Here is a 67,895-nt window from a genome sequence, read left to right as displayed (position 1 = left end):
CGTGGGTCGATTTTTAATTGCCACATGGTGCTTGACACCTTCAACGAGAGCCAAACTGCTTTCTTTGGTAAATCTTGTTCTAATTACTGTATCTGTGCTGACTAAACATACAAACATGCAAAATAAACTAGAGAGCTTGTTGAAGATAAAAGTCAAATGGATTCTACCTCTGATGTTATTGTCTTCTGACTGAGTATTACTACCGGTGTTCACGATTAAATACAATATCAGGGTGTTTTGGCTGGTGTTACTTAATAATAAAAAAGAAGACAAAACAAGACTTGAGCCCACAGTGGGGAGATTCACAAATGAACAAGATATTTGCTTTCTTCCTAATTAAACAGAGGTCATGCTTTTCTTCCTCTCAAATCCATGTAGACATTTACTCGAAAACCATTAAACCCAAGAGATTAGTGCTCATGCAAAAAAAAAAAAAACTTCTGAAGTTGTCCGTTTCCTGTTTTGGGCTCGTGTGTGTGAATTCGACAATGTATAAGTTACTTTTTTAAATTACTGATGTCTGTACATGCAGATTATAGTTCTTTACCTTTTCGTTTCGTGGCTAATCGACCTTTGAGTTTCACACAATTAAGTAATGAATATGGAAACACGGGGGAATGAAACAGTCATTTTGGGGCGCAACTTGCTCATCCAAAAAAGAGATTTTCAGCAAGATGTTCACAGACTAGTGCCTGCTGATTTGAAAAGTATAACTTTGCTAAGTTGTAATTTTAAGGAGCAACTTAAGTCTGCATTGGACATTTTTCACCAGGTGCAACTGTTACAATGTGATATTGTTTCTCTCTAGAGACCACCCTTTGCCTATATTAGATTTTCAGTGCTGGTGTGATGCAATAATGTTAAAATTCCCCCAACAGTAATCCAGCAAACCAAAAGCACTATATTTCTGAACAAAAGAATACACTTCCTTTGCCCAGCGTGAGTTTCACCTTTACCTTTGCTCACCTTATTTTCTGTCTGAGAATAAAATTAGATTAAGTTGTCAAGACATTTCCAATAATTCTTGTGAGCAGCTATACTGTGTGGGCCAAGTAATGAACAGCTGAGTTCATTTTTAACCATACTCATGGCAGGTGAGGAGGATATAACTTTGGATAATTAGACTCAGTTGTCATTGGAATAAAGATGAGCTCATGTTCCAAAGCTTTATGACTTGTGGGGGTAAATTAGAGGTCATTTATACCTTTGTTTGTCTGAGGATGACAAATTAATGAACATCTCTCTAAGATATGCCGCTTAAGGACGGCATTTTAGCTGCAGGTGATGTAGAGAGATCTTCAGCCTTATGCATAGCGTTCTGCGCAGCTATGCTGTACACCATATGGCCTACTTTTGCCCTTCAGTTTAGGCTCCTTGTTTTCATGCTCTCACAAGATGATTGTTTCTCAGCGAACAGATGACAAAGTGCAAAATTATTGGAGTGGTTTAAAAAAAGAAAGGCACTGAAGCATATATATATATATATATATATATATATATATATATATATATATATATATATATATATGTACGTAGACAACTGGATTTCCCTCAATATTAAAAGCATTTCCACTAACTTGAAGAACATATGGTGTTATGAAGTCATGGCACATTGGTCAATCAGAAAAATGAAATGTCTTACTTGCCCTACTAAATTATTTTTCTTTGGGGTACAGGGAGAACAAATAGAGTTGTGTAAATAATTGATTCTATTTTGAGATAGGAAACACCTGTAAAATACATAAGTGCCGAGTTATTTTGACACAAACAATTCAAAAGACATGAACGGTGTTTGTGGTTGAAGAGTAATGGACAGAGCGAAGTTAAGCCGATCGATTATGAATCCATCGTGCAAGTTCTTCACGCACATACTACCTCACCCATATTGTTTTTAATTGTTAATTTATTACGTCATAGGTGAGCTACAGCCTATCCGAGCTGACTGAATGAAAAGTCATGTACATCCAGAACTGGTCACCAGCCGATCAAAAGGCACATCTAGACAAACGGGAAATTAACTATACATATTGTACATGTTTGTGGATTTTGGTAGGAAGGAAAAGTACACAAACAAAACCAAAGTACCGTATTTTCCGCTCTATAAGGTGCACCGGATTATAACGCGCACCCTCATTTAATGACAAATTTTAAAACCGTTTCTATATATAAGGCGCACCCTCAATTAATGACATATTTTAAAACTTTTTCTATCAAAATATAGTAATACTTTAGTAATAAAGTAATAACAATAATAACTTCAATAACTAAAGTCTCAATAGCATAATAACTCAATGTCAATATGAGCAACCTTGTTCAACTGTAAACACACTAACAGGTAAAGCTTACTCTATCAGTTCTTTCCCCATCTATGAATACCAATATCAATATTGATCCATATATAAGGTCCACCTGATTATAAGGCACACCATCAGCTTTTTTAAAAAAAATAAGGCTTTTAGGTGTGCCGTATAGTGCGGAAAATACGGTATTCTTGAGGGGAAAAGAAATAAGGAACCATAGAAAGTGATACATTCAAGATGAAGGTATTTTAATATCTCTCTTATAGTGTCATTCCAAATTAAGTTTTAGAACATATTTAGGACATGTGGTGTTGCTTTATTTACTTAGGAGCAATATGCTGATTTTGTATAGGATATCAACCAGTATGGAGTTTCCTTTAAAAAAAGAAAAGGAAAAATGAAGAGAAACAAAATACTTTATTGCTCCATGCTAAATCTTCAAATCTTACCGTAATTCTCTCTCTGTCCTTCAATAAATGTATTTTCTCCTACAAGGAAAATTATAGCTGTGACTTCCAGCTGAATCCCGCTGTTTGTCAGTGGGTCCACCTTCTTTGACAACACATCAAATAGGGCCACAAAGAAAGCAAGTTCTTCACCGCTCTCCATCATATGCACCCGAGGAAACCTTTATGTCATTTATAACATGAATGGCCTGTAAAAAGTGCATTTCCCAAAAGAAATTATGTGTGAATGCTGTCAGCGGGTGGTGAATTGCTGAGTTTGAGTTGCCATGAGAATGAGTATTTAAGCACCATGTCAGACGGAGATGACGCCACACTGGTACAGATGATTGTCAGCCACTTGGATCAGTAAGGATGGGCTCAGTAGGGATAATGTTTAGAAGGAAACAGAGTTGACAGCTAATATTAGATGCTTGCGTAAATCACGGGACGGATGACTCATGCTTTCAACTTGGTATCAATATTGTGTATTGTTTTGTATCGAAGGTTCTTGTATTAAAGGTGTGCTGTAAATGAGATTTTTTTTGGTACACTTTTCATTTTATTTTATGACAGATATTAATATTCCTAAACACTGCTGATATAGTAATAATGAAATAAATATATGGGGATAGGAACAGAGTGGTTTATTCTTCCTTCTACTTATTTTCCTTCTACGTATTGATTTTATCTTACTGTTTTACTCAATATTTTTCTTTCTTCCTCATTTGTTCATGGTTTTATTTTGCCACCCCCCCCCCCCCCCTCAAAAAAAACCCCACACTTGCTTTACTCTAATTTTGCTTTTTTTTTATGTCTTCTGGAAAATTTATATTCACTGAATTTATTGTAAACAGAAGTAGGTCCCTGAAAAGGTTACTTATGAATATTTTGGTAATGACATTTTTATCATATTTGGAATTGTTCTTTTTTTTTTTTTTTTTACATTTTTCAACTAAGTCTGCATTTGTACAAAGACAATCTGAAGAGTAGAGACAAAGGTGATGCCCCCTCTCTTGTTATTGTGCGTTATTGAGACGAGTGTTAATTCAGAGAAAATATATGCATGCATATGGAGATGCAAGTGTGTGGAATTCTAGTGTGTATGCTTGCTAGACGGCTAGGCGGTGCTGTGACGTAACCCCACTATGTGTGTGTGTAAAACCTCCCTTTCTATTCCCTAGTCTGCATTCTTTGTCAGTGAGCACGTCTGATTGGAGTTTTGCACTTTGACCACGTGTATGGAAACGCAACAGTGGAGCATATTCATCTTTTCCATTTGGAAGGGTGATTTCAAATTTGTGCATCTTTACGCCCCAACAGCGCCTTCCAATAACATATTTTGGGTGTGTGACATTGTTTATGCACTTTATCAATAGCAGGCCATGGAAATGCTACTTGGGATTTCAGTGCATAATTACTTACTGTATCTGATTGAATCCACCTTTTAATACCACCACTAGCACATTGCCATTATACACAGCAGCAACACTACAAAAACTACATCTGGAGCAGTTCAGAATCAGTCATATCCATATCTAAAATCATGACACAATCATTAAAAATGTTCATAAAATTAAAGTTTCCGATTAACAGATTGCCATTGATTAATTACAGTCATGATTAAAGCATTTTTAAAGTCATTTGAATCTATTTTTTTCTCTACTTTTATGCTTCCTGGATGCTGATTGAATTGGTTTTAATGCATCACTTTTTTTTTGTTGCTTGAATTATTTGCATTTGGAAAACAGATATCATTCACACCTTAAAGTGGACACTGGTTGGCTGACTTTGTATTTGACTTTACTTGATAGGCTCCTGTTCTTAGTAGGAGTGCAAGTTCAGGAGAGTAAGGAAGATGTGAAAATGAAAGAGAAGGTGTGAGACCGGTTCCTTGAATGATAAATTTAACTTTAAAGAAACTTCACCAACGGCAAACAGATTCACGTTTGTGACTTCCATTATGCATTTGTGGATTCTTCTTACACGTTTGCAACTTCAGCCATATATTTGTGGAATATTTTTACAAATTGTGACTTCAGCCACACCTTTGTGAATTCTTGTTGCACATTTGTGATTGTGTGCCCTTTTTAAAATAATTTTGCAACAATAATTGCCCCATATATTGCACCTGACAATTTGGCGGCAGAAAGTAGACCAAACTATTCCAGATGGAACTACATCAAGGTAGTCACTCAAGCATACAGATTCTGATGTGTGATGTCACATTTCACATTTGGGACAGTGTGGTAGGATGGGAGGGTTACATACTACTTAAAGGTAGAAGGTGGTCTCCAAATGCCAACTTTCATCTGTGTTTACGTCTCCTTTAGCAACTCTGTTTAAACATTGCAAGCTTCAAACTCCTGCATGAACAAGAATAGAACAATTTCCTTTCTGCCATATCAAATACTATAGTGTGCTTTTAAAAAGAATGAGAGGAGTGGCTTTGAGACAGCTGAGAATCAAGTCAGCTGTGTTCACGCTCACAACGGTGCAAACTGCCCAGATTCTCTCTGGGCCACAGATGTCAAGGTCCAGTCCTCGAAGGCCAATGTCCTGCATGTTTTCGATACTTCCCTCCCAAACATGCCTGGTTCAAATGATTAGGACCATTTTCAGGCTCTTGCAGAGCTTGCTATTCGTTTAAATCAGGTGTTCTGGGGAGAGGAACCTGGAAAACACAAAGGAGACAGTTGAGAGGACCGGAGCTTGACACGTGTGCTCTGGCTCAGAGAGGCTGAAAACTTATTTGGCAAAAGAAATGTAACTTCAGTATAATTGCAATGGAAACATTACTGCCAAAAGAAGCACTATCAAATGAAAATAGTAGACTATTGGGAATAAATTAATAGATTTTTGTGGAACAAGGCAGAAGTGGTCTTGTTCGTTATCATGGCCTACCACTGCAGTTAAGGAAGGTTTTATGATGACCTCTAAAGGGATTCTTTCTTCTTTCATGACTTCTTATTATATTCATTTAATTAAAAAAATAACTAAGAAAAGTCATTTTGATCATTTTTATGGATGGAAAGAAAACATTCCTTTAAATAAACATGGCCTGTTTGCTTGGGAATTGTAATGCAAAACCAATCACATGCAATTATGTGGAGTGACTCTTTAATTTGCTTTAGAAGAGTTTATCAATTTGCATGGGGTCATGTGATATCTCAGGGTGAGTCAGGTCCCAAAAGACTCCACTGGCTTAATCTTATGGGATAGCAAACAACATTTAGCCGTCCAGGTCACGATATGTGTTTTCTCTGTCCTTGTAAAGGTTTTAGACAAGTGGGACTCTGGGGCTTGTGTTTTTCAAGTGGCTTGTGTTTGTTTCAAGCTCACAAAACGGAGTAGATGGTATGATCATATGAGGAAGGTAACAAAACAAATACAAACCCCAATGCCAGAATACAATCATTATGTGAATCCTCTTCAACAAATACTGTAGTAATCAAAGTTAGCGTGTTTGATAATCAAACTGACAAACATGTTTTTTTTTGTTTTTTTTTAAACGTTGACTTCTAATTTGACACCTGCAACACAATCCAACAAAGCTGGGAGAGGGTCATGTTTAGCTCCTTGTTTCATCACCAAGCATTTGGGAAATGATTGCACTAATTGTTAAAACAGTGAGTGTAATTATTTTCTATGCTTGTTTGCTGTACAACTTCAATTTCTCAACAGCTCAGTGTCCCTGTTTAAACATTTTCAGTGGGGGGCAAGTCTGGACTGCTGGCATGCCAGTATAGTATTCATGCATCTGTCGCTCTGTTTGTATAGCAGCATGACAAGCTCATAAGTACTGTATGCTGCCGAATTGTAATAAACCCCAAATGGTGCTTTCCTTTATATTTGTTGACGATTGACAGTTTCTCCTATCAAGGAATCATTTGCGAAACAGAAAACTGTTGTAAATCGGTGGGAAAAAGTGACCTTCCTCTCAGTTATTGACACCTCTTAATTGAAAATATTATTTTGCATCAAGAAATATATCAACATTTCAGCTCGGCATCATAAAGGACTGTCATGCTAAGAATGTAACCCAAGCAGTGGTGGTTTCTAACATCTTTAATAATTTGTGAAATAGAAATTTTCTGTTGTTTTACCTGAATTAGTTTATAAGCTAATATAACTTGAACCAAAATGATTCGATATATTTTAAAGAAGTAAGAACAAAATAAAGTCTACTTTGGTGTGTTATCCATACGTGGGGGATCGAGGTTTTTTTTTGTACTGGTCAGATTTGTGCTAGAACTGCCTCAGAAAGCATTATTTAATCTTTATTTCTTTCAGTGACTCCTTCTCAGCACTCAAGGCTGGAAAAGATGTGTATTGTAATGTGGGCAGTATATTTGCCGTTGCGTTATGTGTGTTGGACATACAAGAAGATAAAAACGGAAGGTTTTTAAATACAAGAAGATAAAAACGGGTTTTTATTTGTTTACGTTATGTACGTTTTCTATTTGTTTTCCTAAAACAATGTGTTGTTGAACCTGTACAAGACGTTTTTGTTTTATTTTGTTTTGTTTACACAACTAGTGAGAATACTTTTGCCACCCCCCCTCGCTTGCACTAAACTGCTCTTTAAGCTCATTGGGTACGAGCGCACGCAGGTCTGTATTGAGTCTCCAAAATGATGATTGCGATGATGATGATGGTCTGATTGGTTTTTCGTGCTGCTCTTTCCCACTGCACTGACGCGCCCTGCTCCCCCCTCTTGGTCTTTACGTCATCAGCCTCCGCTCGGCCAAGAGTGATTTAAACACGGCCAGAGAGGGAAGGTGTCTGTGGGAGAGACCGGAGCATCTGTAGAAAGAGCCAGAGTGAGTGTGCATGCAGATTGCCACACGGTGGAGCAAAGCCTTATCAAACTTTTTTTTTCCCATTCAAATTCCCCCTTTACATCCTTTCTCGTACACGTTGAGAAGTTCTGATACCTCCCACCAAATAAACTTTTTCACCAAATTATGAGTCCAAATTTCAATGGCCGGACTAAAAACCATTTGTCCACTCACACTACAAAGAGAAAGCCCGAGAACAAGTGCGGTGTAATTGTGGTGGTCTATTAGTATCCAGTCGGCGCGCAGTGCGCCGCCGCCGCCGCCGCCTCGATGCTTTTGTCCAACGTGAGCGTGAGCGTCTGCGCGGGCTTCAACAGCGCCCTGCACGCCGGAGCCGGGGAAGGGCACCCGGACCTGGGGGGCGGCTCTCGGCGCTCCACCCTCACTCCGACAGGGAACCTCGTCGTAGCCGTGTGCTTGGGCTTCATCGGCACTTTTGGACTTGTCAACAACTTGCTGGTGCTGGTGCTCTACTGCCGCTACAAGATACTGCGCTCGCCCATCAACTTGCTTCTGATTAACATTTCCATCAGCGACTTGCTGGTGTGCGTGCTGGGGACGCCTTTCAGCTTCGCGGCCAGCACGCAGGGAAGGTGGCTCATTGGAGCCAAGGGCTGCGTGTGGTACGGTTTCGCCAACTCACTCTTTGGTAAGTACGCGACTGTTTTCACAACATTCTTGGGTTTATTTGTGGGACGTTTTGCGAGCGGGGCGCAGCTGCGTGCTCCAGATGGCCAAGCTGCACGTGTAAATTGAAGCGCCCCGCACCTAAATTCGTGAATGAACACACATTTTAACACGGTCCTGCGGTTTGTGCGTGAAGAGTGGCATTTGTCGTGCTCAGGTCGCAAAATGGACAATATTGCGCCCCTTGTTTATTGCACCTATATCGTCATGCTATTTGTGCCAGACGCAATGTAAACCGAGTTGCGCGTCATGTCGTCAAATGCACTAATTGATGACGTCTCCTCGTGCAAATGAGCAATATTCTTATTGGAGGGATACTTTTTAAGACACCTCTGCTTTATCCTTTCGAGTCTCGCAGTCTGCGTGAAGGGCTGGTGATTTCCACAGTTGCATGAAAAGGCGCTTATGATTGGTGACATGCAGTCCATATAAGTGCGCTCGTTTAGACGACCTCACATGCGCGTACTTTGTTTTGTCATTACTGTGTGGACGTTATAAAGGCAGTGGCTTATTTGAGTTCTTCTGACTGCACACGCACAGGATGTAATTGGTCGATGCAATTGGTCGATAAATATATGTTATTGTGATCTAGATATGATGTTATTAGGTGCGCCTGAGGCAAGAGATGCTCCATTGCCCCTCATTTAGCGGTGGTGCAAGCTCCCTGGTTTATGAGCAGGCAGAGCGGCATAGGGACAGTTTATAGAAAGAAATTGGACCCTGGTGTATCTTTGTTGGGATCATAAAGAGCATGGCGACGGAAATTATGAAAGGTGGTCGCTCACCTGAAACCAGGTCAGGCTGAAAAAACAAAACAAAACAAGCTTAGAACTCATGTGCGCATTGCCATAAATGCTGCAGAGCCAGTGGATCTGCATAATGAAGGGAATAGTTAATTGTACTATATGTTCATCGGAATCTGTTATCCGACCAAAATATAGTGCATTGATACTTTCCACTGCTGGAACACCCACCTTAGAATTGTATCGAAAATGGATTCTTCATAAAACCAATAATGCACAGCTGCAATTAACATTGCAGGAGAAGTACTATTCTTTTTTGGGATATTTTTACCAGGCATCAAAAAGGCATGACTTAATTTGTTGGTTTATTTTAATATTTGTGTTTCACCAATGCCCCCCACTTAACCAATACTCTTTTTACATCTTGAGCTGAAAATCTTAGGAAAACTTCATTTAACAAAATCGAGTATTGACAGTATTTTGTTGAGTCAGGACTTCAGTCTTTGGTCCAATGTTATCATTGCCAACAATTAGAGCCCTACTTTCAGAACAGTGCAGGTGGGCTTAGAAAAAAAAAAAAGTATCTTAATTTTTGTGATGGAGCATGTCTAGTTTTTACTATGTCTGGGAATTTGTTAGACCACGCTGCACATGCTGTGTGTTCCGGAGAGCTGATGAAATTTTCTTTTACATGCCCTGGCCACACCTGGCAATTTAGTGACAGAAGGTAGACTAGACTTTCAACCAGATAAAATCAAATATAAGTTGTGGCATGGCAGTGTATTGCACTTTTTCCAATTGGATTGGCGCAGGCATTCAAATTCCCCGGTCTGCTGATATGTGTGATGTCATTGTATTTCATTCATAAATATTGAACCAACAAGCAGTGAAAGCCCTGAATTATTTTAGGTTACCCATTGACCATAAAAATATTTTCCTCTTTAATATATTTAATAAAACAAACCCCTGAGCCACCGCACAGCTATCCTGCACACATATGAATGATCAGAAGAGTGGGAGGCGATCTCCAAGTGCCTTCACAACGGTGATCAGTTCCTTCAAAATATTTTTTGCATGCATAAATCTGCATAAATTCCAGTGAATCTATTTCTTCTTTCGTCTGTGTATGGGTGCCTCTCTAGTGCTGAATTTAAAGAGAATGGGTGGAGCTGCTTTATTTGGCCAAGAAGAAAGTCATCTGTGTTCACACCTACAATGGCACAAGCGGTTCCTTTCTTGCCATCTAAGAAATTACTATGACGAAAACTCGACTCAACTGCTAAGTTAGACTGCAATTTGTGCTTGTCCTTATTGTATGTTTGTAATCAGGCTGTTTTTTATCCTTTGTTATAAAATACAGTGTCCCTGGCTTACGTTTTTTTTCATGTTGCGACATGGAATACTGAGTTTTTTTTTCGTCCCCTCTGTATTTTTCTGGTTTTGCGACAAAAAAAAAACTGTCATGTCCGTAGGGGATTTGTGCTGCATTTGTGTTGTTTTGTCTCTATCTGCAGGCGTTTTTAGGTAATTGCACTTTTTTTCTGTTGCCGTCCCTGCAACGTGTCACTACAATACTGGTCTGCTATTGGTCAGCGTCTCCTCACGGAAATGCGGGTCTGCTGCTGGTCGGCGTCACTCGTTTCAAAATGGCGGAATGGTAAAGCTTTGTTCTGTCGTGAGTGGTTACAAAACCATATTTATAGTGCATTTTACTGCTTAATTCAAACTTCAAAGGGTTAGCCATAGGTCCCAAGATTGCTATTGATGTTAAAGAGTGAAGTAAGAAGAAGATTTATATGGAAATGATGCTGAAGATAACACTTATTAGGGAACATAGGCATAACAAGTGCCACTCAAAAGTAAATAAATCCTTTCCATATTTTTTATTTATGATGTTTACTGATTATATACAAGTATATTATATATACGTAGCACTTATTATACTATTTTGGTAGTTATTTTTAATATGTATTTACAATTTCGCTGTTTTTACCTGCGGTCCTAAATGCACTAGCTATTTAACATAGGTTTGGATTGCCCGCCATACGGCGAATTTGTCTTACGAGCCCAAACGCAGAACGGATTAATCTCATAACACAGGGGCCCAGTGTGTATATATATTCGTCATTGATGTTCTTTTTTAGCCATTTATCTTGTTTTCATTGCTTATTTGTACAACACAGGACATATCCATCAAGTCACCACATTTTATGCTCAGCTGCTTTGAAACATTTCCTTCAGCTCATCTGTCTTTGCAATGAAAGCATGTTGCCTTTTAATAGGATCACAAAGTAACATTTAATAAAGAATTTATACGTTTCTAGAAAGTCTCACCTCTACATTCTTTTACAAGTGCATACACAATGAGCTGCAGTCGCCGGTCATAACTTTCCTTGCCTGAAACTTTTGTGACAGGGCTCATAAATCGTTGGCTAGAGCGCATGCGATGTATGTTAAAAGGCTGATTTTTAAAAGATTTCATCAGCTACTTGTTGCACCTAGTCACAATCTGGAATAGTCCTTGAAACATCACAAATGCTGTTAAAAGGACACGTTTAGTCTGTTGATGCTGCACCTACTAAGTGGATGAAAAGTGCACATCCAAAGGGTTTTTGAGAAACAGATGCGTATAAATACATGACTCTCTGGAAGTCTGATTTGTAATATTGTCAAGGCGTCGAGCAAGCCATGTAGAAAGAGGACATGACTGACGAAGAGTTGCGCCATCTCCTTGGCTGACGACAGCTTTGGAAGGGTAACAACATGGGCCATTTTGCTAAATTGGTCCTTGTTGATAATGATGACTGCGGTGCCGTCAGGCAGGTGTTGAACTCCAAGGATTTATGAGACCAAGGATGATGTAGAATGGGCAAGGGCCACAGTTGGCCAGCAGGGGGCTGGTGAGATGGCTTGTCCTGGTTGTAAACTGGGCAGGCTCTGATAAAATCACGGGTGTCCATCCATAATAGGACACTAAAAGTGCTGGCTGAGAACTCCAAGGGTCCATCGTAGTACCGTATGACAGGTTATCTTTGACAAATGTGCGCATTGTAGGACCTCTTACCAGAGGACAACTGACACAACCATGTAGTTGAGAGGACAAACACTGAGTTTGGTATGCCATCTGGAGGCTGACCTTGCCTTTTCCTCAGTCTCCCAGGTCAGCAAGGCAGTGAAACAGGTAGAAGGCAGGATTGGCTCAGGTTCCCTGGTAGGACTATCCTCATGCGGAATATGCCTGGAGCGAGTGTCCAGCTTAATGTTATGAGTCTCCGGATGGTATGAGAAAGTGGATGTAAATCTTGTGAACTATAATGCTCCCGTGGTTTGGCGTGAGTTCAGTCTTTAAGCTGATCTGACAATATTCCAAATTCTTGTGGCCAGCTCAAATCAGAAAAAAGACCATGGTGTCTTCAAGCCAATGATGTCATTCTTTCAGTGCCATCTGGACCTGCTAGTAATTCCCAATGTTGTAATTTCTCTCTGCGGGGAAGAATCGATGGGAGAGCACGTGGGTGGAGCTTCCTGTCTTATTCAGTGTCCAGGAGAAAACGAATGTTGTCGAGATAAAGATGAAGCAGCACTGGCAATGAATAAAGTTGACCCTTGGGAGGTGTTGTGCCGGATAACAGGTCAATGTGGCCGATGCAGTGGCAGGGATGTGGCTTTACTGAAAGCCAGGTGGAGATCATGGTACTCAAACAGAACCTGAAAGGTCTAAATGGGTTGGTGGGGCTGTACAGAGTTCTGGGAAAGATGCCTCTCTGAGGCAAAAACAATGGCAGTCCAATCCCCCGCCCAGCATGACTCCAGTCTGCTCTGCCTCCTGAGCCTGTATGCCACTGTCACTCACCTGCCATGTTCCCACATATGCAATAAAATCACCACTCTTGCCTGCCCCTGCATGCTCTTAGGTGCAACCTCCAAATATGATACCCATTTTGAAAAAGTATATCATAAATTCATAAAGCTGCTCAAGTGAAAAATAGAGAGGATCTTAATGTTAAGGTGAGTCAAATTCTCCATGACTCTTGTTTTGCCAAAGATCTCTCCTCAAAAACCCTGTTTGTGTCAGGTGATGTCGGGGTTGTGGCGGTGCAGTCAGGGAACGCCCCAGATCAGGAATACATTTAGTTTGTCAAGTACGTCCCAATCATAGGCTCAGGAGCATCAAAGGCAATCGACTGAGGTGCAAGTGGAGAACTGGAGGAGGAGACGGAACCCTGGGCGAGCGAGGCGGTGACCACCATTAGCTGCTCAGTTGCTTAATTGAGCTGGGATGTCTCTACTGAGGCAATTCAAGGAAGAAAGGTCTATGTGCTGAGTCCGAGACTAGCCAGATCTTGCTATCAGATTCGGAGGTTGGACCCAAGACGCAGCGGCAAGCAAGACTGGTGACTAACTGGTTTGTCACTTACGTGGAAACAAGGCAGATAGGCGACAGTGGCAGACTGTCACATGCCAGTTCAGGAGGCAGAGGACAGACAGGGGAAACCAAGCTAAGGCCGAGGATCCAATCAGGGGCAGGTAGAAAATGATGGCAGGGTAGTTGGGGGCAGGCAGGGTTAGCATCAGAACAAGATGGAACAAGAGAAGACTTGACATGGCAAAGTTGATCTGGAGGGGACTGGCATGAAGAAGCAAGCTAAATATGCCTGAGCAGATAATTGGTTGCACCTGGTGCTGACTAAACTGATTGAATGGAATGCGGTCAGACAGGTTAGTCAGGGAGAATTTGCTGGCTGGATAAGCAGGCTGTGACAACAAGTTTACTTCATTCCAACAGCATCACAAATAACAAAGTGAGCCACCCAGTGTTTCCAGATGTGCTTTAATTGTAGCCACTACCTCATTAACTCAAGTGTTTTACTGCGATTAAGCTCTGAAGTTGTGGACCGTCAGGCTGTGACAACAAGTTTACTTCATTCCTACAGCAACACAAAAAACAATAGTGAGCCACCCAGTGTTTTCAGATGTGCTTTAATTGTAGCCATTTCCTCACTAATTCAACTGTTATACTGCAATTAGGCTCTGAAGATGTGTTGGGCTAACATCCACAGTAGCAAATTAATTTTGATCCGACAGGAGTTTGCGAGCTGGAAGAGTGACATCATGAAAGTATGCATGTTGAACGAGAGACAATTCTGGGACATTTTTCGGATCTACATTGGTTAAGGATATATAATCCCTTAATGCGCTCACGTAAACAGCAAAGAAAAGAATGAAGAAGAGTCAGATGAGATTGGATACATTTAGATAAAATATGTTTGCATTAGTTTGGATGAAGTGGCTATCTCTACTCAAACTTTAATCAAGCTTTTGAGATGATCAATGTAGCTTGAAATTGGAGCTATGTTTAAAGGGCATTGCTGCCAATGCCCCGGTTGTCATGTTATTCTAGTCTCAAGACAATTGGCTGCAATTTACTAAGTGCAGCCTTATTATTCGGTTCAGTTTTTGATTCAGCTTTTATTTTACCAGCAGCAAAATTGGTTGTGATTACAGTTGATATAGTCATTCTTTGTCTTTTCATATGTTTTTCACCTCAGTCATTTGGGCTCCTTAGTATATTTACTGTTCGTTCCATGATCTATCACTTGCCATGCATTTTCTATGGTTCGTAAGTCTGCTTTATTGTCGTATAGGATACGTAGATATCTGACACTTTTTTATATCTGCGGTAAGTTCTCAGTGACATTGTCAGAAAGTCAAGTCAAGCTGTCATGTCAAGCTTTATTCTGAGTTTCCTTCAGTGTCCAGCAAGTTTTCTAATTTTGAGTCCAGTTTCTGCCTTCCTAATTTAGTGACAACGTCTAGATTCCGAGTCTAGTATTAGTTTTCCAAAACCGGCCGTAATTACATTGGATTTTGGAATTTATTGCCTGAATAAACTTTTACTGTCTCATTTTTTTCCCATGCTATGCACTGTATTTACCAATTGATCTGCTCACCTCTGCTGGCCACCTCCCGTGATGTGGACTTCCAGGAGTATTTTTCTCCTTCTTCTGAATTTCATCAATGCAGCGTGTCGGCGCATGCTGTAGGACTCCAGCCCCTGCTTCAAGTGGACTCTGCACACAGTCACTGGATTAACCTTGCAGTCCTGAGCTCACTTGCTGCATACTGAAGTTAGATTGCCTTTGGGACACACATATACTCAAACATGCCCAGACGTCTATAATGCAAGCACAAAGATGGATGAACATGCACACATGCAGAGGAGAGCGAATGCATATCAATATGAATGTCAGAGACGCAACACTTGGCTGGGGTGAGGTTAATTTGTTAGGATGGTGAAAAGTGATCTTAGCATGGAGAGGGAAGAAAGAACAACACGTGCTGTCACAAAGGTCAAAGAGACTTAGCCAGCTAATGAGCCTGGACCGTTGAAGATATAAATAAGACCGAGTAGGATCACAAACGGTGTCAAGTTTTTGCATTGGAAAATGTTTGATATGGCTCAATCCCTATTATTTCATTCAGTCCGTCTTTTCCTGGATACAGAGTATCAGAGGTGACATTATGAGCTTGATGCTTCTGAGCACACTCAAAAACAGAGATGCAAGGAAACGTCGCAGCAAGGACAGAAGGAAGATCCTTTCTTTTGTTTTATCACATCACAACGTGCTTGATTTCGGGAAATTAGATTCAGCTGTTACCTTTGTTCGGTTCATTTGATTTGAGAAGCTGTGAAGTTTGACCAAAAGTTATGCTCACTATGATATCGCCTCAATCTGTGGGGAGTGGCATAATAGAACAAGAAAATGTATATGATATTGAAAAAGATGCTTATTAATACCCTGCATTTGGCTGGCAACCAGTTCAGGGTGTTCCCAAAGCCAGCTGGGATAGGCACAAGCAAGCCTGTGACCCTTGTGAGCATAAGCGGCTCTAGAAAATGGATGGATAGCTTATTGTTACTTTTTATTACTCCTACAAACCAATGACATTTTCAAATGTGGTAACCCATATTTGTTTACATGACCACATATTCAACTTAGAAAAGAGGAAACTGGGAACTTATTGAGGTTTATGACCCCACAAATAAGCCTGTTTGGGTTAGTGCGCCTGTTTACATGGCAATTAAAAAGCAAAATGTCACCAATATTTGGATTTTAATAGGGTTATTGAATGAAGGCAAACCCAGCCAATATTGGAGTGAGCTAGCTCACTATTTAATTTATTTAGTGATGCGAATCTGCCAATTTTGTTCACCTGATTATTGTTTAATTGGACCACAAAACATTTTTGAAAAAGAAAACCCAATTTAACATAACCGTCTAAAGCAGTGTTTAACTGGCTCATCACTGTCAGTTGTGTGAAACCAAGGGTGTCCAAACTTTTTCCTCTGCGGGCTGCATACAGAAAAACCGAGTCATATGGGCGATTTAATTTTTTTTTCTTTACTTTAGCTAATCAAATATGGTTGGGAAAAAAATCAATCACTCTAGCAACTAATTACACATGGTCTATGTGATGTAGTTATTAATATATGCTATGTCAAGACTTTCTGTCAAAGGTGTTAAAGTTAATTAGGATTTTTTTTTTTTCATTCCTTAAGCTGCCTACCATCAAACTTTGTTGTTACCATTTTAACTGGCAAGACAAAATATATATTTAGTTAATGTAGCGGGCTGTTTAAATGGATATTAGGGGCCGCAAGCGGTCATTGTGTGGATACCAGTTTTTCAAACTTTCATACCTATGCGAAAACAAGTTTTACTCAATTTGCCCTGCTAAATGAGAAGCAAGACTTGAAGAAAGCCAGCAACTTGAGCACACTGATCAGTCTACTGAGCATCCACTGTGGGTACTCTTTTCCAAATCAATGGAAGAAAGATGACCATTTTCTGTTTATTGATCATTCAATGGGCCGTTCCATATTCCAGTTAACCAATTGCATGCATCATTGCTGCTAGATAATTATGGGGAATCAGTTTGGATAATAAGATTATAGATTACACGCCAGCATTCTATAATCGTTACTGTGACTTTTGTCTCTGTTACTGGAATGTAAAACATGTCATGTAAAGATAAACTTAAGAGTCAATGTATACATGCTATGTCTATGGTAAAAAAGATAAATACGTAAACCGACAGATGGACCAAACATACCCACATTTCAGTCTTGTCACTGGTACTAGAGCACGGCAACCAAGGGTTTGTCACAAATAAAATATACGTATATATATTTTTTAGATTTTATCAAAGTTGAAAGGATAATTCCTCACGACAAAACTAAATGTGTGTGTTTTTTTTTTCTCCATTCACACATATCTAAGCATTCCTGCTCATTGCTGCTCTTGTCACTGGCCTCACCCAGAGAAAACGATTGGGTCCTCAATTATTAAGTAACTCCCGTGTACAGCCCATACAGATGAAAAACACACCCATTTTCTAAAGCACCCTGCGGGTTGCCTGGCAAGCATATAAGGACAAGTGTTGTGCCAATGTAACTATTCAGAGAAAATAATCGTAGCTCCTGCTGCGGCAGCACGCACACACTGAGAGAATGCAATGTGATGTTGCATTATTGTCATTTAAAGAAATAAAAAACACCTATTGCTAGCTGTGTTGAGAAGTAAAAGAACGCATATGAAAATACGCTGAAATTAATTTGGTCATTTCAGTCATTTCATAACATGATTATTTTTTTAACACAAAGTGCTATTTACATGTAAATAGCCTAATGTGTTCCAAGTCACCAAAAAAATGCTCATAAACATTTGAAATAATATTAATACATTGTAAAAATGCATCTAAACAAAACATTTTAGATTTACATTATTGCATAATAATCATGGAATTCAAAATACATTATGTAAAGAATAATAATAAAAAATGCTCCCTTTAAATTCTTCATATGAATTGTAGCAGTTGACAATATGAATGTAGTTCTTCTGTTTGCTTTGAGATGGTGCTGGTGTGCTGGTGATGAGCGCAGATAGAGCCTTCTTTAGATTATTTTATTTGTACAATTTTACTTTACATTTTAGACATCATTTGCAAGTCCATGGGATCAATCAGATTTGTTTTTGGATCATTTTGAGCATGTACATTAAGTTTGTTGGTCATGCAAAGTACTTCTTGTGTGACGTCATTCAGTCTACTAGCTAAAGTGCTAAGAACGCTAATGGGAGACGAGACAGCCTGAAATGGTATGTTACGTACAGTATTTGTTTTTATGTGAATTTGTACAATGTTGGCCGTAGCTAGTCATAATTTTATGTTTGTTAGTTCTACAATGTGAATTTTGGGTGGATAGAGTGGATGAAGCGAGTAGATGAAAAGATGTAAAGTGTAAAACCACAGGAAAAATCGGTGCAAAATTTCAAATTACAATTTAAAATTGTATTTCAAATTACACTTGAATCAACAAACTCATGTACTTTAAATTTCAAAAAAATACCACTTTACTTTCCAAAGATGCAGAGAGCCACATGCCCACAAGTAGAAGAATGAAACAGCCTGTGTGTTTCAAATTCTTGTGTTCAGCACAATTGGCACCATTGGGAGAGTTGTCGAAAGGTATCAATCGAAAGAAATATACAGAGCATTCCTAAAAGAAATGTAATGTACTACTTGTTCAGGTGGTGCGGCTATTATTTAACATCAGGGTGAGAACATAGGGCGCTTGTCTATGTCAATTTGTTAGAAACCGTGACGATTCAAAAACAACTGATGAAGTCAAAATAATATGCAATGACCAGCATCTAATTCTGACCTTTGACTATTTACGATCAGGTGGATTTCTGCCTCATAATCAAAAGCTCTTTCTTCTCATTTTTTAGCAGACATCGACTGCCCACTCTTTGATGTATTACTGCAAGAGAACAAAAACAAGCAAAAGATAAATAGGGAAAGGCAACTGAGTGGTTTCCAGGGAAAATTAATAAAGTGAAATAAGATGGTCAATTCCCGCCATCAGACACATCAAACGAAAACCCCGGCATGAGGTTGTGAGCTAATAAACAAGCAATTTGCAATCCTCGGGGAGTGAAAACACTGCATACTAAGTTATTTCAACTAAATATTCGGATCAATACATAAAACTAGACAAACCAATTTATAGGCAGAAATGTGCTTTTGTGTATTTAAATTATTCATCATGTTCAACTGAATAACCATTTTTGGTCCATAAACTCAAAAGAGCCTGGGGCAGCTTTAAAAAAAAAAAAAAAAGTGGCCAGCACATGCACGTTTAATAACACTAGACTGAACCTCTAGGACTATTTCATAGATAATAACAACTTCAAAATAAATTGCAGACAGAATTAAAAACAACAATAGGAGATCTAGTGTAAGTCTCAACCGTGTGCATGGATGGAGTTTTCTTTCTTTTGGCATTTTCGGACACAGGTGCGGTTAGAGGTCTGTGTTTGCGCAGGTGTGGGCGTGAACACAGCAAACCTTATTCCCAAAGTCAAATCATTTCATTTAATTCCCTGCGAAAATTTTCTGTTTCTTCTTTTAAAAAGCCGTTCTTTAAATGTTAATGGCTGCATTGTTGCTTTGATTCTTGGGTAACCAATATTAAGTGGTGAAAACCTATGAAAATGATGTTTTGGTAGATATTTTCCTGTTTGTTCCATCATGGTGTATTTAACGCATCTTCATTTTTATGATCTCACTGTAGGCATTGTGTCCCTCATCTCTCTGGCTGTCCTCTCCTACGAGCGCTACAGCACCATGATGACACCCACCGAGGCCGACTCATCCAACTACTGTAAGATCTGCTTGGGCATCACCCTTTCTTGGGTCTATTCCCTCATATGGACTCTGCCGCCTCTTATTGGCTGGAGTCACTACGGACCAGAAGGTCCGGGGACCACCTGCTCTGTGGACTGGAAAGCCAAGACGGCCAATAACATATCTTACATCGTTTGTCTGTTTATCTTCTGCCTCATTGTGCCCTTGTTGGTGATCGTGTTCTGCTATGGAAAGCTGCTATGCGCCATCAGACAGGTGAGTCAAACCAGGGTGAGGGGAAGGTTTTGCTGCATCAACACAATCAAAGCAGGTGAGCTACAATGAATCAATTCATTTTCCATTGACCTGCATAGCCTCAACTCAATAATATCAATAATTAGGGCTGCTAATGTTGAATCTTTTTTAAAATCCATTACTAGGGGAATGGACTTTATTATTTCATCAAATAATCGAGTAATTCCCCTTCCCTCCAATATTTATTTTTCATGATTCATTCTCTATTATGTTCTGAACGTGAAATTTTAGACCCCAACAAAATACGTCAATGCTAATCGGTTAGCCATCACGATTTTTGTGCGCTAACGATTACAATATGAGGTTGGCTAACGCTAAATACCATTTACATTATTTTCCGCACTCAAATACGCTTTACAATGGATACAATATTCATGCATTCGAACATTCCTCTAAAAGTGGTAGTAAGTTAAGCTATGTAGCCACACGTGCCCTGAGGCAAGCAGATGGAATCGCACCTGCCATTTTTGTGCCTGCGGCTTCTCCCGCCAACCACTGGAGGCAAAGTTCAGGAAGTCTCTTGCTCAAGGGCACATGAGTGGGACAGAGCAGGATTCTAAACGCCAAACTTTCACTTGCTGGAAGACCTGCTCTAAAGCCTGAAATCTAAATCAATAAGTGTTTTTAAGCTCACAAATAGGATCAGCCATCCAACTGTGAGGTGGCACAGCTAGACAAGTAATGGTGCCTGCCTGCTGTGGGATTCATTTTCCACTTTGCAATAACTGAACATTGTCTTTGTCACTCTTTATTCATTTGATGAAAAATCTCTTGTTTTTTTTTTTTTTTTGGGGGGGGGGTGGGGGGGTGGGGTCTCCCTTGCTGCCAATACAACACTGTGTTTCATCACCTGTGACACACCTGACTTGGTCAACTTTCCACCCCCAGCTCTAATAATAAGAATAAAAATTCCAGATACTTTAGTTGTGCTGATGTATGGTTTTAAAACTGTCCTAAAGTTAAAATTTAAACCATTTGCAAGGTTGGAAGGTCAACTGGGTACTTGCATTGAAGTGGACACAAATCAAAACAGTAGAGATGTGAATGGGATTTTTTTTTTTTTAAATAACAGCACTTATCTTGAGGACATACTTAATGTCCTTAGGTGTGATTGGGTGCGTGAATGGTGATCATTCTCTCTGTGCCTTGCAATTGACTGGCAACCAGTTCAGAGTGTCCACCGCCGACTGCCCGAAGTCAACTGGGATAGGCAGCAGCAAGCCAGTGAGGATAAGCGGCTCTGGAAAATGGATGGATGGATACATATCTTGATTTGAATTAACTACTCGTATTTAATCAAAATACATTTCAAATATTGGGTTGAAAATTTCATATGCAAACCACTGGTCCTGTTTTATACTGTGATGTCCACTTCTTTATTTGGGAAAGTGGTTTTTAATTTTTATTTTTGCACATAATTTATTTTGTGTTTTAATAATTAAGCTAAGTATTGTCAACAGAGGTAATAACTTGGGCCTCGGAAATTACTGTTAGGTCTGGGACTAACAGACATTGATAAACATTGATAAATCTGTAATCAGTTACACACGCATCATACATTACAGTTCTTAAGTTTTTCACTCTGTCTGGTGGTTTGGAGGATAGACAATTTAAAAGAAATACTTATTTATATAAATAAAAAATACACTACGTGAGTTTCTATAATTGCAGCTTATCAGACAGCAGTAAAGAAAAATCAGAACTTGAATGAAATAAATGTTCTATGTCCATCGGTCTGTTTAGGTATTTATTTATGTATCCATCCCACTTATCGTGTCGAATGCAAACAAACAGAGTTTGGATTCTATCCATGCCGACTTGGGTGAGAGGAGAGGTACACCACGGATTGATCATTTGTCAAACACAGGGAAGACAATCTATTTCCAGGGCATCAAAATGTGTGCAAACCACCCAACTGCTTCTATTCAAACAACCCCTCCCCAGGCACATTTTAATTTGGCAATGTATTCCCAGTACCAAACATTCGAACATACTCCAATTCTGTCAGATTGTGATTGCAACTGCTATGCAAAATGTCCATCTTATTGCCCTACTTTTGACTGCATTTAGGTCCGGGGTCAGAATGTAGCCACAGCCCCCAATCTTTACGCCTGTCCTCAAAGGTATGTTTCAACATCGGGGCCCTGATTTCATGTTTAGGTGCAAGTATGGCCATCGGTGCTCCGCAAACTCACCCATGGTGGGGCTGGACAACACAATGTATCATTGAATTGACTTTAATCAAATTCACAAATACAGAAACCTCGACTGCAGGCCGCTACTTAGACTGAGCGCACGTGCATCAATAATACATATTAGGCCCCTTGATCATGTCTTTAACAAATTACACAATGTAACTAAACATCTCTTGCAAAGATTATATTCAAGACAATGAAAAAAACATTAAAAAATATTTTCCATTAAATTGAACTTCAGACCTCTACAACTCATTTGATCTTTTGTTAATCTTTATAAGGGGTGAAGTAAAAATGAAATAATGTGATTGCACAAGTGTATGGCTGTGTTTAGGTTTAGCTAATCTCATTCAAAATTCCTGTTAAACGGATGTCACCACAAAGGTGCTACCATTTAAAAGTCTTCAGATTATCATCAGTTTGAATTCAGATGTCTTCATCACCATACTTCTGTAGGTATGGTGTTATTTATTTTTTTGGTATGGAATATCCACCAAATTTCTGTAGTGCTTTTGCTCAGAGTTGTGGCTGGGCTGGAGCTTATCTAAGGCGACTTGAGACAGGATAGTCACTGTTCCATGGCAGGGCAGATATCAACAGACAACCGTCCGGACTCAAATTCACTCCAGTGTAATTTCCCACTTGCAGTTTAGGAGCATGGAAACTCCAAATGGACTACTCCATCCAACAAGGACTACATTACACTGTTGAAGATTTTCTATATTTACATGACATGTTTCAGAGCAGAGTGCTCATGATACCCACCTCTAAACTGCATTTGTTAGGCGACTAACGTTTGCTTTTCACATTGTGTCCTCAATAGAAGAAACCGATGGGAGCCAGAATGTGAGGTAGTATCTCCACCCCCAGGGAAAACAAACATGCACATTCAACCACACACACACACACACTCACAGACAATCCACAGTTTTCAACAGGTCCCAGAGCAAATTTTCCAGGATTACAAGCTCCACAGTCTGCGAGCATCATGTCTTGCCAAATAAACAATGGCATGCGCGAGTGTTTGTTTGCATCAGAACGGCTTGTGTCTTATCTATAAAATTGCCCAGCAGTCTAAAGCGCGATATTGACAGAGCAAAGTGCTGAATAGAATGACAATCAGTTTCGGAGCAACAGTGTGGCTTCCCTTTATTGATGACAAATATGTGGAATTGTGTAAATGTGACTTTTAACATAACTAGGTGTTTCCTTTCAGAAGTTTACATTTGATCCTTTTGAGTGTTTATCTCTCTATTTGTGTTTTTTGATGAAAGAACATAGGGAAAGGAATCATTGTCTATTTGGTATTTAATACATTTAATATCTTTAATATAATGAAATATATTTTCCTAATTATGTTACTTCCTGCAAATCTGTCACTAGTATGTTTTTTGTGTACAATATATGATATCTTCATTTCCTTAGAAGAGAACTACAGTAAGTGAGCTTTCTTCCTTTTTTTCTATCTTAGAGGGCTCTCCAAACACACAAGGCAATGTCACTCGTCAGCTCTTACTTGGGGTGATGTCGGATGATATCATTTGGGACATATTAAAGGGAACTTGCCAACTAAATGCAGAAAGTTGAAATCCCTCATCTAATAATGGGGCACTCAACTGAACAGTGCGCATGGGGGTGACTAAGATTCAAGTTGGAGCTTGATTACGAGTGCAGGCAGAGGTTAATGAGCAAACACAAAATTGGGAAAGATCTGTCTTGTTTTCCCCTCACATCAAGGGAGAAAAAATTAGTCCAGTCAAATATTATGGATTGTCAGTATTTTGTTATGGAAGTCAACGGCCGCTAACCCGCATGCATTTGTCCTTTTACATAATATACTGCAATAATTTCCCTGTGGTAATATTTATGACATAATTCTTGAAATATGGACATTCGTACAATTGTAATGGAAGTGATTTTCTAAATGTTGCCAGCAAACAATTCTTAATCTGAGTCTTTTTCATATATATATATATATATATATATATATATATATATATATATATATATATATATATATATATATATATATATTGTTCTCCAGGTCTGGCTCCGGAGTACCACAAATGTTCCACAAACCTGTGGTCTGAATTACACAACTCATAAATCTCTGGGATTTTTAGCAATTCACTCATGCACTAAATTTCTCCAAGGTCCTTCAGGCTATGTGACACAGTTAGATATGGAGAGCGGAGAGGTTGTGGGGGGCGGGCTCTGGTGGATGAAGATATCAAGAGAGTGTAGCAGCCAGAGAGATGAAAGAGAAGGGGTTGGGTGTGCTGGTTTGAGAATCCCATTCAGAGTGATGGACCCTCGTTTTGTGAGGCCCACATCAAATGTAGTGACCTTGTGTCTGTCAGTGGTAAATTCATTCGCCATGAGCATTTTCACCCCCCAAGTCTCAGACCATTTGGTAATGCTAATTACCTGCTATCATATTACCGAATGCAGGACCAGAGTACTGGAGAAGATTTCTATGCAAATTAGGTACTCTTGGGATGAAAAAAAATACCACCTACTTTACCATCATATAAAATCGTCCCCTTTAGGTGAGAGAAGACTTGCCATTCTAAAAAGGTAGCATAGGGAAACCAGAATGGTTTGTTTGATTAATCTTTTATGATGTAATAATCACACTGTTTTAACTGTCAGTCTTGATTATTAATATATTTTGTGTCTTAATGTGAAAAGAACACAATCACAAAAAGAAGACTCTCGATACCAAATCCCTAAATCAAAATGAAGTAAATTAGGGGAAAAAATGGGAAGAACATTCATATTATTGCCTTGAGAGAGACAGCTGGGGAAGAGACGAGGCCAGGAGAAGAATTGATTGAGTGTGAGGCGATGAGACACTCCACAAAATAAATATTGTCTAAATAGTGTCTGTTTAACCACTGTTGAATTACAGTTGAATTACACTTTCAGGGAGCTATTTATTTAACCCGTTAAGCAAAGTCAACTGAATCAGAAGATGGGACATTTTTAGATGTGTCTCTCCACATCTTTTTCATGTTGTCCCCAAGTTTTAGCCAGAAGCTATGTTTTTTCAGATGCGCTGACATTGAAAAGCATTTTCATATCATGTAGTTTCTGATGGCAAGGAGGTAGCCTGCTAAGATGCAAAAAAAAAAAAAATCGTCCAGGCTACTATCATGTTCTGGGGGCTGGAATGGCTGACATCTCTGAGTAACCTTGACTTTTGTTGGTCAAAACTCAATCAGTTTGAACATAAAACTCAATCAGTTTGAACATATGTAGGAATGTGTGCCGAATTTGCAGAACGTCCCTTGTGGCATCGAGGGCTATATCACACTCATGAAAATAGGCCAACTCATAAAGCCTCTGGCCAAAGTTGATCATGCATCTGCATGAATCTAACGTATTTGCATGTTTAAATGGGAAAGTGTAAAAATATTCTCTAGGGATGCACTGATACCAACACAACAATTGGTTTTAGTGCAGATACTAAACATCTGCACTTGTAGTTAAAAAATGTTGCAATATTACAACACTTTACCAAGTGCTGACTGCAAGTTATAAAATGGATGATGAACTCCGCTCAGGCAGTCCCATCACAAACTCAGTGCTGTGGACATGTTGTGTCAACACAAATCAAGTAAAAAGAACTAAGTGGATATATAAGAACATGTTAATTTGGCCTGCCAGCATTGTATAGTCTAAGATATAGTATTCTCAATAATCTGTTTTTGTTTCTAATCACTTTATTTTGAAGTTAATGCACAGGAGTAGCATGGTGTCTATTATTTCCTGTATATCCATCAACACACTATGTTCTTTTTCTCACTTATTTGAGGCCTTATTTTAAATGATTTTGGGACTGAGAAACCACATAACAAAGGAGCATGGAGGAAAATCTATTAAGTGAGCTGGACCGGTAAAATAATAGTATATAATTTAAAAACAATTAGTGTCACTTATGCAGATTTTTGCTACATATAAACCCCAACAAATTGGAGCAGTCAACTGTAAATAAATGTTGTAGAATATACATGTAAAAAATAAAGGTTATAAATAAAGTAAAATAGCTCCCTTCTTGCTCCACTATGAATTCACAAATATTTTTCTTTAAATTGCATGAAATGAATTCCCATTTTCAATGCTCTTTTCTTTTGTTCATAAAATACCTACTTTATATAGAACACAGACAACTGCTAAGTAAATAAAATGTACATAGAAATACGAGACAGGTTTTTTTTTTATAATACAACATGAACCAAAGCCAAACGGAAACCTAACCCACCCATTTTGAATCTCTGCGGGGTGATCAAAGGATTTTAACTACACTGAGCAGTAGCACAATGCAGTTAGATACTAATGCTAAAATGCTACTGTAGTGTTCCACTTTCTGTAACTGAAGCCATCAGCAAGCTAGTTCGCTGGGATGTCTCAAGATACAAATCCATCCATTTTCTAAAGCTGTCTATCAAAGTAACAGATCAAATACAAGAAACAATTTCCGACAAAATTATGACGTTACAAGAGTGTCCAGGATTTCAAAGTGCGTGCCAATTAATGGAGTGGACGCTTCTACGAAGCGTACGCCGAGGCTTGAGTCATTTGGGGAAGGGGCAGGAAATGATGATAGCCTATCCATTGCTGCTCAGCCTTACCACATGACGCATTTAGGAAGTGGTTAGGAATTTGGTGAGATGCTTGACATCTATATGTACCACTCAGACTTAGACATTAGACAAATACTGGGATTTTGTAGAAAGTTATTTAAGATTCAGTCATTTGAGCATTTTGATAGTGTTTGATAGTTTGGTTATCATTTCTTGAAGATTTTTAGAAGAGCAGTGGAGATAATAAAAATAAGATCAAATCAAAGAGTGGAGCCAGCAAGGAAGAGCATAGGTGTGTTCTTCTTTATAAGCATTATCAATGCCTTCCTGCAAGTTCCATGATCATTTTTACTGTCCTTTTATCAGATGCTTTGTTGAGTAATTATAATGTGGCATAAAATCCTTCCCAAGAGCTAAAACATGGAAGAAATTGCAATCGATGCTCCACACGTTTAGACAGTTGCCCGTGAAGAAATGAACACTGACTTGAACCAATTGGCTGGATGGTTCAGAGCCTCACGAGGCTTTACCTCACCATCAATAAAACAAAAACAAACCAAAGAGATCTTAGAAAAAACAGGGCACAGAAAACAAGACTGGATTTGGACAAGGTTTATGACAATGACAGCAACCGGCCATGAACCAACAAGAAGCATAACAAACCAAGGAACAAAATATAATTCGACTAATTATGACATCATTGAACACCTGGGAAGACACGCAGTGCTGGATGGAGCTGATTGGGTAACACAATGGACAAGTTAGACAGGCACAAATGGCCGTGAGCAGACTTTTACCACACTGACAAGACAGATGATAAAACATTTCAAAACTAAAATTGAAACAAAACCAAATCAAACCCAGAACGTAACATACAGTGTGAGTAATGACAAGTTGCAACTCTAAAAAGTGATATTTGAGTGAAAACAGAGTTTACTTTGCTTTGGAATGATATTTGATTAATAATAAATAAAACAAACAAGAACAACTTTTTTAATCGTATGCAAGGCATCATCAAGTATTGGTATCAAATATCCTATCACTCTCATGTTCTCCTTTAACCTGAATCCATATTACTTCTATTGGTTTCAACCTAATGTACGGTATTTCATTTTGCCTGAATTGCTTTTCAAGACATGATTAAACAAACTAATCAGTTACGCACAATGGACCAAATTCCTAATGGTCAAATAATTGACCAGTCTGCTCTTCTCTAATGGGAACATGAAGAATTGATTTTTCGCTGGAACACACGGACAGTAACTGTTCCACATACTGTAATTTGAAGAAAGAAACTCTGGGGATTTGATAGTTAAGAGGCAGAGTCAAATGACTATAAACGGTTTGCATGTGTCTAAGCTACAGTATATACACTGTACACTATATACATTTTCTCTATATCTGATTCTCATCAAATAGCCTCATATATGAGCATATATGTTTTCTTTGATCATCATTCACATTATTGATACCCAGTTCTGCTGCTGAAGGCTTCTGCTGCGAGACTCTGACAGTAATTCAACCTCACGACACACAAAATCATGGTTGCAATAAGAAACGAGGAGAAGCAGCTTTGAAAATTCTCCAGAAAAGTTTCTGAAGAGGCAGAATTTGATTTATAATATCATTTATTACTGTTTATTACTGTTTGCAGATGTGATAGCTTTTTGTCATTGAGTTCACGCTGCTGAAATGCACATGACCCCTTTACCTACAAAAGTCCATTTGATTTTCATAAACTATGTCCTGCTTGCTCCATTAATGTCTTACATTTATGTGTTTTTCTGTATATGATCTCTCTACGTGGCTTTTTATACAACCTTTCTATGCCAGTGCCCTATGCTCTCTACGTTTTCAAGAATTTCAGCTGATACTGCAATATGTATGGCAATAAAAAGGATTTCTAATAAATTAGGGTTACAAAGAAAGTGCAGCTCCGTCTAGGGGTGGGGGTGGGTGGGGCGTAGTTTTTTCCTTCAACTTTTCTTTCTGATACACTTACTCTATCATTAAAAATGTATCACTGATATTTCATCTCATATGTTAAATATGTGACCCAACTCATCTGATATCAGTCATTTTCCAAGTTTTTTTTTTTTTTTACTCATACCTGCAGTGTTAGAACAGGGACAAAACTGAAAAGTTGCAACAAAGTCGACCTACCAATCAAATGTTATAGGACTTGTAAATCTGCCAGTGTGACAGCAAAATAAGTGGATCAGCACAATAAGAATATGGCTAACTATAAAAGGAAAGTCAATTAAATATGCTTTGAATATGATACATAGAGATGTACAGACCATAAAATAGGAAACATATTGCTGGTGGGAGTCTGCTGTACAGTGCTGAGGTTGTCTGATTTTAAACTTTGAGAAAAACCAAATATTGAGAGGATGTATTACAAATTGTGTGTCATATTATTTAATATTCTCTGCAAATAACCGTTAACACTTTTGCATGTACTCAAATAACATAGATTTGTAAAAAAACAAAAAAAGTGACATGGGTCTTGATGCCAGTGATGTCTTCCATCCATCCCATCCATTCTTACATCATGTACCGTTCATCTGGGTTCTGTTCGTGGGGGCAGAAGCCTTAGCAGAGAAACCCAGACTTTTCTCTCCACAGCCACTTCACCCAGATTTTTGGGGGGAATCCCAAAGCTGAGTAACATAGTCGCTTCGGCGTGTCCTAGATCATCACCGGGGCCTCCTCTTGGTGCAACATGTCCAGGAGGCATCCTAATCAGATGCCCGAGCCACCTCAGCTGGCTCCTCTCAACGTGAAGGAACAGCGGCAAAACTGAGCCCCTCCCAGATGACCGAGCTTCTCACCCTATCTCTAAGGGAAAGACCAAACAGACACCCTACGAAGGAAAGCCATTTTAGCTGCTTGGTCCACAACTCGGGACCATAGTTGAGGTTAAGAATGTAGATCAAGCAGTAAATAGGGATCATCGCCTTTGGGCTCATCTCGTTTTTCACCATGACTGACCGGTACAGAGACCCCTTCACAGCAGACATGGCACCAATGTGCCTCTCAATCTCTCAATCACTCTTTTCTGCGTGAGGACCATGGTCGCAGATATGGAGATGCTGATCTTCATCTCAAACGCTTCACACTTGGCTCTGAACTGCTCCACTGAGATTTGGAGATCACAGGCTCAAGATGCCAGTAGCATTGCATCATACGCAAAAAGCAGTGATGCAAGGCTTAAAATGCCAAACCGATCCCCTTCAACGCTTCGGCTGCGCCTCGAAAAACTGTCCATAAAGGTAATGAACTGAATTGCTTGGTTTGTAATATACAAAAGAAACAAGCCAATCCCTTACGTTGTCTTATACAAAATGTCATGTGCAAAATAAGACCGAGGTTTGGGTCAGATTGACCCAACTATTGGGTCAGTCCATTTGTTATACATGATTGGGTATTTTTAAACCAACTAGTTGGATTGTTGTAGAGCGTGCGAATGGACACAAATGATAAATCTAGACAAAGTGATATAGGCATAGAATCAGAAATGGGCATTTTCATGTAAAGCGTAAATTCAGCACAGATGCAAACATTCCATCACACATTCTATTGATTGTCTGATTGCAAGTTCGTCCTTCCATCCACAGTCTAGTGTCCATTTTACATCTTACCAATTCTACCCTGTTCTATGAAACAACTTGGTAGCATCCCATGTGTTTGCTTTTCCATGACATTGTTTGGGGGTTCAGTGTGTTTACAATTAAACCATTCCTCAGAACCTTTTCTGGTTTAAGAAAACAAGAGAAGTCGAGTCATCTGATTGGCGCACAGATTTAGGCATTCTTTTACTTGATGAGGCAAGAAAGTCGACTGCGTAAACCAGGAATCACCAACATTTTAGACGCTGACAGCTACTTATTTGGTGCTGAGTAATACAAAGGGTTACTACTTTAGAAGACACTGATCTTGTTCATGAGTTCTCCCAATAATTAAGGTACAGTTGTCATAAAAATGTTAATCAAGTGTAATAAACTATATAAATGTAATAAATGTAAACTTGTTCATAAAATTCACTTGTAACCTATTTGCAGAACACACATCACAATGGTGATCCCTGCCATACACCCATGTCCTGGTTTTAAATAAGTCTGACTCCCATGAGGAGGTAAAATTACTGTTTACAAAGAGCACATATATTGTTGTTTTACAACCTTACTTAAACATAATGTATCTACATTTTTTTCTATACCTGTGGATGAAATAATTTAAGCGTGTGTGCTTTTTACTGGGGTTGTTCACTTGAATGAGTGAGTGAATGAAAGCAAGCCCCGTCTTTCAATATCCATTTTTTTTTTTTTTGTAGAAAAAGGTCAAGTGGGCCAGAACAGTTTGGCCAGCGTGTTGTTGCTTGAAATTGTAATGGAAAAGCACCTTAACAGACTCAAAAAAAGACTTCCCGTCTGGCTATAGCCGTACTTCAAACGGGGTAGATTCATTCAAACAGCAAGATATAAATGTGGACAGCATGCCCCTATAGTCAAGCTGTGAGACACTATCAACAACCTGCTGATTCTTTAATTGATAACCTTACTGAGGAACACTTCTACGGAGCGGAGGTCAGTAGAGACAATTTCCAAATCCACTTAAAATTCAAAGCCAGATTTAATCAGTTGGGAAGACAGTATAATTAAGTTGGGAGCTATAAAATTGTTTAACAAAAAGAAAGTGCTTACCTGCCAAAACGGGATAGGCAGCTTGACCCCAAGCCTACAGAGATTGTGCCCAGCTTGATCTTTGCAAGCCTGATATACTTTTATCTTGAAATGGTGTTTCAATCCCATTAGCCATGCCATGTGTAAATGTTTATGTGGTGGAGCTTGTCTCAGTTTACATTTCACGATCAGAAAGACCCGTAGTATGAACTTTTTAAAGTCTTGCTCAGACTGACAAAATTAGATTTTTATCCCAGGCAGATGGCTCTTTTGTAATCTGAAGTCACAAATCACATGAAATCCAATTTTTGCGAGACTGCATTCCAATATTGACAGGATGCGTCTGTCTGAATAGCTCCATGTTCAATGACCACTGTTTCATTACAAAATCGAACACATACATAGAAAAGCTTATTCGAAGCACCAAACAGCAACCAGCAGTACATATTGCGGGGGGGGGCATTGGAAACATGTTATTATTTATTTGACTAATGAAAAGCAAAACTGCCTCATGTTAACTAATGTTGAGGGTGCAGGGAATCATTTTTTTTTTACATGAACAACTACATTAGGACAGCACTGGTGCCACACGTATTGCTCCGACTGGGGACACGCTGCGCCATTGCGTCAAGTAGTACAGATGGAAACACATCAATTCTCAGAGCAGTGCACAAGCATTGGAGTGAATTTATTGAGTTGTTGTTGTTGCTGCTGTCGCAATTATGTGTTGTCAAACACTATAAGTGCCAGACAATGTCCAACTTTCAATGCTGTTGCTTCAGCAACCCATCAGATGGGTCAGTAATGTGGCCCAGTCTGGACAGGGACAGATACGATTGGGATGCTAACAAAAAGTATGGAAAGTCAGCCCTAAAAATTTGTTTTGAGGCAGAACCTGAATGGAATCAAACTTGCCTGCAGTTTGAGCGCACCCTTAAACCTGGTTTATGCTCTGCGAGGCCTCCATGGCTGCATTTGGGTGAATTACATAAGTTCATCAACCGCATCTCACCTTGCAGTTTCCGCACGTGACAGCGCTTCCACAATGAAATGTTGATACTACGTGGACGTGCTATGCATGGGTCAGCGGAGTTTCACACATTTATATGATTGGGTTAAAAAACTAACGATTGAAATGCAGTGGACAACTCTTGGAAAGAAATTGCTGACAAACTTGGAAGAGCGACAGAGACTATTAAAGAGAGTTAAAGAATTTACGAGTTATATAAAAGCAAGAAAGAGGGATGGGAGGTGGGGGGGTAAGGTGCTCGAGGAGGAACAAAGAATACATCTTTTCTTCTTTACACATCACAAATGTTTTTTTTTTCTGTTTGAAACTGAAAAGATTGCCAAGTTATGATTATGTAGGATTCTACTTCTTTTACAGCGCAGTGTTGATCAAATGTCATGTATACTTTGCTCTCCTTCCTATAGAATATTGGCTAACTGTGGGCAAGGCAACATTTCAAAACATCGGTCGTATTAGGCTCGTCTTAGTTCCTTGCGTAGCATTCCCTTGTCAAGCACAAACCAAGCCTTAGGGTCTCAAAAAATGTATGTTCATATATATATATATATATATATATATATATATATATATATATATATATATATATATATATATATATATATATATATATATATATATACATAAAACATGCAAACTCCACACAGTAAGGCCAAAGCCAGCTGGATTCAAACTCGGGTCCTTTAACTTTGAGGCGGACGTGCTAACCACCTCAGTGTGACCTGTACATAATGTGTGGTGAGAAATGACTCTATTTCACTTAATTAATCCAAAATATATTATATCTTTTTTTTTTCAAAGTTACCCATGTTCATTTACCAGATGTTCCCTTCTACCTGCACATGTCAAGCAAAATACCAATAGACAAAAAAAATCCCCTTATGCATGCAGTTAGTAATTTTTGCATTTAGAGCAAAAACAAAGCCCCATGTGTTTACTTTGAACTAAAACAGAGAACAATATGTTTGTTAACACAAACTTGTATTGGAATGTAGATTTATGTGTGATCATTTCTCGTAGGTGACTTCAAAATGGGGATATGCACACTTGGTGGCCTAGGGGCATTTGCTCCTCTTCAATTATTAAAACTGATTAGAGGGAGCGCGTACATATTTTAGAGCAGTTGGATATTGAAAAAATAACCTTGAGGTTTTTCAACTCCCACATATCTATGGTACCCACTGTTATGTGAGTCTTTTTAAAAATGCGAGTCACTCAATCTAGACTTCATGTGTGACATACCTTCACTCTGGCCACAATATTGTAAACAACCCGTTAAGCTTATATTGATTGACCCACAAGTTTTTAGTTGGGTTAACATAAGTTTTCAAATGTGCATTAGTGACCCAGTAAATCAAAGCACTAATTACAAGTGGCTTGAGCTAAAGCCATCTGTCCTATGTTTAGACAGCTGTCATCAAATGCCATTTATGGTACATCTTCTAATTCCCCTCACATTTGGCCCAACGGCAAAGTGGGACAGAAAGTCTGAAAATAACAACCCCAATGTTTCAATAGGCGAAGCTTTCATCTTGACTTCCGAAAGACAAAGTTGGAAGGTCAAAAAGTGCTCACCATTAAGACCATATAAGGCTTCTGTTCTTCATATTTCATAAAATTCACAAGATTCCTTAAAAGGCCACTCGTAGATATTCTTGAAACGAAAAGTTAAAACGACAATGTGGACATTAGCTAATGAAAACTGAAGGCTGGGCTAACTTACAATGTTTCAAGATTCAAGAGTTTTCATTGTCATATGTATAGTATCATTATACCACACAATGTAATTCTTATTCTGTTCACTTTCCGAGTAACAGACTACAGTTCATGTTCATGTTCATGTTCGAGCAATAAATAAATAGATAAATAATAAAGCATAAACAACAAACAATAAAACAACAGCGGAAACAATGGTGATAATAATATAGTGCAAATATCTTGCAGTGCAAAATATTTATGCATGTAGTGAGAGGCAGATTAGTGCATGAGAGATTTGTTGAGAATTCGGATGGCTCGTGGGTAGAAAATGCTTGCCAGCCTGGCAGTCCTGGCCCTCAGGCTTCTGGAGCGTCTACCTGATGGCAGCAGTTCAAGCAGATCATTTTGTGGGTGTGTCTTCTCCTTGAGATTGCGTGTCAGCCGCAGAACCCCGGTGTGGTAAATGTCCTGCAGTGAGGGTAAGGCTGCTCCACAGATGCACTGTGAGCAGCCTTACCCTCACTGCAGGACAATATAGTATTCAGTATTCAGTATTAGGGCATTCTTAATGACCGAGCCAACTTAGATAACGGCGGGAAATGACAATCTTTAGTAAACACTGGCCAGTGATGCCAACTTAAATGATGGTGGGGACATGATACAACAGGTCAAAATTATGAAGTAGACCCCATTGTCTGCAGGACAATGACGGTATTGAAATGCAGTGACCAAAAATAAAAAAAGAAAAAGAAACGCAAACCCATTTCCCCATTTTTTTTTTCTTGTCAAAATACTGACAAACTTCCATTTTTGGTTTTGGAGTTTGAATAATGAAATAAAAAATTACTGGGGGAAAAAAAGTCAACAACCAGGCGAATCTGCTGGTGCTGAACAGTCTGCGGGGGTCCACTCTCTAAAAGAGGAAGTGTTTGTACTGTGTTTCCTTTATGGGATTTTAAACTTTATTCTTTTTTTCTACTTTTTTCTATTCCTACGACAACATTTACTTATAGTCCATGCTCGGCTTCATTGATGCTTTTACAATTTATGCACCTTAGACATTGTCACAAAGACTAGTGAAAAAAACAATGAAATCTCTTTTGGATGATTTGCCATCATGTGATTTTTGTTATTCTATTTCGGCTTAAATATTAATTTATCCGTCTGTATATTTATCCATGTGTATATTTACATAGATGCTTAATCTCACAAGGCTCGCGGGCATGCTCAAGCCTATCCCAACGCTCCTCAGGCAGGTGGCGGGGTACACGTTGATGGAGATAATTTATGTTATGAGACTTAAGTGTGACCCTAATGCCATAAAGTGGACTGGCATAATTAATAATAATCATAATATATGTGTTTAAAACCACAAGGACCAGTATCCTCCTGGTGATGTGTGTGGGAATTGGAGAGTGTGTTTCATGGTTATGGCAGTTCCAGGACACAATGATTGATGGGTTGGTTGCCCCCTGCTGCCACATAACAAACAGCCTAACGTTGTAACTTTGTATGTTTGTTAAACTAGTAATACTGGAAGTGAGGCGACGACATTTTTGCAGCAGGTGTTACAAGGATATAAGGAACATGAAATGGAAATTGGGATTAACAAATTCTGTTCACAGTGCATTACGTTGTATTGTCTCATTCAATGTACCCAAAGAAGTAACAAACACAATAATAAATGTTGTTTGATAACTTCAACTTCATCATCACTCGATCACACGATTGATTTTAAAATGGATGACATCCACTACACAGCTGCAGGGCGCAATCAAAGTCACCAAAACTATGCTACACCAACTGCATCAACAGTTAGTGTGAAGTTTTGTCGATTTTAAACCACGGAAATCATAATGTGTTCGATTTTTTTTTTTTTTCAGCAGCTGCACTGTTTGTGAAATAAAAGCCCCATGTCTGTATATTTAGTGCCTTTTAGCAATTATTTAGCAAAAAGGAGACTAGCAAATTTAGCTAAATTCTGTAGTGTTTTGATACATAAGTAATTTAACACTAATCTGTGCTTTTGTACTCTATTTCTACTTGTATACTTTGGTGTTTCCACAATGGAGCTTGCAAGTGGTCGAGTGACTTCATTGATTGCTTAGAGATCTTCAGCCAGTCTCACTGCAGGATTTTACTCGCTGCATGGGAGTAGAAACCTGATGTGGTTGCGTTGTTGTGATTAGTGATGCACAGTATACAGTATATGTTTTCAAGATGATACCAATTCACTCGTGTTTCTCAAGACTGTTTACCGAGTAGAGTTGACTAAGGATGTTTTATATTAATTTTTTTTAGACAGATAACAGTACAAGTACTCAACTCTTGAGTTGTCAGCAATACTTAGTATTGATACTACTAATACGTTTTGATTCAGAACACCCCCCCCCCAAATATCGATAATTTTAAATTGCAAAATTTCATGAAATAGCTTGCATCTTCTATTTTTAAAATTTATCATTTCTACCTCATGATCGTAAAACTGGCCAATGTCAATATTGGCAGCCATCGGTAGGACCGATTATGATACTTAGTATTGGTATTCACAGATCCCTAGAGTTTACTGGAGGTAACTTTCTTACGGACTAAAGCCCCTCTCCCGCTGTGGGACAAACGATGGCGAATGTTGGTGAAGGTAACTGCTCTTTTGATCTTGTCATGTTTAGTTTTGCGTGCACGTCTGAAATTTTTCAGCGTTCATTAAAGGTCATAATTGTTCTTAAGCCGGTCTGAGTCTTAATTGCTTTTCATTTTGTTGTACAATGGATCAAGTAGTCTAAATCATTTTTCTCCATGTTTGTGTTCAAAATTTCCTTGCTGCATGAAAACAATTCAGAACTGAGACCATTCCAGAATGTCTTAAGAACATTTACGTTCTTGACTCGAATTTTGAGGAGTCCCTCACGTGAAGGCCCATTCACTACCTTTGTCACCACTCGCAAATGTGCACATCTCATTGGGATAGGGCTAGAATAAATAATTAACTAGAGGGCTGCACAGTGGAAGACTGGTACGTCTGCCACACAGGCAGAGGATGCAGGCTAACTCCCAAATTCAGCTTTCCTGTGTGGGGTTTGCATGTTCTTCCCCTGCCTGCATGAGTGTTCTCCAGAGACTTCGGTTTCCTCCTCTCACGTTCCAAAAACATAAAGGATAGTTATATTGGACACATGAAATTGACCTTAGGTGGGTTTGTGCAAATCCTTGTTCATCTTAGTGTGTCCTGCAATTGGCTGGTCAGGGTGTACCTCACCTACTGCCTGGAGACAGCTGTAGTAGCACTATTGCAAAAATCAATTAAAAAAAAAAAAACAAACAGTCCTGGTTCTAGAAATGTACGTTTATGTACAGCGGTGAAGATTTGTTGTGTTGATGCTTTTTGTTTTTTGGCCCTTCCTTGTGTAATGTTTAACAGAAAGTTTGCTGCAGACAGCATGCCCCTAAAACAGTGGAGAAATCCCACATGATCAATGCAATGTTTATTTAATGTGATTTTATTGCACCTTTACCTCTGGCCACACTCAGTAAAAAGGAGCGCTTGATTTGCTCACCAAGAATTCCCACATGACGCATGCTTTTTGTTATGAGCACCCATGAAGAAGGTTTACAACGGCCTATTCAATAGAAATGAGTGCATGGAAATCTATAACTTCACTGGATTTTCATCATCGTTCTTATATATGTTTTAGCCTCACCGGATTAAATGATATGTCATAATTCCTGATATTAGCTCAATAATTATAGTCAATAATCATTAAATCAGTAAATCATCCTACTTTAAAATGTGACTATTATGGTAAAAATCTGATAGTCTCTAAGGTATTTGCTGACTATAAAGGTCATAAAGCATGATTAGCATCAATTCTGTATTTTAAAAGAGAAAAAAGAACACATTCAAACTCTTTATGTCGTGTACACATTTGACAGCACTGCGGTGAACACCCAAGCTGCAGATGTGATGGGGAGTCAGCATAATAAAATACTTTGTTCAGCATTTCATTTTATTCAGTTGAGCAGCTTTTCAAAGTAAGCCATAGACGTGTGTTCATGACCACATTGGGATTTTAGATATGTCTTTGTGTTGTGTTCCCGTCTCTCTGTCACCGCTGTTATTGAGCCAGTCTGTTATCGATCCAAAGGCATCCAAGGTTGGGTTAAAACTCCAAAAAGAGTCTGTCATGCAAATAAAAGTCTTCAAAGATTTGTAATACTTCAATCATGTGATAAATTACGTAATACATTGCTAATCCCCTCAGGTCTTTGCCTTCAATTTAATGGTTCCAACTTCCATTGAATACATCATGGATTAGGGCAGTCATGGCATTTTAGATGTCAAATGTGTTCCACATTATCAAAAGCATGCTTGCAAAATGTTTCATTATGAATTTATGTCTTCCCCTTGCTCACGATGTGCAGATATTTCTTACTTTGGATTTTAGAGGCCGAAGAGAACATTGGTCGCAAGAATTTCCCTTCCGTCCCCCTTTGAATCCACGTTCCCTTTAGAATTTCAGGACGCTAGGAAATATTTAGTACCCGAAAACGTTTCCAAAAGCAATCTGAAGTAGAATAACAACCTTTAGGTCTGCAATTCAAAAAGTCAATTCCATAGTGTGAAGTGCCTTTCCCCCAGGTCCTTGCAGCGCTGTCGTCTAAAATGAGAATACATTTCTGGCTACTCAATTTGAGTCTATACACTTAATATAGAAACATACACACGCACACATATTCAATTCAACGCTCTCACCATCTTCCTTCCTGAATCTACTTACTAAGTGCTGGAAAGCTTCACTTGAATCTTTGCTTCAATAAAAGTTACAATCGCATGCGTGTGTGTGCCTTAATGAGACGGTGAGGGAAAAATATTGTGCAAGGTTCGACTGGGGGTTGGGGATGCAAGTGTTTGTAAAGCAGTTAGATGGACTATTCAGGTGAAATGCTTAGCAGGCCCCAGCAGGTTGGTGGGGGTAAAGAACAAACGCAGCAGACTGTAATCCTGCAATCAATCATGTTTAACGGATATCAACTGCGCTGGCAGAACAACGGGTCGAATCAGGCACGAAACCACTGAGGTGAAACAAGCCAGCTGAAAGTGCTGCGTCCATGTCTTGAACACTTCTGGGGTTATATTCATCATGACACAAGAGTAGTGTTTATTTTTTCACCTTGAAATATATAATAATTGTAAGAGAAAACATTTTTATTTCAATGGCTTTCTTACTTGGTTTCCAGGCAGGCAGCAGGGGTTCAATTGTCAATCAGGGACAGGATCTAGGTTTACACGTAGCCTTCACTCTAAAATCAGTTGGGCCAAAAATAACTCAATCTGGGTCAAAAACTTCCTCTACTTCCCATGCAGCAAAACCATTGGTTGAAAATAAGTTCTAAAGACATCTTTTGCTTCTGTCCAAAATCCTGAATCTGGTAGAAAAGTGAGTCAAAAAGACACTAATTTTCAAGAATGAAAAGACATTTTTAAGAACACATTCTTTTACTGTATAAACATAGTTAAAAATGGAAAGTTTGCCTTTTTTCAAGTTGTTGAACTTGTCTTGCTGACTCCATAGCGAAGGTGCAACACTCATCTGAGGTACTAGTGAATAGCATAAAGAGTCTTGCCGAAGGACCTTGACCAGAATATGACTTTCAGACCCCTGCGTCCAAAGTCAGTGGTCTTAACCACAAGACTATCCAGCTGCAAGCCACAGCTGTAGGGGTTAAGATGCTGGCATGCAAGGCATATGTTAAAAACCAGATTCCTTTTTGTTGAGCTCAAAATGATCCTATTTATTTTGAGATTATGATCATATCTTGAATGCAATATGTTCTAGGAGAAATGAGGAACACTGGCTCTTCTCTGAATCAGATAAATCAATAAACCAACAAAATCAACAAAATTAGGACCACTTTGAATGAGCTATCCATTCATCCACTAGCTACCGCTTTATCCGGGGTTGGGTCGCGGGGTCAACAGCTTAAGCAGGGAAGCCCAGACTTCACTCTCCCTGCAGAATGAGCTAAAACCAACATAAACTCAAATGTCTATTTTGGGGCAACATGTTGACCACATTCAAAACGCTAAATACACCCCAATTTTAAAGAACTATACTGTACTTTTTAATTACCTTTTTGAATATTTTTTTTAAAAATTTGGACTACATTGGAAGGGCTGAAAATGATCAAATTATAAATGACATTATAAGTAAACTTTTAGCTTTAAATGAAAAACTGAAACAGTTGGGTCAAATTGTCTCAAGTGGGTTTGGTCCCATTTGGACCTGGAATTGGGGTATTTTTCACACAATGATTTAAAGAGAGTTGTATTCTGAGTATATTGAAATTAAATGACCACAATGAATGAAAACGCTCTGTACAAACACTTCAACTTGAATAAAAAATTTTATTGAAAAATTTTATGAAATTTTATTCAGAATCACAGGGTGTGCCAGTTTTGAGCAAGAATAATGTAAACATTTAATCAGAATAGCCATGCTTCATTCAATCCTGCACTGGTTTGATATAAACGCACACTCACATCATTGTTTACCAACTTGAAATTGTTTCTAACTTAGCAGAGCTTTCCTGTGAATGGAAAAAAAAGTGTTTTGAATTATTTGTGACTTTGTTTTTATCCCTACTGTGATAAATAGATGAGTGAATTGCATCTTGATAAACTGTGGCATTTAAATTGATCTCTTCATGTCACACAGCTGTGAAAGAGTTCTTCTGAGTTGTGTAGTTGCACATGCAAACAGAACATTGAAATAGACCACAGCACATGGAAAGAATTGACCAATGTTCTTCAGTTGGAATGGCAAAACAAGTTTCCATCTGAAGCCAGCTGCTGTGACCCTTTGGTTTCAAATGTGCCCAGTAAAATTAGATGAAATAGAGTTCTGCTAAATCTTAACCTTGAAGAGAAGTAGCAGTATTTAAAAAAAGAATAACTGAATGAAAATGTTATCCCCAATTGCCTGAAGAAAATCTGCTTTGCCTTTTTCATATTTTTTTGCCATTTTGTCCTGTGCAGAGCTAACTCAAAATCTTCGTAAAACTCCAGTGCTTTAAGCTTATTAGCTACCGTATTTTACAAGAAGAAACTCTTAGAAATACAGTCTAGTACCCTGAAAATCATAGTAATAACCACATTACAAACTTCATGAGCAAGGATTCTTTATGGAATCTGAAAACTGAGTGGAATAACATTTTCTCCCTTCTAGTGGGGAAAAAAATTAATTGAAGAAGGAAAGCCTACGGCCACTGCCAGTTGAGAATCAGAACAAAATCGAATGGTTTCTATCATCTTCCTTGCCACACCCTTCCATAAAGTTTGTGACTCACAGTTTCAAGCCTTGTTTTAGTCACTGCAATCAGTAATCTTACCCTCTGGCGGAGTAGATGATGTTGAGTGTGAAATTGCCAAACGTCAGTGTTCATGTTGTAGTGCCAAGAGTCTGGTTAGCTTTGATATTGCCACGTCGTTGCTGCTGTCGAACTATTCAAAAGGAACACCCAAAAAGTTGTACTTTCAAGCATGTGGAAGGATATCCACTTTTAATGATGCCCGAGACAAAAAAAGTGCCACTTGCATTTCATTATGAGTGCATTGCTTGCCCAGAAGAATTTGTAAATCCCAAGTTTTCTGTCACAGTGGTTCAAGGACATATTGATGGTAGAAATGATATGCTTTATGCAAGTGATCGTATAAGGAGAGCGGGGGTTGTGCTAGACAAGTGTGTTGGATGCTGCGATCTTATCTGACATGCTCTTTTTTGATTCCGCTCAAATTAGACACATGCCGTTTATCACTTGCAGCATTTTGACTTGCACTGGACTGTAACTGATTCAGACTTGATATGGCACATGCTTTCTGTGGAGCATGTGAAGCTACATTCAAATCTGGCTTCTCAAATCTTGGAAAGTGCAAACTCCACCTTTGATTTTGCTGAGGTCTTCCTCGCTGCACTATCCCTCTATCTGCCTGCCTCCTTTTTTTCTGTCTTTCATGTCTGCTTCATACTGCTTTTTGGTTCCCACCAGCAATCTCACGGTCCAATAGCCAGTTTTATGCAGCTACAAACAGAAATGAAACTGAGGCAAGGGCAGCTGGTGCAGCACCAGGAGGTACACAATGCCCACAACCTCCAAAGACTAAAATGATTTTCAGCAGCCAGTCTGGCAGCCATTCACTACAACCTTCTAATAGGTTAGATGGCCTAGAGACTCAAATTAACGGATTATGTAGATTTAATGAGAACACAAGAGGGACTTAATTATTAACCATATTAAGCATTAGAGATATGAGTGGGGCGCATTTTGGGTGGCCGTGATGGAAGATTCGGCTTGAAGGAGACCTTAGTAAAGATTTCTGCATATATATATATATATATATATATATATATATATATATATAATCATTATACTCGGTTGGCATACTTACTATAGAAAAAAAAGGGGGAAACAGATCATATTAGCTGCCAAATCCCCTGACATTGAAAGAAAGAAAGCATCTAGGCCTGGGCTTATAAAACCAAGACGTCTGTCAGTTACTTTATGATCGTTAGCTTGTAAACAAGTTTAGCATATTTGGAACATGTCAATCAGTGCTCGATTCTACATGATTATGTGTTGTTTGACGTTACTGTTTGTTCCGATTATAACCTACTAAATAACAAAACATAAAATATGCACACTATTGCTAAAAGTTAGAAATGAATGTTTTTTGTGCTGAAATTTCGTGATAGATCTAAAGACCTAAAATGCATTCGATCAAGATATGTCCGGGTTCGAATAGATTTGGTCCTGAAAATATCCTCTGAATCATGTTGTTCATATTTTGACATCATGATACCAAGATGACCCTACGTACATGATTAGAGATATTGTCATCTCAGAGAAGTGGTTCCATTGATTTTTTTTTTTTTTTGTAGGAAGTGTATTTCTTAATAGACTAATATAATCAACTAATACAAAATAGTTCTTATGGCTAAATCCATTATAATTTGTTTCTGCTGTTCACGTTATGTTTGGATGTTGTTAAAATTGTTCATGGTTTTTGTGGGTACACCTCCACAGTGTCAAAAGGTTTCATACTTGAACAGGGGTAGGCGACTCCAGTCCTCGAGAGCCGCCATCCCACATGCATTTGATGTCTCCCTGCTCTAACACAGCTGATTCAAATTATCAGGATCGTTATCTTCTGCAGAGCTTGCTGATGAGCTCATAATTTGAAGCAGGGGTGATGTAGGAGAGAGGCATCAAAAACATGCAGGTATGTGGCTCTCAGGGAGCAGGATTGACTTCTCCGAGACTGACAAAATAGGCCCAGGAAGGGCTACAGACAGGTTTAGGCATAAATACTTAACTTCTCAGGGGTGTTGGCAACTACTGGAGAAACAATTCTTTTGGCAGCGCTTCAGAAAGAAATAAGGTTTGCTCTGTGTAGCAGTAGAAAGGAATGTGTGTGTGTGTGTGTTTTTTTAAACAAAAACAATATGAAGTTTCCAGGGGGGTAACAGCGATACATTTCTTTCAATGTTTTTCTTTTTGATTGCATTGTGTGAGGTTTTGTCTGTCGTTTATGTACTGTAAACCAACGCAGGCATGGGGAGGACACGCATACTGCTCACAGAAAGGCTGCTCACAGAAAGGCCGGGAAGCAAATGTATTAAAAAAAAATAAGAATATAAGAATAGGGATTCTCATTTACTCAGATTTAAATCAACATCACTTATTGATAATGAAATAAAAAAGAAATTGTCACACTTCACTTTTTGTTTCTTTTTTTTGTTGTCTGCTTCCGTACTACGTCGGAGGCGTGCTGTGCAATGACATCACCCATTCTGAAAAGTCATGCAAGGCCGCGGCACGACACATAATAACAGTAGAGGAAATTCATCTGCCCAACTGTAATTGAAAGCAGCCTTGTCGCATTCTGTAAACGAATGTGATGCACGAATGTTTGTGCAACGTTTTGTACTCATGTCTCTGTCGCCTTCCTACTAAGGAGATCAACAACTACTGGAATTGCGGTCAGTCCCTGCCAATCTTTCCACTCTACTTTTCTTTCTTGCACAAATACGTGAATTAAATTAGCTAAGTAGGAAGACATATTTGTACAAAACAGAAAACAAATGGTCCTTAATCAAAACAACTCAAAACTTCAGTATATAGGCAAAATAAAATAGAACAAAGATAAAAAAATACAAAACAATATATGCAAACTCCAAACAAATTCACATATATTACTCACATACATGTAATGTAAATAAATAATATACAATTGTGACTCTTAATGCTCCCAAAATGCTCAGAGATGAACAAACTTGCGCACGTATCACGCTTTGCACATACAGTTTAGCTGCTTGCTTGAGAAAATTCTTCATATATCGACCCTTCATATGCCAAAAATGTACTTTGAAATAATAATATTTTTATCTGGGGTTTGGGTTAGTTTTTCACGTAATATTTTGGTAAGTATTTATTTCAGTTTATTATTATTATTATTTCTAAGTATCAAGCCTTGAAGCCTTGTTTATATACCGCTTGTTTACAAAAAGGGGCAATGAATAGACATGTTTGAATGAACATGATGAATAATCGTGATTGTAATTGTGAATTCAATATTGACCTATATATATATATATATATATATATATATATATATATATATATATATATATATATATATATATATATATATATATATTTCTTCAAAATGTATTTGATCTAATTGAGCCATCTTAAAGGGACAGACAGATTAACATGATTTGATGAGACCCTTGTTTTGCTTCAGGGTCATTCTGGTTGTGTGTGTTATATAGTTTGACAGACAGTTCTCAGCCAAGTCAGGGTCAGCACCACAGCGGCAGCGGGAGGGGGTATCCATTAAGATGACCTAGGACAGAGTGACAGTTAGTTGGTGGAAAGTTGATCAAAGTTAACTATTCCATTAATTCCAACCTTATTAAGTTCAGCATTATTGTATTTTTTATATGTACTGCAACATTTCTACAGACCTGATAAACAAATCTCCAATATTAATTTAATGTACATGAACAACCAGAAGACCAACTCTTATTACCTTTACAGTATCGTTATTTCTAATAATAGTAGTGATGTCATCAAAGTAAATCAAAGTATAACCATACACCCGCAAGCGGTCACAAGTACAATGGAAAAGGTGCAAGTGCCATGTGTCACATAGGAACGAATTGATTCTACCGAATTTTGTTTTTAGATAAGATTTTTCGACAACGTTAGTGAAAGTTGCTGTCTTCTGGGCAGCATGCTTGACATATATTGAGAGAAAAGCTCAGTCAACTTTAATTGCAGCTATGCTTCTCCAGATTTCACTCTAACATTCCATAAGACAGTTTCTCTTTAATCAAAACAATACTGCAGCCACACTGTCTGCGACAATGACATTGCATTTTTGAGTTTAAATGTTTTTGTCATCTATCTCAGAAAGAGCAACTGTACCACGGTGCCTTGTTAAATCACAACATGTTCACACCTTTACAATTATTCCAGCCAGTTAAAGTCTGAGCCAGCTGCCACTACCTACAAACTTTAAAAACAATTATTAACTGCATGCCACCAGAGTACATTCTTTTTCAATCTGGCACAATCACAAAACTCCCTGAAGACACTAGTAATCAAACTACACTCAAAACTTCTATAGTATAAACTTTACGACCTTATATTATACATTAGCAACTTTTCACAGCACACATATTGTTACAATCTAGCGTTCCGTCAGACTTAGCCCATCTTTTCTAAAATCGTTCTTGTCACTAGGCAGTCCTTCTGCAAAACAGGTGTCTGTTACTATTGGACCGACGGAAAGTGACAGCCCACTTCTGTATACCTACATGGCTGGGCGTGTCTAAGAAGCTTGTATCGTGGCATGACCCGGAAATGATGATGAATAACAAATTATCTTTAGAGCATTTGTTTGTTTGTGTTTGTTTCATAACAAACACATGTACTGTATGTTATTTTCTTAAATAGCCACATCATTCTCAATGTTATTGACTTCTTGAGCTTGGCGCCATAGAATGAATGCTTATTAAACCATGTACAAACCAGCCGGCTGCAAAGCTTCACTACTTCATGAAGCTTCAGTTGGCCATCAACCTTATCCCTTGAAACCATTATCCTCTGAAATTTTAACCTCCTGTTCCCCCCCAAAAAAGTAATGAAATCGTGTTATGTGTTTACGTCAATGACTAATGGCTGCACCGAGATACCTTAATGTTTAGTTCAAAATCAGAAAATAATTTTGAATCAAAAATTGATTCTGGATTGACACAAAAATCAGAATTGTATAGAAACATGACCTTGGCAAAGATTCCCACCCCTAGTAATTTCCTGCAGCACCTTTGACGGTCGCTCACAACAGGGCACGTCTAACATACTCTTCCTACAAGTTAAAGTTCTTTATTTTTCTAAAAAAAAAACTCTTTTTACCTAACCCTAAGCACTCAAACAATTAGTAGTTTAATTGAGTCATTATAAAACTCAATTTGAAAGACTAGGTCACTAACCCTACACCAACAAAGTGCTAGAGATTTTTTTTCCTCTGAATATATATAGTTAGAAATGTTTGATAGGCATTTGCTAATATGCAGGACCTACAGGGCAGTAGCATTTGTGCAACAAATTTCAAATAAACTGAAAAATATTACCACTCACATTCACCATAATAAAACCTTGTGGTATATTGTTCTACTGTCCTATTCAGCAAACAGCCCACTTTCCCCCAAATTGCCTTATTTGTATTCAGGGACCTGCCTTGGCTCGATCTTGAGACACTAATTTTCAGTTTGGTCGAAAAATATTTTTTCCAGAAGACAGCAGTGTGCATTAATGATGTGTCAAATAACAGACAATCTGCCAGGGACTCAAGAACAGACAATGTACCTTCTGTCAAAGCAGAAAGATTTAAGCCATTGGATATTTAATATACTGTAAATGTATTCAATCAGAGGCTGTGAAGGTTGGGAGATTCTCCCTGGACATAATGTCCCTTTGGACTACAGCAAATTCCCAACAAACAGTGCTACAATATTTCTTTCTGCCAACTTTGCTTATACAGAGTAATACAATGTATGTAATTTCTCACTTTTAGCTTGGTAGGCAAAACAGGGTGTAATATTTTTTATATTTGGAGGTTGTCTACCAGTGTAAAACCCTATAACAGTACCAGGTGCATAGCCCAAAATTGTTTTATATGGAGGCCATGCTGTCGCAACAGGTTTGGCATGCACGCTCAGGGTTTCATTAAATAGACTATTATATTTTATTGTATGGAACAGGTAGCTCCGCCATAGAACAGCAAATCCATCTACAAGTTTGTTTTCGAGCCAACGTTTTGACGCAAAAGTGCCTCATACAATCGGAATGCAGATGCAACGTTTAAATGAATTCTGTTTCTTTGAAGACTGCTGCTTAGCATATGTAAGAGTTTCCTCATCAGAACAGACAATTAGTAAAACTTGCTTCTCATCCTTTCTGATTGCAATCATTGAGAGTTTTCTCTCCGTTTCTTTAATTTGTCTGTGATCGCTGTCATTTCAAGCGTTTAATTCGACCCAAGATTGTAATGATGCACCAGTAGGCGTCATTAGACAAGCAAAGTCATGAGACCTTCATTGACACTCGAAAAAACATGTTTTTTGAGTGAAAATAACCTGTTGCAAAAAAAATCAAACATAAAAAAAACCATTACGAACTGTAAAAAATACTTTAAGGACCGAATTCTTAAGTACTCCAACAATACTTACTGATTTTCACACTGCACTGGAATCTTCAATCATTTTATATAATTTGCTAAGTAGTTAGATTAGAAAGTTTTCCCATTGTAAAAACAATAATAATAATAATAATAATAATAATAATAATAATAATAGTAGATCAAACATACTGCACTTTACATTACTATAGATAAGTATCTAGCTTTTAGGTTGTCTTGTCTTGTGCACCTGCACTTTGTTATTGTACATGTAAAATGTAGAGGATAATGAGAAACGCAATTTCGATTCCTTTGTATGTTAAGCACATGTGAAGAAATTGACAATAAACTTGACTTTGATAATAACAATAATAATAATAATAATAATAATAATAATAATAATAATGATAAGGCGGCACAATGGAAGACTGGTTTGTATGCCTGCCTCACAATTCAGAGGTCCTGGGTTCAATTCCTTCCTGTGTGGAGTTTGCATGTGGGTCCCTGTGCTCATGCAGGTCTTCTCTGGCCACTCTGGCTTCCTTCCACATTCCAAAAAACATGCATGGCAGGTGTATTAGAAACTCGCAATTGTCCTTAGGGATAGATACCAGTGAGCTAGCGACACTAATGAGGATAAGCGCCTTCAGATAATGGATGGATATTTTCATTCCCATCCCCCTATTAAAAAATAGAATTTTTATTTTCATTTTCACAGTGCAAAAACAACATTCTTAGGAAAAGGTTGCCGGTTCAGTCCATAGCATGATGGAAAATTGTCAAAAATGTTTATCTTTTTTTTTTTTTTTTTTAAATAGAACCAGATGTTTGTAAATATTTAATTTTGATTCACCATATTGATCATCAATCTGCCCTCATTAGTGACTAAATAAATCTGAGTATATTTCAAGTCCAGAGGCTTAAAAGTTTTAAGTCTCTAAACAATTAATCAATTACCAAAAATATTTAGTAAGATGAGTATCGTTGCACCTTTAAATAATAATAATAACAACAATAACAATAACAACAATAAAGAAACATTAAAGAATTTGAGTATAGTATAAGTGTTTTGATAAACCCTAAACCCTAAAAAAAAGTCTGAGAATATTTCTAGTCGAGTGGCTATCATTCTGAGCTTGTTCACAAAACAGTATTAGGTCCCTAAACATTTAATCAATAACCAAAAATATTTATTAATTGATTGTTGCACACCTAAGTAAAAGAATAAATATTATTCTATACTATAGAATAATTTGATGTTTATAGAAACATTATAGATTTTGAGTGCAAAATCTGTGTCTTAAAAGAGCCTAATGTGAAAGAAATTCTGCAATTAAAATATCTATCTATCTATCTATCTATCTATCTATCTATCTATCTATCTATCTATCTATCTATCTATATATATATATATATATATATATATATATATATATATATATATATATATATATATATATATATATCCATGGTGGCACATGTGATTACAGCCTTCAGTGATGTCTGAACAAATACTGTACCCCTCATAATACCGTCATTTATGATACCACAGGTAGAGAAATCATATACAAAACCACACGTACGCATTACTGGGTGTTGCATCACATTAATCGTATACAAAACAAGCTGAACTTATTTGTTTGTTTGAGTTGCATCACGTGATATGTATGTGTATTTTTTTAACATTCATTTGTACTGAATGACCACAAAAAGACTGAAATTAAAATTCTAAAATGAAGACTATAATAATGTCAAGATCCTATAGGGGACCTCTACACTTGTCAGTTCAGAGTTTGGGTATTGCTGAAATTGTGATGTGTCACTAGATATTGATTGTAAGTCTCTATGAGCCCCCAGTGAACAACTTTGATGGTATTTCTCAAATTAGTCCTGAAATTAAATGACCTAGCCGCTTATGATTATACCTGAGACCAGGGGCGTGCAGAGTGTTATGTCTACCAATTTCTGCCTATGTTTTTAATTTTTGATTCATACTGCAAACACTTGACTTGCATTGTGTGTCACAGTGTGACAGTAATAAAAACAGATGGGACGATATAGCTTATGTTAATGTCACAGAATGAGTGACAGGAAGGGAATCAACTGAAATGAGCAACTTAGTTTGGTCAGTGGGAGGCAAACTGAATAATGCATAATATAAGAAAAGCTCCTAAACATACATTAGCCTATCTTGCAGGACCTTGCAGCATTAATGTAGGTACATGTAGGTAAGACAAGTTTAACAGCATCTGTTGAAGTTATAAGACAGTATTTATAGACTTATTCTTACAGAACAATCTGTTTCCTCCTTTTTATTGGTATGTGCCATCTAAACAGGATGCCATCTGATAATTTAAATAAGAAGGCCCTGAAAACCAGAAAAATGCATCTGTTTTTGTGTGGAGCTCAATTTTGTTTGTGTTGTCAAGCCGTCCCAACAGTCCAGACAGGCCGAATAGAGAAAATACAATCCTATCATTTGTGGGTGTCTCTACCCCTCACCTCTCTGATAAAGTTATTTCTCTTGATACACTTCCTGATCCTCTTGATACTTTCTTAAATCCTTCATTATGTTCCCGCTCCTCCAGAACCCATAAGTCTGGTAATACTGTCATCACAGGAGATTATGAGCTCACAAAAACACTTTCTCCCCATCTCATCTAACCTGAACCAAAGACAATGTCGCTGCCCTAAACCCGCTCACCTTTTCCTACCTTGCTGTCTTCAGGTGAGTGGGATCAACGCGTCGATGAGCAGGAAACGGGAGCAGCGAGTCTTGTTCATGGTGGTGACCATGGTGATCTGCTACCTTATGTGCTGGCTGCCATACGGTGTCATGGCGCTGCTGGCTACTTTTGGACCACCGGACCTTGTCACACCCGAAGCCAGCATCATACCTTCCGTCCTGGCAAAGACCAGCACAGTCATCAACCCGGTCATATACGTCTTCATGAATAAGCAGGTAAAGAGTGCTCTGACTATCTAATTTGACATCCAGATGATAGTTTTCCTAATGAGGTCTCGTAGAAGAAATTAACAATAAAGAAGGGCAGTTTAAATGATGTGTTTCTGCATAAATTTAGCTGCATATCAAAGGATTCTACTTCAGGGATTCCATTGGATTATAAATCACACCATGTGTCAAAACACTAAAGGATATTTGTTTGTTCCCATTAGCGTATGTCACAGATCAAAGGTTAGCATAAGATGAATGTAACAGGCACATTATCTAAAAATATACGCTATCACTGAAGGTAAATTTACATAGTTATAACTAATTTTTCACAGCAAATGATTACATCTAAACCAATGGGAAAAGCTGCAGTACAACTAACAATGATGTATATTCCTAACAATCAGTATGTCTCAATTAACTTTGAATCATGCCCATCTAAGACAGTGTAATAGATTTTTTAAGTATTGTTTTTATTGACTTAGGGGAGGCATGGCTCTGCGGTAGACTGGCCGTCTCCTAACTGAGTGGTTGTGGGTTCGAGCAAGACACGGAAGCCCCAGTGGCTCATCATCAGTAGATAAATGAGTAGGCAGTGTAAAGTGCTTTGAGTCCCATAGGTAGAAAAGTGCTACTTTTGTGAAAGTCCATCATTATACCATTAACGCATTGTTTAGGACAGTTGGGATCCGCTCTCCGTCTATAGAATCGCCTTTGGCCTTGTTTCAGACGACCAGACAAAATCTGAATTTTAGCCGATGCAGACGGAAACTTTTTGTGGGAGATTTTAGTGAGATCACATTTGAAAGTTAGTTTTTTATCTAATGTTGAACAGGGTGCATCTCTGTCTGAACAGCTCAAAAAACAACAATTGGATGTAATTGTCAGCGAGTGGAAAATGTACACTCGTTTTCATTATGGATATGAAGAAGACACTTTTGTGTGTGTGTTTTCTTTTCAGTAACCCGTTTTAAACATGATGGTGAGGTATGTTATTGCAGGGATTGCGTTTCAAACTAGAGTATATCTGCACTTAGTGAAATCCACAAAGTAGGGTTTGATTTCTTTTTCATTTTTTTTCTCATTTTCTCACATGCACATTTTCTCACATTTTTGGGGGTTTATCATACTCTATGCTTTTATATTTTTTTCCAGCCAATATTTGTGAACTTTGAGAGGGAATCATACAGGTTGGGTGTGAATTGTTCTTGCGGGGGTAGCGAGATCTGGCAAAGTCTTCTAAACTTGCCAGAGAACAAGCCTTGATCTTCTGAATAGTTTGTTAGCGTCTATGGTGCTCTCTAGTCTGCTGCCATATCCATCATAGCACACTTAGTACGTCAGGATGCTCTCGATGTCTGCCTGGTAAAAGGCCTCCAGCAATGTTCAGGTTGTTTTTCTAAGCGCTCTCTGGAAATGTATTCGCTGCTGGGTCTGCTTTACCAATAGCTTTGTGTTGGGCTACTAAGATAGGTCGAGGCCACCAGAGTTTGTCAAAACGCTCTGAGGACCTTTCATACACTGTCAGTCAGGACAAGTCACTTTCTCTGGGTTCATTGTCCTCAGACCAGTCATTGCATGTTCCTGAGGTAGGTCATATAAGGATATGAATAACCTTTGGGAGAACTTATATATTTTTAAATGCCTTTATTATATTTTCTAATCTTACTTTTAACATTCGTTAAAGTTCAAATTCACCTTGTAGCCACACTTGGTCATGGCGTGTTAAAGCATCACACTTTGCTAATCAATATTCCAGGCACTCTGTGTCTTTGATCCTGCAAATGCCTTTTATGTAAAACTTGCACAGAAAAAAATTGGACTTTTTTAGTTTATCCAGTGGTCCTTGAGTTTTTTTGACATTGTATGACGTCAAGTTACCTGTTACCTGTTAAGAGAATTCCCCGCTACTCGTAATTTCTCGAAATTGCTTTCCCACAATCACAAACCTACAGTCAAATTAATAAAATGTGCACTGAAATATCTATAGTTATGAGTTGCAGTCATAGAGGAATGAGCCTAATTCATTTTTAACTGACTAACAATTTTTATTCCTAGGTGTACTTTAACTTTTTCTGATGCAGCAGAGGGAACTATTGATGGGACTTTTAGCTTTTTAAAGGGAACCGTTCATTCAGGAACTACTCACTAAATCGAGCCGTTCCAAGAATGGGTCTCTTATGTTTTTTAGTTTATTTTAAAACATCAAAGTTTTATTCCTAAAATAAACACTGGGATTAGTAATACAGCTCAATTCATGTCATACTTTAGGTGTTTAAATGATGGAACATTTACTATGGCCTTTCTCTAATTATTAGAGTCTAATTTATCGTAAGTATATTATATATACAGTAGTATAAGGCATGTTGGGGATTGTGTCAAAAATTGTGTCGTTTTGACATATGGAAAAGTCTCAAAAATGAACACACAATAACTTCTTATTGTATTTAGGACATCATTATTAATATTCACAACACACTACACACATTGGCTAGCTTATGTGTTTTGTTTAAAATTATCATATACAGTATATCAAATCAAGTCTGTAGTCTGTATGTAGTCACCCCTGAGGGGGGGCAGCTCCTTACAAAGACTCAAGTCCCATCATTCACAGACAAGAGCCGTTCGTCACATCACCAGAAAGAAAATTGCACACTGTCACGAGTCTAGCAAATAACAGATACTCTTTAGGACTATTGTGTACTATGGAGTAGACAGCCAAGGATGGGAGGTGAACTCCAAATTCTATTTCTTCAGTCACCTTTTGAGTTAGGCCTGCTGATTAACGTGGTCAGCCCCATCTGATTCTACGGCAAAATTAACAACATGGGTTAAATCAGCCTTTCTAATATGTCCTTTCATTTTTGCTAATGATTCCATTCCACAGTCTGGAGACTTCAATGTTTACGCCACAGAATAATAATGCTCTGTTTTAATCTCTCTTTCTGAATCCTGTTTTTTTTTTTAGTCTATTAGTCCATTGTAAGTCTTTGGTGAATTTAAATCAGCTTTAATGAGCAAAATTGCCAAGCTCGTCAGAATACTTGTGCACTTTTGCTGCAAAAGGATTTGCTTTGAGGTCAGGTACGGTGTTATGGGTAAGGCTGGATGCTTTAAACAAGGCTTACATTTCCAGGACATTCTCATCCCTTGGGGTCCAATGCAGACACTCCAAGTGTATTAAATAAAGCCTCTCCACATGTGATCTTGATACATGGGAGGTACCCTACTGGATTGAAGCAAATCTAAAGTATGTCAACGCTCTCACTGGGCGATCAGAGTGACATGAAATGAATTCTTAAATGTAGTCCTGAGTGGTCATACCACACTGAGGTTTTCATTTGTGGTAGACTTGAATTGTATTGTTTATTGTATTAAACATCATTGAAAAAAGGTTGAGAGCCACTGCAGTACATCATGGATAGATCACAGTACAGAGTATATCTGAAAAGCAAATCAACTCCACGGTGGTTAACGATTACGGCATATTAATTTGTTGATGTTGTTTTTTTTTCAATGTGTATCATAAAGTATACATTGATGCGTCACTTTATTATCACTTTTTCGTGTGTTTGTTTCAATGTGAAACAGAAATGTTAGATGTTAACAAGCAGCAATTTTGTCTTTTCCATCTCTAAACACATCCCGCAGCTAAAACCTCAACCAAGCCACAAATAGAAAACCTTACCGGAACTTGTAAGAACACATATTACCAACTTGTGACAGCCTGACGGGAACACTACACTGTCCTGTATGTCATTTTCAGTCTTCAATTCCTCCCAGCCCGTTACTATGGAAACTGTGAGTTGAGGCGAGTTGAAGACTAAAAATGCTGTACAGATACAAGGAACAGCTGGCGTGTGTTTTCTCCCATCATCCATCAGTGGCGCCAACAGAGCCAAAGAGGCCACCAGGAACATGAATTCATACTGTGGACTTCTGGGTATGTTTTCACTCAATGCACATTTTGATTCCTGTCAACCACCAATGTTTTGCATGTCACTCAAGGTGATGAGAAACTCAGTTCCGCACAATGTTGCAGAGATAGAAATCACTGGAGGGAATAATGTCCAGATGAAACATTACTGATGCCTAATTAACTATCTGTCCATCTGTAACATCTTGCACACCGTCACAGCCCACTGTGCAGCGCATATCCAGCCTGACAATTTGGTACAATCTCGAGGTTATTAGAGCAGCATTTGAATTTGTCTTTCCTTTCTGAGACTTTCTTTCAGACTCACACAGCAGCCTCATTCAAATGGAAAAGAGCATTTTGACTATGAAAACGCGACATGCTGCTCCCTACGCTTATTTGCCAACACACTCGTATGCACTCTGCAATGATGAAGAGGTGCGCCATTCAACTCAAGAAGAATCATGAAAGCTCCAATTAAGCCAAACCGTCTCCACTATATGCTTTATAGCTGCCTAATTCCATATGCCTCCATATGAACAGGAACGGCATCATAAATATTGAAACTATACCGACAAGCTTGTAGGGTTTCCATATATTGCCGTTTTATTGCTTGGAATTGCTTCATTGAATGTGACAGCTTGACAAGGCCAATAATTTGCTAAACCATCTCCTTCAACAGGAAAAAAAAAAACCACCGGCAAATCTTTGCCCCATCATTTCCACCTCTTTTTTCCTTCTTGATTATCATTTGGAACATTATGATTGAACGCTAATGAGAATGCCGAAAGCAGCAGTAATGAGAGCAAAAGGTGGCTATTTTGAAGAAACTAGTTCATAAAACTTGTTTTCAGTTATTTCATCTTTTTTGTTGAGGACCTAATTCCATGTGTTCATTCATTGTTTTGATGCCTTCGGTGAGAATCTACAATAAAAATGCTATATACAGTATTGATCACAAGTTTTAAAAAACCTTATAATTTGAATGGTCTCAAACACATTAAGAGGTCAAAAAACTATTAAGTAAACTATTAACACTGGAAAATGTACAGCTGTCAAGTCATTCCTACCCTTAGCATAATTCATATCATCAAACCGACAAAAAATGATGCTGACTTTAAAGAACCCAAGTCATAAAACTTTGTCTTTTTTGATCACCCTATTTTTGTTTATCCAATAATTCCATCTTTTTTTTTTATATTGTCCTTATATATGTCCTTTTGTCTAGTATTCTAGCATTCGGGTAATGTTTAAATGATATAAAAACAAACACGGAATTAGAGGGGGTTTTGTCGAGCACAAACAAACATCTGATGTTCAATAAAATGCAAGCAAGACGTTTTTTTTTTGACTACTGATTATATCGCCAGGTTTTTCTCCACTTCATGATCCAATGTGCATCAACATTGGGTCACACATCAATGATATTGCACCTCCATCAGATGGCAAAATTGATGTATAGTGAAATTTCTAAGGGTAAACATAATCATGTGCCCCTTAATTTGTTAGAAATAATAACATTATTTTCCTAAAAAAACAAAAGGGTTAATTTTCAAACGGCTGTTAAAAGCTAAGCAGGCTTGTCATCAATATGTAAAAGGATATTCAATCCTATGTATAACAAACCTAAAAAAAACAATGACTTATCAAGGATCCTTGGTTAAAATTATGACAGGGTTGTAAAGCCTCGCCTTGAACTCGCTTGTGCAGAATAAGAAAAATCACAAGATGAGATATATTTACACAAAAACATGAAAAATGTATGAGAAATATTGTTCACCAATATTTACTGTAATTATGACCAATTCTGCATTAGCATAGGTTCGTGACACAATAAGACGTGCCCAGACTTTAATAGGAATTCAGGTTTTATCACTGCCACAAGAATAGACTTCCCCTGAAGATCCGATGTACTCGTAATTTTTTAATTGGATGCATGATGCAAATGTGAATGTGCAGAGGAAGATTATCTCATGAGCGTGTGACTGGATCCTCTCCAAGAATATTGAACAAAGTTAAGAGTACAGGCCAAAGATACTTGTGCTTCAGATGCTCACTTTCACTGGATTTGCATCTCCCGAGGCCTGTTGTGTAGAATGTTTTGGTACAAAAATCAGTAGCTGCATATTAAGACATTTGCATCTGCTTTCTCAGTTGTCTTGGAAATTAACAGAGAGACATGTTTATCATTTAAGGCAAGCAACTGTTCTTCTATGAAACATAACACCCAGCTGCAATCGGCTTTACAGGAATAGGATGCTTCTGAAATTTGAGGCTTTCTCCACACAGTGGTTGTGCACAACGTAATATACACAAAACTGACTGCAACCTTAAATCAGATTGCATTCCCTACATACATTCTTGTATGCGGCAGTAAAACGTTTACCTTGGAGTGCTCAGTTTAATATTTATTCAGCTTTTGGAGTTTTGGGATGTATCTCAATATCGCAGTTTATGGGAGCAAATTAAGTCATTCAATTATCGTTGAAATGCCTCCAAACAAAGCATCAGAGCATAGAATCACTTCATTTAGATTCTCTAAACGGCGCTCAAGAAACAGTCAGCAACTTAACAAGAGAATTTGGAATCTTGTATTTTGCCATAAAGAATTAGCGCACATTCTTTGGGACATTCCCCATGAACATTTGCAACCATCTTTACAGCTTTAATATATTCACATATATTTAGTGTCACCTTTAAGTTTCTGGAGAGGAACAGAAATAATGTTCTCTCACAAAGCAAGTAAGCTAAGAATGTCTCTCCAAAGTAAGACATCACCTGCCGAAAAGGGGGACACGTCTTCAAAGTGTGTTATCTGAGCGTCGGACCAGGTAGCTGAGAGCATTGTCTGAAACCGTTGTGATCATTCTAAAATCAGCCTTTCGGAGACGCCTATGACCTCTCTTCTCCAAGTACCTTGTCAGTGCATCCCTCCCTTTCCTTCTCCCTGCCATGATTTATGTTTCTGTGCCTGTCTTTTCGGTTTGCTTGACTTTACAGCTTTTATATGTGTGGAATACCATACACCAAACCATTCCATTTTTTCTTTGATCAGCTGTACCTCTTCAGTGGACTAGGACAAAGAGAAGTGTTGCTTGCATTCATTTTTTGATGAGCTGCAGGTTATTAACAGATGGCCAAAGGGGACCGATGGTTTGCTTATGAACATGTCCTGAGGCATTTCTCTCACCTCCAGCAAATATTTCACAAGTTCATTGTCCAGTAAAAAGATTCTGGGAAGTGTGTTGCACGGCACAAACCATCCATGCAACCAGCTATCCTCAATTATTATCTCTATTTCTTATGTTATCGAGGAAAATCAAGCATGCTATTTAATAAATCAAATGCATTTTAACTTTAGTTTTTGTGGATGGCAGACTGATTAGCATGTCTGCCTTCGGGTTTTGTCAGCCTTCGTATAACTAGCTAGATGCACACTGCCAATAGTCAATTACGCTAGTCAACTACGTGGTCATTGTATGATAAGGCAGAAGTCTCCAGCGTTAACGCTATCGACTTGGTGCATTCAAATGTCAGACATTTAAACGTTTAAAACTCAATAGATCATGACAAATCTTTTCACATCTATAGATTGAAGCAAAAATTATTGCCCTTCTGAATTGAATTGTACACCCTAAAATCTGAATCAAATAAAATTGTGAGAAAGTCAGATTCCCATGTGCCTAGATTACACATATATATATATATATATATATATATATATATATATATATATATATATATATATATATATATATATGGTGTGTGAATTTTCCATCCCTAGTCTGACAGTGAATAACTTTTGATTTTTGTCTTTTTCCAGCACACTTGTGTTTATGTGTTCTTTTTTTCAAGAGTTGAATTAGTTCTGTTTTTATTACAACATATAAAAAAAACAAAGTGTATTAAAGAATATGGATTCTTGTGTAAATCAATTTTGGACATTACGTTCCCACATAACTTGCAAGTGACATGTCAAGCTTAAAATGTTTGTGATGCTTCTTTTTATTTCGGGAGCAAGTGTACATTTGAAAAGATTCTAGAGTCAAGTTAATTACCGTATTTTCTGTCAAATCAGACGTATTAATCATTTATCATACAATAATTTTTATAATGTTGTTCATGATTTTTCATGATGTCTCTGCCATGTATTTTACATTTGTTAATGCAATGTTGAGTGGTTGTGTTTCCTCTCTTGTGCGTTTCTGCTTTTCTAAACAGGGTGTGTTTTGCACTTGTGATAAAATGTAGTAGACTATAAGTATACATTAAACTCACTACGTATACTAAGTATACTACGTTTTCTCAAGAGTGTTATCTAACTCCACGTCTGAAGGTCAACCTGGAAAGAAGGTATAAAAGCATAAATTGATGTGCATGTGTTTTTAATCTTAAATGTACACTCTGTGGATGGAGATGTTTAGAAATGCCTGGAATTTCAAGTACAGCCAAGCATCCTGAATGAATTGTTATGCTGTCAAACTGCTGCTGGGGTACTCAATTATTCAGAATCTACCTATCTGTCCATCAGCCCTACTGGATACCTGGACTTTGAGCTGTGTGGCACCGGGGGAATTAGGTTGTGTAGCAGTTGGAGTCAAACGGGAAGATCTGCATGAACTCAGAATGCTGAAACTTCCACATATCTTTTATATATTGAATAATCTATCAAGGGGTCATTCACTATTTATCAGAGTTTGACAGATAACTTACACAGATCCATGCCTTCTCTCTGTATCCATGACAAGAAGCCGGCTTCTTGCCTTCCACACTAGTTTGATTTGTGTAACCGGAAAGCTCCTTTTCGATGTTGTCAAAGTGTTCAGCGGCGAGTAATCAGCCTCAGTTTTAATGACAAATTTTGCTCTCATACATCCCTGTTGGCCATCATTATCTTGATTTTAACAAGTACAATAAGTACAGTGTCACTCAATAGATAAAAATAGAAATGTGAAAACAATGGCTGTGTTCAGATTTCATCAGTCAGCCGACTACTTTGTAGTTCTTAGTGGATGTTGTATGTACTGTACACTATTTATACAAAAATGATTTTCAGGGTTGCAAGGTGGGGTTGCTTCAACCCATGTGCAGTATTTTGACCATTTTGGGGTCATTTTCTTCCACATAATTCTCACAGTATTTTAGCTATGGATGGCACACTCCTGGTAGTGTGATAACCAAGAGGTCTAGCTATGTTGAAATATGACATGTCGTCACCATCTGGGTGGAATTTCAGCTCTCTAGTGGCTTCTTTCCATGCTTTCCCTTTTGTGAAATGCCTTTGATGTAAAGATCAAATAATAATGACAAAATATTGCCCAAGGATTAAGTTGGGATACAATACATTAAACATAGACTGCACATGAGAGGTGTTCATTGCGTTGTTTAGGGTTGACCGAGAAGATAGTGTTGGTAGATTGCATGACATGCTTTATTAATATAATGGGGAAAAAAGCACACGTAGCTACACAGGGGCAAGCAACAAGTTGGTGGAGACTATTTTTAGTCAAATAATCAAATTAAATTACATGTTCTGAATCCATTAATTTCTTTTGTACAAGTCTCAAAATGTAGCACACTTTACAATACTGGACAAAGTGGAGATGATTACTCCTTATAATACCAACTATTGAACTACGATGGCACTTGTGAAAAAGAACAGACATTTAATTCAAACACACTTCTCACTAACGGTCAGGTAAAACTAGTAATCAATATTAAAATAAAGAAAATCACCTGATTCCTAACACTACAGTACTTATTGAAGTCTCCAAATAAATAACTATACATTATAGAACATATATTTAGGGACCTCTGGTATTGAACATAGTGAGATGCATTGGTATGGTCGTATTCAAATTAGCATTCAGGCTAAGTGACATTCAAAATGCAAGCAAGTACAATCACAATTTTGAGTTTGTACCAGCTTAAAAAAAAATAGGATTTGTTGCACAATCATTTTTTATCTACATGGCTTCAACAACAATTTAAAAAAAATGCTCACAGGGCAGTATGCATTCAGTCACAACAGATTGTTCAATCATATGACTGCAGAAAGTCCCCTAATTTAATCGTCATATTTACAAATAACATACATTATTGATGTTGTTTTGCCATTATAACATTAGTACAGTAATTAAATTAAGACTGCCCCCGCATCCATATCACACAACATAGAGGTGTGTGTAGTACATCCATCATATCTGTATTATTTCTGTTCAAAAAAGAGTTGTAGTCCAGTTTTCCCCTGCAAAATAAGACATTAAGGGCCCGATCCAAAAATGGTGCAAAAAATGAAGTAAACCTATAGAATGTGATTCACACAGCAGGCGCACAGTCACTAACTGCGCTGTCAAGTAGAATGATTCTCGATGCACCAGAGATATTTGTGCGTATTCAAATGAGCTAATATGCATATATTTGGCAGAGAAATTGCCGTTCTCTATGCAAATGAGCCTGATTGATAAACAACGTCTAATTTACCAATACTGATGCAAGTAGCAAAAGGCAGTATGGGGCGAGTAAATGACACAGGCTCAAAGCTCGTCTATAAGCTGTGATCCTGAGGATACAAAACGCTTCATGTGAAAAAAAAAAGCACACGTCGCTTAATGTCAGAAAACGATGATCATTCAAATTCATGTGCACATCACTATCTACTTACACTTTGCCCAATTCATACCTCTACCCGAGCAGAGCCAGAACCATTCCGTTACCAATGCACTTGCTGAAATTTTGAATAAAATGCCATTTCTCAATTTCAAGCCATTGATTCATTTTCGATCAAATCATTCTAAATCTACCAATATTTTCATTTGAATTGAATTTGCAGCCCCAAATTGTGGCAAAATATGCGTTGTTGAAAATAAATCTATATTGATGGATTCAAGGGTTTCAGAGTTAATATCATTTAAAATGTAGTCAACAAACAGTCAGCGTTGGCCAAATCGGTCAGTAAACTCAAATACTGTAGAAGCCAATTATCATTTCGCAAATGATTAATAACATAAATGTGCAATGGTTATTTTTTAGAAAGAATGAGAACTGGAATTATGTTCTCCTGTTCTCTGTTCTCACCCGCAACTCTCAAGAGCAAATGAACAAATTAATCATTTAGCCAATTGAAAATGCAATAATGGTGAATGAGAATCTAATTAGTAGAGTGTTGAATGTAATTTGGAAACTTTACCAATAAATTATGTCCCTGAGCCTATTTTTTCTTTCATGTAAAAAGGTTTGCCACAATAACCCTATTATAAAGGAAGAATGTCGAGAGAATCAGCAAGGAGGGAGACAGAGTTTAATCAGTCATAATTATATGTAATTACCTTAAAAGCTAATATAGAGCATTGTGTGAAATTACATGGCAAACTTTAAAGTTTGCTGCAGGAAGAAACTTTACCAGCAAAACATGATTCTGTCCTTTGTTAAGGCTCCAAATAAGCTTTTTTTCCACTATTTGTTGAATAAATTCTAGACTTTCCACCTCAAGTTAACACATGGAATCACTAAACTGAGAATCAAGCACCTGCCGGTGGCCTCAAAAGGTTTCAAGTGTGTTCAAGAGTGCCAGATCTCATTCGTCTTATTCTGTAACCGGTACGGAACAATCGCCATGGTTTAGGCCGCACAGAGTTCATGGATTGCTCGTTTAACAAAAATAAAAATTGTTAATCGTCATGTTATTGTTTAATAATGACTGTTGCTTCAGATCCTTGGAATTAACTTGTAGAACAAAATCTTCCACAAAATTAGACAATCGCTCCTCAAATCAAGCCACTGATTCATATAACTGTGATGAAAAAAAAAATAGCCTTGTTTGAGCATGTTTTAACTGAATCCACTTTTGATCCAATGGTCTTCTCGCATGCCTCAGTTTTACAGATGCTTCCAAGCACTTCTCCATTGCGAAGCTCCTCGGCGAGGCTCCAGTGTGAAGAGCTCCTCAAAAGTGGCCACCAAGGCCATGAGGGCCGGCGCTTTGACCGGTCCCCGTCGTACCAACGACTTTCTCTTCATGGTGGCCTCCCTGGGTCAGCCGGCTGCCGCTGTGCCACAACTGGACCCGACCCCCGAAGCAACCTTTGATGTCACCAAAGCCCCTTCGTCCGACATCAACCAGCCTGTTGTAGTATCGCTAGTGGCCCACTTTGATGGGTGAAAGCTGGCTGTGACCTTGACATCAGCATAAAAATGTCTCCAGGCTAGAAGGCATTAATTATGAATGGTGCTGTTGCTGAGTTTGGTCCAACTGCAAAGAGCCAGTTCAGACCAATAGAAAGCAGATGTTGCATCAGCTGTGTAGAGGTTGCTGTAGCCAAAACAGTGCAATTTAGAAGGGAACCTGGGGAATGAAATTATCAGTAGAACTGACAGACATGCATCCGACATTGGCAGTCTGTTTTTCGGGAAACAAAAGGTGGACAATCCTTTCAGTAGGACAAAAAAAACAAACAAAAAAAAAACAATAAAGATACAAAAGGGGCTAACGGATACCTGGAGTCGATTACTATATTTGTGCAACATCCATAAATAGAAACTACTTAGCCGTGAGATATCTTACAAAGAAAAGGCAAGGCTAAAGAAAAGACACTGACTAAGAATGTTTATGAACTCATTCTCTTTTCTGACAACTTTGTGTCAAATTAATCAGTGTAATGTGCATTTAAGCGCCCAGAATTGGCTCCTTATCATATTACATGGTTGTACATGTAGCACTACTGCCAACGGAAGCGGCTTTGAAATGTTAAAAGCGATCTTAACATGCATGTTTGAGAGTTACTGTATTGTTCCCTCAATAGTGTGCATGTGCACTTGATGATCGCATCCCTGTTTGAATGGATACAATTAGAATCTTTAACACGCTTAACCTTAAAGAGGGGCGTTTGAATAGCACGAGAACCTTTCCCCCCCTAAAAATTTAAATTAAGCAATCCCCTTGTAATTATATTGACATTGTTTGTAATTTGATATGTTTGCATGCATAGTTCATAAAACAAAAAATGTTTCTGATTAAACCCCGTGCTCAGGGTCTTTTCTTTATAAACCAAAAGTGTTGGCAGTAAAGTGTCTAGCTAGAGGGCATTCGGTCAGCAACGCACAGGCGGGTTCCACATGCCTGCCACCAATCAACAATGTTTACAGCAATCTGTGAATATTTGGGACAATAAGGACCATTTCATGACTCACGTCAATTCTTCTTTGTAGAGAACTGCAAAATGTCCATCTGACACTACAATGTGTTCTTGCTAAAATTATTTTATGTATATATGGTTTGTCATGTGCTTGTCTGCATCCAGTTCAAGGATTTTGACTCTTTTATTGTCTTGAGATGTTGAGAAGAAAAGCATCAGTATTGTGTTGCCAGTGAATGTTTAAGCTTTCTGTGTTGACTGTAAAGAGCGGATTGTTGTAATTTTTTTCCTCCCTATTATCTATGGGCTATGAAAATCTTGTGTACTTCATGTTATGATACATAGGTTGATACCAAAGCTAAAGATTTTTTTAAATATTTTTTAAGAGGCGATGTCTTAATAAAAGTTTTTAATCCACTGGAATATGCAATGTCTTGTATTAAAATAGTTAACATATTGGGAGTTTTAATTTTACCAAAATGATGCATTATGGGTGATGCTGGAGACAGAGGTGTCTTTCAAGGGTGGAACTGGTCTTATAATCCACACCGGTTGGTTTCTTAGTTTTTGTTTTGTTTTATTTTTGTTCAAATATGGTATGGGATGGTATTTTTTGTTCAGATATGGTATTTTTTTCTTGTTTGAATGATTAACAAGCAATTCAAGATTTAAAAATTGACATATTACCCAGCCTGCCCCTCAGCCTATGAGAGGAAGATTAAGAATTTATCTATTGATACTAATGCAATCAGCATAGTGCGCTGAATGTTCTTGAGAAAATGAAAGCGGAAAATAATAAACACAGTAAAACCAGGTTTCAAAGAAGGTGAGAAAAAACACTGTGCATGATTCAGTGGCTGGAAATATCAGTAACCTCTTGTATATTTAGACTATAAAGCAAGAATAAGACAGTTGGACGTTTGAGACATCGGACTAGAGGATAAAGATAGGTCAGATTCTAGACCGCAGAAAGGAAACAGGGTTTGCTGGTGTCAACATTCTATTTTTTTTTTTCCGTAAAGAAAGGTTTTTGAAGCAGAAGCTAAAAAATATGTAGATGAAGATGAAGCAGCATGTTTAGACTGAATGCATCATTATACGATAACTCCTGTTTATCCAATAATATTGGCCTGCACTCGAACAGACACCACGGGCTCTATGATTGTCGAAAGAGCATCTGCGATAGAGTGCAAATGCCAACGGATCCTGATTTTTATGCCAGTACAAGGCTTGATGCACGGTTGCCAATTTGAAAAAAAAAAGCTGTTTCCGCCAAGCTGGGCATAACGACACAGTGTGCCCAGTGGAGTGACACTTGAGTTGCAGAAAGTCAATCGAAACTTATGTTTGCTTACATATTTTTCCAGTTGTGGTTCATGCCCCTGGGGATTCTCTTGGTGTAACATGCCCAGAACGCATGCACTAACTAAGAGGTATTCTAACCAGGCTTAATGCATGGACTATAACCAAACAATTTGCATAAAGGTCTGATTTCTTTGAGGGTTTTTTTTGTTGTTGTTATCAGCAGCAGTGATAAACAGCTGCCCACTACAAGTCTGTAATAACATTGATCTCTCTCACTTTCCACAGCCTCACCCTGTCCTTCTTAATTTCTGGCTTCTAGTCCTGGATAAAATCAAGAGATCTTTGCTAAGCAAAAAAAAAGCAAGAAATGATGGAGACGAATGGATGTGGCCTGGACAAAATGTAATGGGAAATCCATCCGTCCAGTCCGTTTTTCATTAAATAGTTCAAATACCAATGATGACAAGTTTGGAAAATCAACCTTGGCCCTATTTCATCTATTCATTTGTCCACCTGTCCTCATCTTCATTTATTCACTGTGATTGAGCGCCTTTAAACACCTGTCACTCCCAGTCTGGTGCGCTCTATTTCGCTGGAGTGTGTGGCTGGTGTGAGCACATGCCATGCGCTTATTGCCATGCTCCATTTAAACTTTCCTGCGGACTTGCACAAACGCCCAGCAGTCGTAACGCGCCAACTAACACGCGCCATCAACTGTGTTTTCCAGGGTGCACTCTTGAAACCTATGACACAGACACTCATAAACATTCACCTGTGTGATGTTGTCTCACTTTGATGCATGTCTGTGGGTCAAACCAAAGCACTTTCACTTCTTGTCATGCAATTTGTAGTTCTTTTTGAATTGCTTTAGAAGATCACATGGCCATTCTGAACCCAGAAAAAAACGTAGTAATAACAGCTGTAAAGAAAGTATATTATTATATTATTTTTGCAGATATTTATTCATGAGCCTTCAGCCCATTTGTGAGTTGGTTTGTCTGCGGTGAGGGGCAAAAGGTAGTTTGGAGTGAGGGGTTGGCCGATCTGCCTAGTTCTGCAAAATGTCTCCTGTAATTATTTACTCATTTATTTTGTCCTCGACATGTTTCTACGGTGAATTTATTGCTGTGCTGCTTTTGTGGACTGATGAGTTTGCGGCATCTGCAAACAAAAACCGATAAACTCAACATTGTGTGTTGCCTCTGAAAACGCATGGGCAGTAAGACGTTGATCACCTGGTACACAATACAAATACCGACCACAATACCGATATCTGATCGCTAACAGCAAGACAAAGTTCATCTTTGGACCTTATTGCAGGCAGTGATTTAAGCCTATTCTTTAGAAAATGCCTGTCTTTCAGAACTTAAAATTGCTCTGGTCATCTAAACTTCATTATGGCTGCAAACCAAAAGGCCAGCACAGTGATTCCTTGAGATACAAGCCATCAACGAGCCAAATGATTTTTTGCTGTGACTTCTGGGTGAAAACCTGAAATATGACATTGTATAGTGGCAGGTCGCTCGATTCACTTCACAAAAAGGGATTTAAGGAGAACAAGTAAATGTTGTTTTTAAGGAAGAGGCTTAGTTGTTTATTGCCACTCTCAGCTGAAGGTTACTTTCAAACTAAGCATAAAACAAAGAAAATCCAAAGCGTTACTTCAAGACGCCCTTGGTCCACCAATAAAAAAAGATGCCCCATGTTTGTGGATATTCTCATTCATCAAGCTCATTCTTTATTGAGGGAAGTCAGTTGTAAAGAGATATGGCGCTGTCGCTGCGGTCACAGGAGACTGTTTTTGGTGTTTGTCGAAGGCGAAAACATTGAGTTTTTGGTGAATCTTTGGAAGGCATTGTGTGTGGGTGTGTGTGCGTATGTGTTTGTGTCTCATAAGCTACCTCCTTTGTTTAAAGATGGTCTTCCCACCTTTACGTAGATGGATGTTCTCACTCCTCATTCAACCCCCAGATGATTTGCAAGACAGATGGTCTGTTAATTAGTCCCACCGTTTGGTAACAGTGGGGCAAAAACACAGATCGGCTGATTCATGGACACATTTTTAGCAATGGGCAGTTAATTAAGGAGTCTTGTTAAATTACACAACTGATTGATGAATAGGTATTTCCAAGGACCAACTACAGTATTTGTATCCACACATCAAAATGATTTTTTACGCCATTGCCAAAGATTTGTAATGTTATCACATGAGTATTAAAGTCAGTTCTAATCAACGCCAATGTACGTTGCATACATTTTCTGTAAAAGAGTGGGACAGTGTTGGATTACCTAACACCACACAGAAATATTGATGTAGTCATTGTACTTCATCATAACCAAAGAGAAAGTTTAAAGTAGGATTTGGACCAGAGATGAGAGATGACCCAAATGGCAACTTACATTGGCTTTACACCCCCCTGACGCCATCCCCATCCCTTACATGCAAACATGACTCATAAATATACCATAATTTTAAAAATATATCTTAAATCCATTTATCCAGCCATCTAACTCAACCTAAACTAACCTAACATCCATCCATCTATCCTACCATTTTCTTAACCGCTTGTTCTCAGTAGAGTCACAGGTGTGCTGGAGCAGTAGGTGGGGTACACCCTCAACTGGTTGCCAGCTGTAATA

At 38.2% G+C, this 67,895-nt stretch overlaps 1 protein-coding gene across 1 annotated transcript; it reads left to right on the top strand.

Annotated features, from left to right (window-relative positions):
* The first annotated feature begins 7,656 nt into the window (after positions 1 to 7,656).
* On the top strand, positions 7,657 to 64,367 carry LOC148414973 (pinopsin-like). The gene is made up of 4 exons (XM_088429333.1): positions 7,657 to 8,233; positions 19,651 to 19,979; positions 50,676 to 50,909; positions 62,693 to 64,367. The coding sequence occupies exons 1-4, from the start codon at positions 7,855 to 7,857 to the stop codon at positions 62,975 to 62,977; spliced, it is 1,227 nt and encodes a 408-aa protein (XP_088285459.1). The 5' UTR covers positions 7,657 to 7,854; the 3' UTR covers positions 62,978 to 64,367.
* Positions 64,368 to 67,895: the final 3,528 nt, after the last annotated feature.

The sequence above is a fragment of the Hippichthys cyanospilos genome, chromosome 12, assembly GCF_059441005.1.
Source record: "Hippichthys cyanospilos isolate Australia breed blue-spotted pipefish chromosome 12, RoL_Hcya_1.0, whole genome shotgun sequence".
NCBI lineage: Eukaryota > Metazoa > Chordata > Actinopteri > Syngnathiformes > Syngnathidae > Hippichthys > Hippichthys cyanospilos.
The sequence above is the reverse complement of the archived record's forward strand: the minus strand, read 5'-3'. Positions and strand labels throughout refer to the sequence as shown.

Coding starts and splice junctions, on each gene's coding strand:
- LOC148414973 (XM_088429333.1), top strand. CDS start 7,855: ATGCTTTTGTCCAACGTGAGCGTGAGCGTCTGCGCGGGCTTCAACAGC. Junction 19,980..50,675: donor TGCTATGCGCCATCAGACAG/GTGAGTCAAACC, acceptor TGCTGTCTTCAG/GTGAGTGGGATCAACGCGTC. Junction 50,910..62,692: donor ACGTCTTCATGAATAAGCAG/GTAAAGAGTGCT, acceptor CGCATGCCTCAG/TTTTACAGATGCTTCCAAGC.